The 72,089-nt window shown below is 40.0% G+C and overlaps 2 protein-coding genes and 3 long non-coding RNA genes across 12 annotated transcripts in view; 3 read left to right on the top strand and 2 right to left on the bottom strand.

The window, feature by feature from the left end:
- Positions 1 to 2,523: 2,523 nt before the first annotated feature.
- LOC147756292 (uncharacterized) lies at positions 2,524 to 7,436 on the bottom strand. Of its 2 annotated transcripts, XR_015327623.1 has the most exons (3): positions 7,283 to 7,436; positions 6,972 to 7,097; positions 2,524 to 6,224 (listed from the first exon to the last, which is right to left on the bottom strand). It is a non-coding gene; the product is annotated as an uncharacterized LOC147756292 (long non-coding RNA). The 2 variants fall into 2 exon arrangements; XR_015327621.1 differs by lacking the exon at positions 7,283 to 7,436 and having other exon boundaries at positions 6,972 to 7,182.
- On the top strand, positions 6,989 to 21,659 carry LOC111249475 (uncharacterized). Of its 5 annotated transcripts, none has more exons than XR_015327620.1 (4): positions 6,989 to 7,104; positions 8,001 to 11,428; positions 19,365 to 19,567; positions 20,178 to 21,659. It is a non-coding gene; the product is annotated as an uncharacterized LOC111249475 (long non-coding RNA). The 5 variants fall into 5 exon arrangements; XR_015327617.1 differs by lacking the exon at positions 6,989 to 7,104 and adding an exon at positions 7,591 to 7,847; XR_015327618.1 differs by lacking the exon at positions 6,989 to 7,104 and adding an exon at positions 7,657 to 7,917 and having other exon boundaries at positions 11,205 to 11,428.
- Positions 21,660 to 28,279: 6,620 nt separating this feature from the next.
- Positions 28,280 to 30,847, bottom strand: LOC147756293 (uncharacterized). 2 transcript variants are annotated; one of them, XR_015327616.1, is made up of 2 exons: positions 30,052 to 30,847; positions 28,280 to 29,561 (listed from the first exon to the last, which is right to left on the bottom strand). It is a non-coding gene; the product is annotated as an uncharacterized LOC147756293 (long non-coding RNA). The 2 variants fall into 2 exon arrangements; XR_015327615.1 differs by having other exon boundaries at positions 28,280 to 29,608.
- A 188-nt stretch (positions 30,848 to 31,035) lies between these two features.
- On the top strand, positions 31,036 to 45,549 carry LOC111249601 (uncharacterized). 2 transcript variants are annotated; one of them, XM_086988963.1, is made up of 6 exons: positions 31,036 to 31,621; positions 31,795 to 32,646; positions 39,739 to 39,900; positions 41,301 to 41,636; positions 42,634 to 42,858; positions 43,098 to 45,549. In XM_086988963.1, the coding sequence occupies exons 2-6, from the start codon at positions 32,529 to 32,531 to the stop codon at positions 43,634 to 43,636; spliced, it is 1,380 nt and encodes a 459-aa protein (XP_086845089.1). In that variant the 5' UTR covers positions 31,036 to 31,621; positions 31,795 to 32,528; the 3' UTR covers positions 43,637 to 45,549. The 2 variants fall into 2 exon arrangements, with proteins under 2 accessions (XP_086845089.1, XP_022659387.1); XM_022803652.2 differs by lacking the exons at positions 31,036 to 31,621; positions 31,795 to 32,646 and adding an exon at positions 37,348 to 38,033.
- An 18,518-nt stretch (positions 45,550 to 64,067) lies between these two features.
- LOC111249901 (uncharacterized) overlaps positions 64,068 to 72,089 on the top strand; it is a 10,341-nt gene continuing 2,319 nt past the window's right edge. The window contains exons 1-2 of the mRNA XM_086986835.1: positions 64,068 to 64,222; positions 64,455 to 65,173. Of these exons, the coding sequence (XP_086842961.1) occupies positions 64,211 to 64,222; positions 64,455 to 65,173 (731 nt within the window). The 5' untranslated portion in view covers positions 64,068 to 64,210. The remainder of the gene's footprint in view (positions 64,223 to 64,454; positions 65,174 to 72,089) is intronic.

Below are 72,089 nucleotides of genomic sequence, written 5' to 3' on the forward strand. Positions count from 1 at the left end.
TGATATGCACACATACACAGAGATATTTTACATTCTATCAAATTAGTCCTAAGGAAAGATGCATCTTCTACTGCCCAGTTGCAACGCCATACCCTGAAATCATTCGATACAAATTGTTTTAATCACGAAAAGCGTGGAACACATTTTTTTTTATTAGGGATGTTTATCATATAGTTCGTTGAAATGTATTGTCACGTAAGCCGTAGAAGTATGTGTATCGTTCGACAACACCTGATACTCCATGGCCGGAAATGATTCAGGACACCGAAAGAGGCATTTATCTGATACGTATGCACATAGGTCCACTCTGCGTATGAATCTATTGCGACGGCCACAAAGTTTTAGGCAGTATTAATCCTTTATTCTGTTATGTAGTTTTACTTAGTCCTTTGTTTCATTAAATATGCATATTCATTTCATTTCACCAGTTTTCTCATGCGCCGACACAAATTATTTGTGCTCTTGGTCACGCAGCACTATGACTCACACATATTTGGTTCATCTTGCACATAGCATTTCCACTCCTTCTCGCTATAACGCTCTAAAAACTATTTTTATCATGATTATAAATCTAATCATAGACCCCATGGCTCCACGGCCCTAAATCAGTCGCACAAAAATTATCTCCTTCTAGGAATGTATGCACCTGTAGGCATATGTCTTGTAGCCGTTACTCAACATGAAATTGTCCGGCACATAAGCATTCATATGAATGTACACATACTCATCATAAGTTCATAATCCCGGATGGTCCGACCTGGATCGCCTTGGATCTTATGTATTAAATAAATCTATGCAAAGTTTATCACGGTAGTGAAACGTAAATCGGACCTAAAATTAATTTTGAAATCACATGCAACGCATGTTTTAGAATTTGTGCAAGTTTGCTGTAAATAATTATGGTCAGGGTAACATTTCAGTGCTCAAGTTGCTGATACAATTGTTTCACAAATTGCGGACAGGCAAAACCATGATGAACACAAATGATTCATCTCAATTCCGATGTATAGAATAGATATTAGGACGAATAGTGACAAACCGAAACGAATGATTGCCGTGCGTGTCGAGACATATATGCCCACAGTCGATGAACCAAATTTCGATAGGCGGTTGGATTGTTTCGCTGGTGAACCGTCGACGGTTTTCACGTCGACGGAGTCGTCCTTTTTGATGGTATAAATTGGCAGGCTCGGATAAATGATGTGATAATTTAGCAGCGAAGTGGCATGAATATCTTTACTGGTGAGGAGTTACAACTCACGAAGGTCACCTGTTTGTCAGTGTTAAACGATGCTACAGAACGAGGTACACTAAAATGATGATGATAAATTTTGTCTTGCGTTAATCTTATCTATTCAGCGAACCATTAAGGCACTTTGCGTAAGATGGGTTATACGAGTCTTGCCGAGTTTATAAAACTAATTTAAGAGATTTGCCAAAAGTCTGTGCCAGAAGGCAATGAGCAGCATGATATCTATCACATCTTCTCTCGTTTCTGTAGCATCTATGTGCAGTCGGGCTTGTAAAAACCTGGTTTCGTACGCAGTTTATAGTAGAACCTATGCGCAGCAAACCGAGTTTATTTAGCCGGTTCATCCCCTTTCACTTGTTGTTTTTCATTGAACCCAAACCAAGAAATCCCTGTCGATTTCCTAGAATTTTCGCTTTTAGCTCCTTTCTAAGGTTGGCCTTTATGGGTTCGATTGCCAAGAGCTCAAACCTATGACAAAGCTCTTTGGACAACAGTGGCGAGTCGGCTAGGAGATATGGAAAATGATTTTGAATCACAAAAATGTAGTCTTATTACTTTTTAAAGAAAAAATACGCGATTTAATTGCTTTCTTTCACAAACTAGTAGTTTTAGGTTAGAGTAACTTGTAGTGTCGACGCTCTGCGTCGGAAGTCGAACGGGTCTTCAGCGGTCCAAGGTTTTGTTGCCTTTGTGACGCACACATTTCTGGACAGATCATCAAAAAATGAAGGCTAAATTGTCGAATTTGGGCTGTACCTTGGCCAAAATCCTAAAGGTCATCTGGGCCTTCCCGTCCAACAGCGCTTGTACTTCCGACAGGGAGAGAGGGGCTGGAGATTGGAAAAGATCAGTCAAAAATTGCATTTGAATTTCTGCATTCACTACCTCAGAAACAAGAAGAACTTCGTAGGTTCGTTCCAACAGGCTCTATTGTTTCGGGCGTCGCGATGTTGGTCGGCGGTTAGCAATCCGCGTAGGCAACTTAAACAGTGGCGTTTATTGCGGTTGCTAGCTTGCCCGGCTAAAAAGTTCTTGCTAGCCAGGCAAAGCTGCTTGGAAACTTTCTTGACCTAAATGTAGAAATAATCGTTACCTCGAAAAGTATAAATGTAGGTAATCACGTTTTCGCGCGACATCTTCAATTGTGTACTCATATCCTAAAATAATGTTTTCAAATAGATATTGCTACTGCGAATTTCGCTACAAAATCGATTAAAGTACTCTGACCTAAAATTACTTAAATCAGTTTGTAAAAGAAATCCGATCAAAGGTAGACAGAGAAAAATTTATTTGCATGACAACTTAAATAGGTTTGCCGTTGATCATTCACGTCGATGTAAGCTTATAGCCCCTGACCGTCTATCTCAATCTTATCAGCAACAAGCTGTAACAATATACAATGCAAGTGTTTGAAACAAATCGATTGTAATTACCAATCAATTTATCTAATCTAATTTATTTGCCTTTGCTCGTCGTAGTCAAAGACTTACACAGATCAACAATTCAATATCCCAAAATCAGGACGAGTATATTACATCGATTCGCGCCATATGGGTTTCATAATCCTTGTTGAGTTCGTAAGGAAGCCAAATGTCCTAAATGCGGCACCTGGGAGCAACTAGTAGCCTAATATCTCTGACATTTCCCCGTATCTGGATTACTTTCTTGTATCGTTAGGGTTGTCGGATTTCGGTTCCTGTGGACAGGGCCCATACACGGTAAAACGAGTCACGACATATCTGTTTGCTTTTTCCATTCATTGCTTCTTACTGCGGCTAAATCGAAATCACCACCCATCTTCGCTACTTTCTAAGATGAGTTTTGAAAGGTCTCACTACTGGAACTCAAAACGATAACGTAGGTCTTTTCCTTCTAAACTTTGTCATCTCCATCTTCACCAAATTCACGGTCAACACGGTCGGTGTTAAATACGTAAAGACACATGGCTCCGTGGTTGCCACGGAGCCATGTGTCAAACGAGAACCTGGATAAGGAACACAGGGGGCCGTCATGCCAGAGCGGCAGGATCCTTCGCCTGAATTTAATACCAACTTTACCAACCATGTACCATTATGTTATGGCAGGAGTGATGGCGGAACAGACTAAACAGATGATAAAAACTCTTCATCAAAACAGTTCGTTTGCTGAAGTTTATGCGATTCCGGCTGGTTTATCGCGAATGTTTGTATTACAATTGACGATGTGCGAAAACGAACTACAAAGTCGACAACATCGAATGATGGAAGGAAAATGAATGTCTGACGCGGAAATGCACCGAGGCCGATAATGAGAGCAAGATCTTGAATAGCAGACTTTTTTTTGGCATTTCCGTAACCAGTTGCTAACTGACTGGCGCGTTCCATTAAGTTTGATCTCGTTGTATACATCTCAGGACTTTGCACATTTTCAACATTGCTTGACAGCACTGATCAATGGACACGTGTAGAAGATCGCATGTATATATTATATAGGTCGTATATACAAATGTGTTCCGACGCCGTGGTGAGCTAGTTGAATAATCCGGCATGCCTATATAACTTCATTAGTTCAATAGATCAGCATCTTTGCATGTGTAAGGTAAGTTACATACATTTCTAAAACATCGGTTATTCCGCTGCGATACTTGTAAAGTTTATAAGTTCGTTCATAACAGTGGTGAATTTCGCCGTTAAAAAGTCCCTGCCACCTCAAGCACTCTTATTTATTTTTTGGACTTCCGATTTCTGTTGTTGACGGAAATGGAACCTCATTCTTCAAAGTATGAGGTTTCGAGGTATAGTCGAACGCTTTTCTGTGCATGAAAAGCAGTGATCGATAAACAAAGGAGGTAAATAGAAATGTAAACCATTTTCCCGAGGGCAATGATCTAGTGATATTAAAATAACGTTAATATCGATTTTATGGCTACGACCTCACACGTGACCGTTCCATGGAGAGTTGATTTTACTAACTTAATTGAGACTAATTATCAAAATCGAACATAATTACGTAAAATGCTTTGGTTAGCAAAAACGTGAAAGAACGTGAAGCAAATTTTAGTTCTAATTATTTCGGAAATTAAATGTTTACTATAGTAATTCCGTTACTGCAGTTCGATCACGAGACAAAAAAGTGCTAAATAAGACACATTCTTTACGCAGGAAGCATTGCATTTTGAACTACCTGGATGGGGCGTTAATTTATAGTATCGAAATCCGGCCTTCGGATCGTGGTGAACAAATGTTAGGATACCACTACTTGCAGTACAGTGGCCGCTACTCCAGAACGAAGAAACCTGCCGATAAGCGTGCCAATGATTTGGTTAAGTTCGGAGTATAATACGACGAAAGGACAAAGTTCACGAGAGAGTAGAACAGCATGAATGTCTTCCTTGGATGAAAGATTGCAGTATCATATGTAACGCGGCCCTGTGCACCAAAATTCAGAGATGATCCTTGCTCTCGATGTGGCATGAATCGTCCTGATCCTTAACATGGAGGTATAGGGACGTAAAGCTAGATTTCGACTAGTTCTACGCAGGGTTGCTGGTCTTGTGGCCCAAGTATTTGTAATGATCGACTTCTTGGAGGTGATCCATAACATCGACGCAATAGATCTTTTCCTGACTTCCGACGTGTTGCAAATTCGAGACAGAGCAGGGTCTTCTCCGATCTTTCAGTGTGGCGCAAGGTGTGGTGATCCTCGAAGTTGTGCACCAGGATCGAATCCGTGGCGTGCTTTCTACTTAACATTATAGTACAACATATAGACAAGCACTAATTAGAACGCGGGGCAGCTGTCAGTACTACGTCAGACCTCCGTGCTTACTACCAGCTCCAACGCGGATCGCGGCCGTCACATATGCCGATGTACGGTCTTGACATCAAGACGATCTTGTGGAGAATTGTTCAAAGGGTAACCCAGCTGTCTATAGAACTTGTTCATTACGTATGAAAGATAATACATATACCCCAGATTCCGATACTTCGAAAGTATCCATTCCAGAATCTTATCTTTAACTGCCACTCGTCTTTCTAAGATCAAAATATCATCAAAATAATACCTTCTATCGCAGTCTGAGATAGCAGTCGATTGATACAAAGGGTCAAGTGCAGTTTTGCGGAGTTCAAAGGCATTGCCGTGGATAGATACCGTACACGGCAAAGTGAAAGGTTTTCGTCATCAGTTTCACCGATATTTTCTTATCACAGCCTCCACAGACCAACTACTAAAGGCTGTTGTTGAAACTGTATAGCAACCTCCATTCATTTTTACTAAGTACTACCTGAATACTACGTTCGTTTAAGCCCATTGTTGTGTAATACATATTGATACCTTGCAGTTACCTTGGCTTATATTGGGAACATGCTATTTATATGATCATGTTATTTGCAACTACTTATTCAAGCACCATTGTCATGTAATCTCTATCCGTTGAAGTTGAACTGTTATTCATACTATACATGACACATGCAACCATTACTGTTGTTTCGGCTGCGAGCGGCTGTAAACAAACTCACTATTTGTTGATTTATTTGATAATATTCACCTCCTCCCAGGTCTCTAGCTCTCCTCCTAGCTCTGTATTGCCTGTATTCCGCCAAATTCCGAGTGTTCTCGTAATCGTAGTAAATGAGCTTCTTTGACGGACACTTCGTGAAGCTACCTTATGGCCTTAAATGGCTGACATATACAACAACGATTTGTGGTATGGTTGAACGCTGAGTGAGGCTGTGCCAAAAGAAGACAGTGATTTATTGTTGGACGATAGAAGGGACAACAACAAAATCACAAGTCTTCCAAGAGGCAGCAGTCAAAGAAATATGTAGATAAAAACGGTACATTTTGGTCTTGAAGCGTGTCCGGTATCGGTAAAACAAATGCGACTGAGCTATTATTGACCGCATAAATTCACGTTAGATCATTGGAAAAAAGGAAGTGTGTTGGTAATGATGAGGCCACCCTTCGAAAACAGTGTTCTAACCAGGTCAATCTGAAAACATCGAAAAATCTATTTAGTTTCTAGTATTATAACGGTTTTTAACTGGCACATTTTTAAAGCACTGGTAAGTCAATGTACTTGCTGTGGTACAATGTCGTCCTCTTCGACTCGACTCTTTATAAAAAAAATTATAATTATTAATGTCATACTTTCTTCAATAGGTAGCGGGATACGATACACGCTTGGGAGTGAGGTACTGAACGAACCAAGAGTCTACTAATCACTTTTTTTAATAATACAACCTTTTGCTACCTTTTTGCCTGTTCATAGTAACCAACTGTTTAAGCGACAAATAGTTCATAGTGACTGTCTAAAAATGAAGATGGGTCTTCCGCGTAAGTGTCGCTGCTTATATAATGGATATTATATGTACAATATATCCACTGAATACACAGCATCACATCAGTCCGATAGAAAAAGAACTGCCTTTATAAGAGCTTTATAGTTTCTTTACGCCATTATGAAATTATGAGTTTTTTTTTTTACTGATTTGAATATCCAGTTCAAGCAGCAGGGTACCTGGAAGTTACTTTCCTACACATCAGTAGTCTAGAATTTCCATAGAACAGCTTTATTAAAAAGAGAGCTTCTTAGGGAAACATTGTGAGCCGCTATCGTTTTCTCACGCAGACACACAGCTTCGCATTTGCTAGAATCTATGATGTGGCTACAAGCTGGAAACAGTACACAAGTCTAGCTCTATTACAGGTCTAATAAATAGCAGGCAATGTTGCTTACCTGCCTGTTGTATCAAGTAGCTAGTGTGCCTCGGTTGGATTATATCAACTAGATGCACGCCAGCTACACGAACGGCATTCCCCGCGCACTGCAGTGGGAGGGAACTGACACTCAAGATCGATCCTACTGAAAGGTGAATCCAACACATGCTGTACTAAGCCACACAATAGTTGTACGTACTCAACAAATGAGCGAACCGAGAAACACACACGCTATGCAGTTAATCTAAATTGTATGCCGCAGCAATGGCAGCGTAGGGAGAGCGCTTTAATATAAGCAATTTACTATTACAGCCCAATATCAGCCGTTACCTAAGGATCACGAAGGGTGCGTGATCGAGTAAAACAACGCTTTTACACGGAGAAAGAACTTTTGGGGGGTTTTGCGAAACGAGTCACTAGTTTCTCGTTCCAGACAAGTTTTCGACGCATCGTTGTTTTGAAGCGACAATGCTTCGCTGTTGCTGCTAGGCCAGGTCCATCTGTGACACACTGGACCTGATAGACACCTTGGTGACAATATTATCACTATCGATATCAAGCAGGCGACAGAGAGACACAGGACATGGGCCTTCACATTATTTCTCACGAGACTCTCACATTAGACACTTAGGATAGAAAAGGCGATTGAAAATTGGGAAAAAGAAAGAGAGTAAGAGGGAAATGGCCTCTATAAAGAGAACCCCACAGTAAGCTTGTGAGTCTCGTTTCTCGGTCTACTACAGCATGATGATCCGTTAAGTTCCTCTGCTAAGCTGTAAAACGGGTCTACAATATATGAAGTGGTAGTGTTAAATATGCACACGCTTACAGTTTGCCTTAGACACGCTTGCCAAAGGACTATGAACGGTGAAAATGATGTAAAACTAATAGTATGGTAAGCGCTTACAAAGATGTTCTGGCATATGTTTATTTGTAGTAGAAACGGGATCTGTGGAAACCTGTTGGTAAGTATTGGTACTTACAGTCGTACATAGTTTGCTTATGTAATGTATTTCTCTGCTGATCTTCGGGATATGTTGTGTTCTAGGTTCAAACCCGGGCATCAAGCCACTTAATTTCGTGCTGACAGCCAACCGTCTGTTTGGTGAAATGCCTAACGGCGATAACGGACCTAAAACTCGTAACATAGAGAAGCCATCTTGCCGTTAAGTCCCAGCTTTGATCTTAAATTTAGCGAGGTTTTTGACAGACTAGAAATAACTGTTCGGACGTCGCGGATTAATACATGCTGTTACGTGATATTTGTTCAAGGTGTAGTCATTAAAACGGCATGCGTAAGCAACCTTTTTACCGTGTAAGCAACTGTGTAAGAACGATGAGGTACTAAATTACTAACAAAAAAGTTGTGAAAGCGAGTGAAACGTAAGTCAGGGGATACAGTTATCGCCATGGGCGGACAATTCGAGACAATTGTCGTAGAAGTTTTGTAGATAAAGGGCTCGTACTTACCTGTAATTCCATCGATACGCAAATGACATATGAAAACTAACACACTATCAAATAATTCAAGCAGAATCGCCGACCTCCGGACGATCTCGTCTGCACGGTTCAGATCAAAACATCTCAACTCGCTTTAAATACACATTCGATGTAATGCCGTTACTTATTTCGTCAGAGTATCAATGGTCCACAATCATCGCAAAAAAAACAACTGTCTCCAGGTCTCGTAACGGTTCATTACGACGTAGTCCATGTCTGGTATATGACTGGCAAAGATATATCATCTGGTTTTAAAGAGCCAAAGTAGTGAAGTTGCTTGTTCAAAAACAGATAGGACACCACAGCAAATAGCCGAACTCACAGCTATGTCCTGGAGTCACTAAAACTATTTAGAAATCACCAGTAAAAAGAGTCCTGCCCTCAAAAATCAACGCAACATAATGTTCATTAATTGTGGCAGTTTTAAACATTTCATTATTGGTTCAGGTGATTTAGCTATAGAGCACAATTCGACTGTCGGAAGTCACAATCTCACAGCATGATCTAATAAACGCCATGGCGGGCAAATCAGAACATTATCCAACACACATTCAATTCTATTGGCCACCAGACGAAATAAACCAATACGGATTTGCATAAGAGCAGCTTCATCTCAATCTTAAGGCATTTAGTTCGACCATAGATTTAGAATTCCTAAGGCCACTGCTTCACGGAATATACTCCTTTGGTTACAAAGCACTAAATACCAATAATGATTAGTATTTTGTTTACACATAAAACATTGTTTCGATGGCTGGCTGAAAGTTGTGGTGCAGCGTCTCGAAGTTATCGGATTATTTGGAAATCCAATAAAAGCTAGTAGGGAAAATTGCTATAGACTCCGTTATTTGAAGAAGTCAGGCTTTTCATTAATATCATTGGCTAATCTCTGAATTAACGTAATACCCCGTTGAGGGCATGACTAAGCTAGATTGCCGATAGATGCTTAAATACTAAGAAATTTAAATGGGTCAATAAAATTAGACACGTCGGGGGCAGCTACCTGATGTTCGACGTCAGTACCCCACCCTCGCTGAATATAAAGTTAAATAATTAAGTTCATCTCAACTACAAACTTTCATTTATTACAGAACTTTGATTCGATATTTTGCTTAGTGGTGCTTAACTGCGGTTAAGCACTGCTTCAAACTTTATTTCATTTCCTGCATTCAATTACGATTGCTGCGTTAGAGTTACTACAAGAAGTCAGCTTGTTCACGAAAGCAGATTTGTTCGATAAACGAGAATAACCTTTTTGAGAATTCATGTGGTGCTAATAATAGATGTGTTTCGATACAAGGTGTTCGTGCCAATAAAAGGAGTATGAACTTGCTGCTGTTTCCCAGAGTACCTCACCGTTTTTTCGGACCTACTTATCGCAGACCATATAATAAGGTTCAGAAATAAGCTGTCCGTTCCATATACATGCCACACAATTACGTTAGAAACCGAAAGCTTTGTCCAATAGAAACGAGATAGGAAAAAATCACTTAAGTGTTAAAATAAAAAATATGTTTTTCTTAAACATTAAAGCATTGCTTCTCCTCTTACCGGGTTCAATACTTACAGCTAAAGTTTCGCCGTAACCACTGTAGCGTATTTCTGGTAGGTAAATGCTATGGGTCAACAACTGCGCACGACTGCAATGATTGTTCATAACAGGAGCGGTTTACTAATACAATAGAAACTTATTTTTTTGCCTTTGATCAGAACCGTACTTAATTTTAAGGTCCACAGACTTACATGTTTGTGTTTCGTACTGTAAAACGCAGTATCGGTAAAAAAAAATTGGAGTAGCTATGAAAATAAAATCTATATTCGAATAACAAATGCGACTTCGGGTGCGGCTGTATTCTACAATGCTTTCGTATGCCGTAGTTCCTTTTTTCGGAACTCGAATATTTTAAGTTACTACACAACCGAGTTAGCTTAGTTTTTCTAGCTCGACACTTGAATATCTCTTATATGGAGGTAAGTTACGATTGTGACGAAATGGAACTGCGCGCGCAGAGCGTAATAGATAATAATAATTAATAAAAAAGGACACCAAACAAGAAGTGAAATTGAAGGGTGAGCTTCGCTGCTTTCCAGTTATTCAAGTTTCAAGCCTATCCGTTTGATTGCTACGTGACACAACTGTCGTAAATTAACTTTGTTAAATCAACAATACTGAACTGTAGACAACGGCTAACGAGAAAATTAGTTTGTAGACCGGTGAACGTCGACACGCAATCAACATCAAGAAGTTCGCGGCAAAACTGCGGTTCCACAAGCTATATTGAATTTAGCATGGTCCTGAGTATTTTTTTTTTTATCTATGGCTATATTTTTCCCCTATGGAATCTCTATTTCTAAAGGTAATTTAGTCTCATCTATCTACCACTAACCTTCTTCCTTCCATGAAATTTGACTTATTGTAGACTTATGCGAGTTTCCGTTCTACAGTTGGACGACCCGAACGTCGGCACTTCATTTTCTGTGCAGCCTTTGCGTACCAGCTTCGCGGTTTACTCATGAATGCACTCATTAAAATGTGTTTTTTTGCGAGTTTTGGAGTGAGATCCTCAAATCTCGTTCGTTTTGTTACTGCTGCTGCCGTTGGCTACCAATATTTTTGCATGATTTCTGACAAGAAGCTTCTTTCACACAATTCTTACAGGTACAGCCATGAAACCAATCGCTACGCTAACTATTATTACGAAAAGGTCGTATTCTAACGTTCGAAGCCTCATATTTTGTCGTTGTCTCGTAGCGGCCGGTCTGTTAATGGCTGATGCGAGTATATGAAGTAAGGGTCTCTTCGAGCGCCACCTGTTTCGAGAGTCTCGTCGCCCTGCGAACGTCCGCTCCGCCTTAGGCCTGCGCTCTGCCTGATACTTTGCTGAAGGAGCTCGAGTTCTACTGTAATAGCAACAGGTCGAGAAAAAAAGCGGTTTGTAGATACGAGAGCGACAACGACGGCGAGCGGATACACGGGTGAGTCGCTGTCACGAGTCTGGGGGTCCTCCTCCTCACCAAGTCTTCTTTGGGTAAACCTCAGGAGCGAATAGTTCAGTTATGCTGGAAAGGGGCAAACTGCAGACGGCAAACGGTTAATGGTCCCTGTAGTACCCTGTAGGTCTGATTACGGAAGGCTACTGGCAAATGTCGGTCGCCGGCAACCTAACATAAAAGATCCCTACGTTACTAGAATTCCTAGTTGTCTTCTCCTGACAACGCGCACGAGACCAATCATGGAGTTCATCGTAGCTCCGCACGCTATATACCACACCTCCCATTGCTTTCTGCTATGCACGATCTGATGGCTGTTATCTAGAATTTCTGCTGCTGTTGCTGCCGCCAACACCGCTGCCCTCACGAGCTAACGCTACGAGTGAGAGTCATTAGCCACGCTAAAACTTTCGCTCTCGTCCGTGCGGCAAAACGCCTATGAGTAAGTGAGCACCCCGCATTCCGCAAGGGTCAGTACAGCTCACGGGAGTGAGCTCTGGCATATACTATCCTATGGACGATATCATGCGCGCCGTACGTCGTGAGCTTCGTTGCTGCCACGGGTGTGAAGGCAACGTCGTTGAGTGCACACAACGACTGCGCGAAGTTCTCTCCCCCACCATTCATATCAACGGTGGCGTTCGTTGCCATAGGGATCGGTAAAGCAACAGAGGTGCCACTTCCTTCATACCCCGCCATCTACCCCTATAACGCCCTGTCGTTTCAAAAAGGGGAAGGCAAGATGTTGAGCGTCAGCAATTTGAGCCCCATCGTTGTAGTCTTGATAGATGTCTGATGCAACGCAACCATCTTAACAAGGACTCAGTAACTTTCATCATAAATCACGCGTACCAAAAATTTCTGCCTATCATTTCTAAATTGTGTAAGGGACTAAGACCAGGGCATTGTAATCGATCACCTGCGAATTTCGGTAAAAAAGATCCATTATATGCATATCTCATACTGGGAACTGTGCATTTGGATTCTCACCGGCCAGCCATTTTCATGTCTAACTCTGTTTGTAGCGAATGGAAACGCATGGAATTCATTCGGTCTTGTCCGTGCCGACGCATTTTTAAGGTATAAAAGAGCCAACATCATATCGCCCACATCATCATCGGCTTGCTAAATAACCTTTATAATTTAGTCGACCAAAAATATTTATCGCATTAATGGAAATTAGGCTTCTGCTAGCCTGAATCTTCTAGTTGCAAGTAAACTGAAAATTTTCAGTAAATAGGTCCATGGACTGATAGGGATGTTTGACTCGTTATTACTTTATAAAAAATGTAATGAATAAGTCAAAAGCAGCAGAAACAGGTTGCATGGGAGGCCAAATATCCGACTCAAAAATTTAGGAAATAACAGACTGGATTTCTTTTCGTTGTCCAATGCCTATGTCACTTGTACCTGCCAAGTGCTGATTAAAGAATACAGGGAGAACATTCTAGAATGAACGATTAATAATACTTCAGGCCACACCTACCTAGCCGATTTAAAACCGTACTGTTACGGCAGTACATATTGAAAACAACCACAAATTGCCTTAACAAAAGCGCCTTTCAGCCTATCGCATTTTTTTACGACAGTTCATTTTTGATATAGAATCTCTTAACTTTAGGCATAACCGTTTTAGGAAAAAGCGTTCCTCGTCCAAGCGAAGCTAACACCTATCACTGTTATGACGACAGCATCTCTCACCCGACGCGGACAAACACTTATAAATGTATGAATACAGTGGGCCGTAAAAGGACGTGCAGGCTGTACTTCAATGTCAAACAACTGTACAATTAAACAAGGGGAATATTACCTGAAGTAGATTGCCGTGAATTTTTCTTTCGCATGCAGATGCTTCAAGCATTTTTTGTTCTAATATATATAAAACGTACACTCTAGATGTATCGCTCAACAATTCGTCAGTCTTTGTTTCCTAAAGAATTTCCAGAGTTATCTAAACGAGAAAATAATTATATCACTTAACTTTTCCTAACACAACTAGCCTCACTGCAATTGCCTTTTGTTGAGTAACAACAATCTGCGTAATGAAGTCTGTTTTCCACCTGCCATCAGAGCTTCATCCTTCACCCACCTGTTGTTAGCATCATCATATAACGGTATCGAATATGGGCGCAATAGAAGTTGACTGATTGGCCGCTGCTGTTACCGTTGACACTTTGGCACTTATATATTATATATATATATAATTATTATATATATATATATATAGTTATTATATATATATAATTATATATATATATAATAACTCATATATTATGTTGATTTGCTTTGAAGGGACCTCGTAAATTCCATTACAAATCATTCCAGAAACTAGAGTAGCTTGAAGATCACCTCTAATCAGTTTAGGTATACGTTAATTATTAATAATTTGAATGTTTGTTAGTAACCTCAGCTGTTATGTTTAAGAGCTCCTGTTCGGAAATCAGCCTCGAGAAGCAGCTTGTTTTAGAAATCTGAAGCTTGGCTATTAAATATACTCCCACGGTTTTTCCGACTCCACATCCTATAATAGAGTGTGTCTGCGCAAGTAGCTGGGTGTTCCGACTCATAATAAAAAATTAACTGGAACTTCGTCGACATTTAGACGACCATAACTCTCATCCTCCTCAACAAATGTTCTAGCTGTTTCGCTGATATTATTTTATTCGCTTTATTTCGACAGTGGCAATAAACGTTCTCGAAATTCGACCCATACATTAGTCAACTATTAATCTTGAAGATGACATTCATTCTTCAAACTATCACCAGCCGTGATGATTGCAAAACCTTCATAATTATACTACCAAGGACTGAGGTATTAGGTACATAATCGTAAAAGGCTAAGCAATCTCCTTTGATATAGGATAATAAAGCATTTAATTCACGAACGAGCATTGTTCAATGCCCCAGCTACAATAGTTTGTTGAACTACGACAATCGGTGGCCTTCTTCTGCGTACGCATCAGTGTGTATTACGTACAGTTGTAGCTCAATTCTACTGCTTTTTTTCCTCCTGATAATACGAATTTAAATATGTCCAAATACAGTATACTCATAATATATGACGAAAAAGTACCGAGTCAACACGTTGACATTCTACTTACTACAGTTTGCTAGAATATTGAAAAGAGCGTACAGATTTCAATAAGCGCAACAGTAAAGCAAAAAAACCGACAGGGGCGATTAGTTTTAAGATGCGAAAACGGGACGCTTGCGTCAATCCAATGCGAAATAGCACGTCGATGGTCGAACGCTTCGAATGACAAACAACCTATCGTTGACAATTACATCCGATAATATCTATAGGATCAAAAGGGTGTGGAGAACTCGATAGATCAATTAAGTTCGGCGGAACCGGAGACAAAATAAATGTCAATAAAAGTTGTTCCAATTAATTCAATAATACTCACTGTATTCTAATTTACCGAAAATATTTGCTAGTCTCAGTAGGCCTCAAGTAGAGAGTTGTACACAGCAAACGTTTCTAGGAACAGCTTTACAGTTCCAACGTTATTACCCGATTTGTACCGATCCTACATTCTACGATTAGGCGCATTATATTATATACTGGCTGATATATATATATATATATATATATATATATATATATATATATATATATATATATATATATATGGCACATAGTAAATGCCTAAATTGACTTCGTTTTTTCTAAGGTTCAATTTTTCCATAAAAATTATGGATCAGTCCCCATTATAATTGTTATTGGTTTGCATCGATGGTGTCTACCAAACTAATTTTGCTAACAAATGCCTGTTTCTCAACGTCGATTTTTTAATGAATATGCAACACTTAAAAATAGATGTTAAGACCCATATTTATAAAAAAGAAAGTGACCTAATAAAGGATATATGTATATATACATATATCAGTTGTAAAAACGTTAACAACGACAAGAACCATTGCGACATTAGTAGTACTGCTAGCGCCATCTATTCCATCAGTAAGCGAACGAATGTGTCCCCTGCGAGTGGCCTTACCGTTACCTTTCCATGCATTGCGCCTTCGGTAAGGACAGTCTTGTTTTTCTCAAAAATGTACACGCACACAGTGTGATCACTCCTGAGTGATAAGAGCAGTATCAGGCAATCGTAGGTGATCTAAACGCTTGTCCCTTCGCTAGGAAAGGATAAGCCAGTTCATATTCAGTGAAGTAACGCAGGGGTATTGATTTTGTGATCACATTTGTATATTCATTCAGTGTCCTAGGTAAAGTGTAGGGCACTTACATGGAGAGGTTTTCGGTAGTGGCCACTGCGTTTATTTGGAACCTGTGAAGTGACAGACCTATCAGAGGTAATGAAATATCAAGCTACTAAGTAGCATACGTACAAGCGAGTGGGTTGGCCGTCTAACTGATTTTGGCTGTTGGTACTGTTGATACACGCAGTTATATACTGCGATACCCGGTATAGTAAGTTACTGCTGCTAAAGCAAAGAACTACACGCATCGACTTAAAAATGCTCGACCTATAGATACTATGCACGTAACGAATGAATAAAGTGCAGAATATCTACCCTACGGGTGGTGTTCCGATTCTTTTGATGGCTTGTTCTAGTCATCATCAGGATACCTGGAGGCCAAGGGAACTCCCGGTACACCTACCAAAGAGCCTACCCTATCTCGTAACAGAATCATACATTTGAAAGTATCACACACACACAAACATCGTGAAGACACGTGCGTGAAGCCAGGAGAAGAGTGGTTCGGTCTAGCCCTCTTAGTCCCACTTCAAAATATACGTATCCAAGATGCACAGTATCAGGAGAAAAAAAGAAAAAATAGCAAAATAACTAAATCATCGCGCACAGTGGATCGTCGGGCAGATACAATGTGAGGGACTCCCTTGAAATAAATATCAGAACACAGTATGGTCATCTATCTGATAGTAACTAGGGATAGATGTCACGTTGCAGTTTCTCTGGAAGCGAACGCTGCTAGCCGTCAGCCAAGAAAGCCAAGGAAGAGCTTTTACATGATCGTAACAAAAATAACAATCTATAAGTAGTAGTAACAGCCATCGAAAACACTGTTTAACATCCATCTACCAGTCCACCACTACGGGTTTCTTTAAGAAGCCATCATTCGAATAGCAGTTTATTGAACTGTTACTCAAAATACTTTTATCCAAACATTTGTGACGATCGTAGATTACCGTTAGGTCGTCATGCGGTTGACTGCGCAGAAAACTATCCGGAACCGTCTGCCGACAAGTTTATTCGTGCTCCATTAACACCGTTGGTAACCGCCCAACCATTGTTAATTTTAACATCGTATGGATACAAAATCTACAAATAGATTTAGGTAGATAATCTCATTTTCATAATATATATATAATGAATAATATAACTTAGAATTCTCGATCGATGAATAATAAATTTGAATTATATGTCGCTAGCGCGGTTCTTTTATCGAAGATTGGGAGATCCTAAACGTGCCAAGGTATCTATTCTGTTATTCATTAGCACAGTTAAGTTATGCAAACTAGGTTAACAAGCAATTCTCGCGTCGAATAGCTCATGAATGCCATCGACGACGCGTTTTTTTTTTTTCGCTGTTTTTCCCTACAGCTGAAACAGAAGCTCTGTCACATGTGAACTAAAAACAGATCAGTAATTAAGAAGGTGACAGACTCGGGGGTGCCATGCAACAGAGAATCTATTCATAAAATTGTTTCATGTGATCAATCATTTGTAGTAGAATAATCGTAATTATATACTACGTTAAACGAGGCGATAAGAGTGCTAACGTTGACAGTTCAAATGAATAGAGAGGTACTGACCTATTGGATCAAAAATTTGATTACTAATGCGTTTCATTTGATAATGGTTGCGGGGGTGCTGCGGGTAAGCATGTGACATCATCTTCTGGCTGCTTTGACTATAAACGTTTGTCCACTTTTGTACGAGGCTCTTGCGCGAAAAGATATCACTGGCTGAAACGGCGATTGTAGACGTACGTGAAGTGAGCCTCGGGAAAATCAAAGAGCTTGGCAGGAGCGTATTTTGTTTTGAACAGAGAGCTTTTGAGGTATTTGTGATCAGACGACTTTAAACTAACGAATAATATACAATATACGCATTAAGGAAAACCGCGAATCACCATTTGTGATGGGCTTCCTATATAAATATAAGAGAATTGTGTAAAAGACCTGAGGAATGCACTTGGCCTAAATCTGAAAAAATCCATTTTATTTTATAATATATAATTTAGTTAGTCGTCTTTGTCCAGAAACTTTCGTTACTAATCTAAACTGTATTTTCGGCTGAGTTTGGAAAACTTCACAGTAATTTTCACACAGTTAAGTTTAGGTTCACGTAAAACTTTAGTATTTAGACTACCTGTTTTTCTAGCCAACTTCCGGAGCGTCTGTGTTAAAAAAAAAAAAGATAACGAATGTCATCTGACCGCTGACGGCACGAAAACAAATCAGAAATCATGGCAAACAGGATACGAGTTAGGAGAACTCGAGGCAATCAAAAACCAAAACAGGGTTGTTCGAGATCGACGGAATAATAGCGCGGAATATAAATGGATTACAAAAACAAGCGACAAGACCATAGAAATCATTTAGCTTCCAGTACTGAATGCTTCTAGAGAAACGGGTTTGAGCTAGGATTATTATTATTAACAGATGACAACGCAAATGAAGTACTACTTCAACTGACACTAAATCCTTTCTAAAATGAAATTACTAGTTTGGATGCCCAATGTACATCTCTTTGGATGCGTCGTCATATTAATCTTGAGTATGGGAACATTAAGAACTTTAAGATTGGCAATGTTGTCACTGTACCGTGTTATAGGTCTGTTGGAGAAACTATAGATGAGTCCGGTAATACCCACCCTGGCTAAACTTTGTAGTGGGGGAAAATGCTAGATGCTATACCAAAAAGGTGATTCTGAGAATTTGTTTACACAGTAGAAATAGCCAAAGGCCCTTTAGGGATCTATGCTCGGTACGGCTCTGCAAATGCTCGAACGACTTCAGTATATTAAATACTATACGAATATCTAGACATTACGCACCGTAACTTCATCTTACAACAGAAGAAACCATGGGTCGAAAAGTCGTGCAAAGCACCTGGGTCACCCCATACCCATATGCTGTGGGCGTGAAGCAGGTTCCAGATATCCAACGCTACCAGAAGGTCATAGCGGTACATGGCCTAACGTACGAAAACACCAAAACTATGGGGCATCCAATTGCACCTGAATTTCCGGATAGTGAATTACAAGAAAGTACTTTCGAGCAGCAATAGGCACACGGTAAAGGATTCTTTAGCGGAATAAGCACAATGTCACACTAATGATAGTTCAGGATCATACCGATGATGATGGAAACTCTTCCAGCTAAATCGATTTAATATAGAAGACGGCTGAATTGGAAAAGTAATAAGCAATCCGAATCGATACACATCCACTTTTGGTGGAAAACAGTCATAGACTTGAACCTGCACTATATAGCTTTCAAATAACAAATGTTGAAAGTGCCTACACACCGTCGCGTAGACAATATGAAAAAAAAAAAGAGCCTCGGGAGGTTTAGAAATAACGATTAAAGTGTAGTAATATAGATAGGAATCGCTGACGAAACGTGTGCCTTTAGAAATACGTGCGATACATAAATGTACACTTTTTCGCTTACTATGACAACGATGGAATAAACTTACGCGAAGTTCAGCAACAAGAAAGACGCGACGAACCTGGGAGTTTAGTACCTAAAGCATTCGTTGAGAAAAGTTAGCCCGAAGCTAGAACGGCGTACCACACGAGCGTAATACAGAAAAATGCTGATATTGATTGAGAAAAAATACCGACTATTGATGTATATTAAGCTATAACTTGGTCGTTATTACCGGTTAATGTTTGCCTTGTTTTTATCTTTCTGAAACTCCTAAGCTGCGAATTCTCTCCAGATACAATAATTCGGACAGGTTATCGAACACGGCTATTGATATTGAAAGTATCTACAGTTTAAAATCGATTAAACAAAAACTAGGTGTTTTTGCGCGGAAGCTCTTCATATCTACATGCGGAGTGCACACCTGGATGCCGCTTTCGACATGAAATAGCACAAAGGATATTTGCATAAGCATTAGAAGGTAATTCTACACAACCCCGTGACAAACTTTTCTTTATGTTTCGATTTTTGCGCCCGGTATCGCCGCTAGGAATTCAGTCAGGCAGCTGGCTTCCAGCTCTAGACGCGATCTATCAATATTTGGGTTCGAACCTAGACAACAACGTGTCTCTAAGATTAGCGAAAAAGTAGTTCACCCACTAGGCTATCACGAGGACCCCCCAAACTTATATACAATATAGTAGGATTCTCCAATATTCCAAAACGAAGTTAAATTTTTTCAGATTACTTAGTCGTTATCGGAACTGATTTATGACTACAAGTCTTCTGTTAATAGAGATTCAGATGAAATCTAAATCAGAAACGCCTTATTTCCTATTTTTCAATCCAGTATTTTTTTAATGCTTTAGGAAGGGACTCCATCTCAAGAGACTTTGCAAAGAAGTGTTTACCCTTTGGTACAACGCAAATAGTTCTGAGCTTGATTTGAGCAAATATCTCTGAGAGATTTATTTCCCTTTGTTTGGTTGTTTTTTTACCGTTGCATAATTGACCCACAAAGACTGAGGTGTTAATACTCAATTTTAAAAATATGTCTCATTACATAAAATTCTATTTTCTCACTTTTCCAGGGAAGTTAAATTGAGAACGGTAACACAACTCACGATCATGTGTGGAAACACATTCGTATATATACAAAGGCTACTTTTATATGATACGATATTTTGCATGTAAGTCCACCTACGGATAACTGACGCTGTTTATATTTTGTTTGTCTAAAGTAGTATTCATTGAAGTGTCTCTCGCGAAAAGCTGCCGTCAATGAATACATATTCCGTTATCTATTATTATATATCTACATATTATTGTTGTCTAAGTAGGCAATGTCTGACGATAGCTGACAATGCGATACAGAATGGATTATTTGTTCTCTGCTGTAACGCCTGTGCATTGACGCATACGTCGGAAATCAAATCGACTGCCCTACAACGGCAAAGGACCATAAAAAAACTATGTTTTATCAAAGCTATCTAGTAGAAAAGACCAAAACTATTTGTGTATAGCGTGTGTGCCTCAACAACTGTTATGGGGCTATCAAAATTGATGCTCAAGTGTAGAATGCACAGATAGTATATGAGTGTTTCGCTGCTTGCGCAACGTATGTCGTATTGTCATAATGATGATTTATCAATCCCATTGCAAAGAATGGCAACTTCCAATCAAAACTATGTGCATATCTTCAACGATTATTGTTTGCATTTGTGTCTGGCGTTGTTATGTACACACGGCGTTGACCAGCTGACTACGTTGGCAATTTATCTAAAACTGGACGTATATTTTCGTAAAGCTTCCCCGTAAAACTGTTTGGTACAACCAGTACTACTACTAGTACGCTCTAAAAGCTTAAACAAACAGCTGTAGTGATAATAAAGCTTAATGATACTGTAAAAATTACGCGTCGGGGTGGTCAAACGAAATATGAGTTCGTCAATACTACGAATAATAGCTACTAGTGTTATTCGTGCTAAATAAATTCTAAGTTCGAGGCACGCGTTTTTAAGCGTATGTCTATTTTTATATTTTTCAATGTTATCGTAAATTAGGAGGGACGTAAAATTGCATTGAGTGAGGCTTGAATATTGAATTGAAGTTAGAATCTTCGCCTGCTAGCGAATCGTCAAGATTCGGCACAAAAAGTAAGGAGCTATTTTAAATGCGTTATGAAAAAACTGCAACAGAAGAGTCAAAGATGTCGCTTTCAAACAACAACGCGTTAGAAGATTGCTGGGCCTTCCAATTTCTAACTTAGTTGGACAGTTTTGTCGAACGTCATGTACTGTGCGGGCCTATCAATTTTTGTGGCGTTCTACGATTGACTACATTTAATGTAATATTCAAGTCAACCTTAAATTCAAGTAGACCACTTTCATACTTTCAAATCTTATAACAACTTACCCCTATGGTTACGCGTCCGCTAAAAGAAACGTTTAGTTCAAAATGTATTCGTTTGTTCTATTTTTTTTGGAATTTTTTTACCTTAGATAAAACCTAAATAAATAAAAGCATCCGGCTAATGTCATTTCATTTTCGTCACGAATAAGATAGTTTGGAGTTGCGTCGTAATTCTCATCATCGTAGACTTGAGTAGAGCAAAAATCCGGTCGATTCGAAGAAGGGGGACCACTGCATGGATCTATGGGTCGAAACAAGGTGCCTGAGGCGGAGGTAACGGAGACTTCGTCCAACAAGAGTTTCTAGCAGAAACTCATCAGAACGCAACAGCGACACACTTGACGGCCTCTTTATACAATGTTTTTGGCAGAAGAATTTACAGCCGATAAGCAGTCGTTCGTAGTATCTCCCCGAACAGGGCAAGCGGAACGGCGGAAAGAAATTCGGTTGTTATAGCTTGCTCGATAGCCCCGTTGGGAGAATACCCAAAACGGACGGTGCCGCTTCTACATATGTACACTTGTGCAAATGCGGTATAACTCTACGATTAAGAAGGACTCTAGATCCTGCAAGGATAGCTGCTTTAGGGGGTGACTGGGCGGAAACTTATCAAAAAGAAGTTTTCCCCTTATTTCTAGTGGGAATCTGACGGGGATATAGATATAGAAGAACGTCTTCACGGCAGAATTGTAAACGTGGAGATGGGGCCTTAACGTGACAGGGCCTTCACGGTCACTTTATAGTTCGTCATGACGAAAAACGGCAGTACTCAGATCACAATAGTGACGCGGTCTTGCGTGGTTGCCCTAGAAATGGAACGTGTCGTACGCACAGGGTGCAGTCCCCTCAGCACTTTAGCCCGCCTTTGTCAACACCCAAAAGAAACAGCGAACCTTTCACGAAGGAAATAGGAGTCCTCCTTTCAAATCTGCCCTTCTACAATTGGCGGCGTTGCATTCGTTCGTCTACTTTATTGTTTTTCTTCAATTCAGCAAAATTAGTCATATTTCACGTTAGTTCAAGACGGTACTTATATAGGTTAGATACTATGCCCGACTGAGTAGAGGGACTTTAGGCAACTCGTTGTATCTCCTCACATTAGCCCACTGTCCACCCGAACATCCAATGTAGGCAAGCAGCATGGCATGCCGTTCACACAGACCTTATCCAGCATATACATAAACGCGAACAAAGTAAACTCGACGGCCCCTGAAAATGTGAAGCCCTTCATAACGGTAAGTCTGACCGTAGTATAGGGTAGGAAGAAATGAGTATTTGACCAGTGGTCCCCTCGTTTTCCGCAGCCATAACAATGTTGATGTGTGAGATTTGCTGCTGTGTCTGGTGTCTGTCGCTCGCTTCCTCCTTTTCCTTTATTTGCTAGCCTCTTTCCACATTTCTGTTCCCCTTCCTCTTTCTCTTCAAAGTTCTGACCATCTCTTTTCTGCTGTAGCGCCTTTTTGATCTAGGATTGGATGCGAAGAAACGCCTGACGTGGCAGCGCCTGACTCGTTCGTATCTGAGGTTACCCTCTTGGTTTTGCCTCTGTTTCGTAGCAGAAACCGAAAGAAGAAGGGCCCCAGAAAAGGTGTGACTGGCTGGAGCTTGTCAGTTGTGCTATCTTTTATGAGGAGGAGACGCCAGCCCTGCACGACAGCATTGAGCCGCTACGACAACGTACATAATGCCCATAATGTCGCGCTTTCATTATAGAAGAACAATACTAGGTTGACTGCTGGAAACAGATGCTGGCAGTGCCAACACTGCGCATGTAAACTGTATGCGATATTTGTTGGGTAGTTTGGATATTGTTTGGTCACTGTTGTTGATTGGGATGCGGTTATATGGGCTATTTACTGTTGTTCCAACAGCACTAATTTGGTAAAATGGCTGAAAAAATCTGGTGTTAATGGCGTGGATTTGAGTTGTTCTATGCCTGAACATCAGTTCACTTAAGGTCTACATCCAAAGCACCGAGTGGCGAACTGCAACTGTTTTGTTCAGTTAAAATGTTTACTAGCTTATTTCAGTCCAAACATAGGTGCAGACTAAATATGATTATAACATCAAATAGAATTGTCGACTGAGACAGTGTACATGCAGACCGCTGTATTGCAGAAGTGGGTCCGCGTCATTTTTTTAGGGGGCTGAAACTGCGATCCGGCATACCAACATTTTGTGTATGCCAAATAACTATGTCGAGAAAGCGCTTTTTTGTAGAAGGTATTTCGTATCGATAATCTACGAAGAGGTGAAAAATTCGTCAATTTTTAGGTTGCAAGACATAATTCTGGGATTAAGCCGGTATCTGTATCTTACAGCCATATTTTAACTGTAAGCAATAATTAACTAATTAGCTAAAGGACGGCTAAAGTCAATAAAAATGTATTGTAGTGAAACCCTGATTGTTAAATCGCGTCGATTCATATATGTCATGTCATAAAACGGAAAGCGGAAGGACACTATTCTATAGCTACCCAAATGCGATGATCCTTCATGACACTGATACACGTCAGGGCTAGTTACTCCATTTAATCCATGTCGATTATACATGTTAGCCCTTGCTAACAGCCTCTTCGCATACGTTAGTTATACGCACATCTCAAGAAATCAAAGCAAATGTCCCCGCCCTAGAGGCAGCATCCCTGTTGTATCGTCTTGCTATCAAACGTACGCCAAGAACAAGCGTTATATAAAACGCGGCAAAGGTTCAATGGATAAATGCTTAATTTGGCTGAAGGAACTCAACCCAACGCAGCCTGCAATTCAAACGTTGTTTTTCCAAAAGCAAGTAAGATCAAAACGATTTTTCAAGGATGCTAATTTTATAGATGCATAGCGTGAAAAGGATGTCTGATTATGTCGCAACTTCGATACGCCGAACGTAATATTTAGCTTGATCCAACCTCGAGCACACAGTCCGAGTACGTGGGTACGTATAAAAGGCTTGAATACAGCACGAATACAATAGTTCTGCCTTCGAAAAAGGGAACGTAGTCAATAATCCTAAAAAAGTAACTAGAAGATTTAGCCATTTGAGCCTTATAAACGCACAGCCTAAATACAAGATCTTATCCAGCTTGACTTAACTTACTTGCTGTTTTTACGGATATAAATAGGAGGGATCTATTCAGGTAGAAAATATGTATATAAGAACTGAAAAAAATGCGGACTTTTTTAGGAGTGTGGAGGATTAAAGTTGAAATGATCTATAATAACACACAGATCTATAATAAGAAAAAGGGTGATTAACAACCAGAACAGATGAGTTTATATGAAAAGATATTTAATATTTTACTGTAAATAATAGTACTGCGCAATGGTACATCATAGCCCACTGGAGGGCGCCTACGGCAACGCCGCGTCTGAATATCAATGAGCACATTTATAAGGTCCATTTTGGTGTGACATCTCAATAAGCCTCATGACAATAGCCTTAGTAGTAGGGAAATAATAGAATACATCCGACTATCGCTATAAAGGGACACTAAAGATGTGAACACTAAAAGAGGCACCCTAAAAACTCATGTTCAATACGATTGAAAGGAAAATCTCTAATAACGGATGCCCAAGACTAATAATGACTGAAAGACTACGATGACTACATCCTGGTTTATTATCGGTTTTCACGGCCTTTACCAAGGCCATTCTGCCGTAGCAAATAGTACATAGTTTTTAAAATCGAATTTTTTCGTCCTTAAGATATTATTCAGTAAGCATGCTTAGCTGAGGCATATTAGGCTGAATGCGCAAACTAAAATAAACCAAGAAGTATGCGTTGAGTGAAAATTAATCTTTGCCTTTTTTCGGCATAAACCTTAGACCTGTCGTCAAACTTAACACCGATTCATTGCGAATGAGCTTTTGATCAGCCTCCGTACCAGGTCCAACGTAAATTGTATTTCACCCATTTTTCTAGTATTTCAAAGAACTCTGAAGATCTTTTTGCTTTATTTTGCATCCAATGTATCAGGTTTATACTGTTATTTTAAATATCGAAGAAGCGTACCTGCTCGATATTCTTTAACTACAACGGGACATCGAAAGTAATTGGGCTATGACATTTCAGCCCCATTTTTTAAGCAGCCGCTTCATTAATGTTTTTAATGTAATTAACGGGCAGTTTGCCTACGTCACGTTTATATATGGCTTCTAAATAAGAATAATCAAATATTAGTCGACGTCTTTTCTATAAACATTTTCAACAAAACTACATTTCTAGGAGAGGACCTACTTATTTAGGGTAGTGATATCTTTGATATTTACAGTCCCCTTTCGTTGCTCATATTACAGCGACAAATCGTAGTCGAATGGGAACCCAATTTGATTTGGTTGCCAGACAGGTGGATACGTAGCCGACTGACGACTACACATTCAATGAAAACCCCGACCAACAGGAACACTATAATCGTCGATTTCGTAAGAATGCTGAAAATATAAATAGATACAATTTGTTACGGTGTAAAATCTTTAAGGCGTGGCACCTACTCGGAATTTCACAACTCTGGTCTTCTTCAGCCGCAGTTCGATAGTATGATTTTCCGGTCATATGTTTCCAGCACGAGCCCTATTTTCGTAGACAGCTAATTCAGTAACTTAGTTAAAACTGATTGCCTGCTTAGTCATTACGAGCTTCGGCTACACCGTTCCATTTAATGCAATTGCTCCTTTTGATTCGCTTCGGTAGGAGTCGTTACGTCACTAGCATTGACCCAGATGTAGTGATAGATATAAACATTAAACTGAATTAGTCATTTAGTATCTGTTTTTTTCCAATGCTTTCCCACATTTGAAAATGCCAACAACAAATGGTTATTCATTTCGTTGAAGATTTATCATTTACGGTTTCGTTTTTCTGTACCTGAACCGCGTTAATGCCAAAAGAAGTAAAGGCTACGTATTAGGTCCACAAGTCATGCAAGAATATGCTCTAGAAAGGTGTCTCAAACTTGACCAAAACCCATACTGAATATTACCCAAAAAAAGTCGGAGTATTAAAATCGATAGCTATACGCGCCAGCTTGATTATGGTTCTCATGGGCGGTTCCGTATGGGTAAAGATATGGCTGCACCGGTCCGCACTCATTGTAGCTTTTTACACAGCTGTGCATTCATGGTTTGTTTCTAAGATCGAAGTCAAATTGGATCGCAGCAATCGCCTACCACTGTAGGAAAACCACTGTTTTTATGTTGCTTTAAAAGGTACAAGTTTATAGCACTAATTAAGGCGAACGAATTCCTTGCGCAAGTGCTGTTTCTAAACGGATGAAAACTTACTTTTAGCGCATATGCGAGCTATGAATCGGTTAAAAAATTCTGATATATCTGAATACGACGAACTTACCGAACAAAGCTCTTGGATCATTTCAGTTAGTGGTCCTCAATCCGCATGATTTCGGCTGCGATGTTCGACATGGTGTATAGGCCGGAAGACTTTCATTTGTGGTTCTAGTTATAGATATGCGTCTCATGGGCCTATGTTCAATATGTTGTGTATTCTTGCAACAGAGTTGAAGCAAAAGATACTGCGACTGCAGTTACCGTAGAACATGCTGGGCGCATGTAATAATAAAAATATAATTTGATTTACGATAAATGTTTACGCTTTTGCCCTAATTTACATTTAATGCACCTGTTTAGCTAAAATTAAAGAAAAATAATTAAAAATAAATAGACATCAGAGACTTAATAAACCGTTCAATATCAGCCAGCCTCAGACACACATGATATGTATGATAAGGGAAATATATGGAACCTATGAATGCCATTCCCGTCGAATCACAGGTATAGACATGTTCTTTTTTTTTCAAAGAACGTAATATGTATCAGACTAGATGTTCACATCGGACTTTTGAGAACTAATCAGAAGCACCCATCGAGCCTTCCAGTGAACCAGTTACTCAACCAATTAATGGAACAATTAATGGCAAAAACCGTTCCAAAAAAACGAAAAAAAAAGACTACTATGTAATACTATACAGTTCCATATCAAGTTCTTTGGCAGTGCCGTACTGATGAACTTGTTTTGATAAGACCTCTTAATTTACCTATACTCGTAAACACTTCTGGCTTAAGTTCTTAAATAGAAAATATGATCGTACAATCATAGACTGATACCTCGAGCTAGCTATTGTGATATTTTTGTATAAGCCAGAAACTCGTTCATCCTAGCCATTGCTTGGGATTTCATCCATTTCTCGTCTCAAAGATCTTTTGGACACTTAAATTGCACATAGGAAATTACTTCTAAGGCGGCAGCGTCGAACCCGTACCAATGCCTTAGACCTTAAAGTCACATTAACACTGTGGTAAAACCTATGTAGAATCACGGTAGCACGTGTGTAGTACAGTAGTAAATAATTACTCTTTTGTATACGATTAAAATATGAGAAAGCGGTTCTGCTAATTACCAAGAAGAGCATGACTGCCGAATCTAGTCGGTTCTGGTATGTTAACACTTATATGCATAATCTATGTCAACAAAGCAAAATATTATATCATATATTACTTACATATGCAAATACGATAAATAGATGTTAGGTATTTTCGGTATAACATAAATTGATCTACTCGTCGCACCAGTGTTCTTATTATGGCATGTTTTCCTTGACAACATCACGTCGTTGGCCCGCCATTATTATTAACTGCACGACGGCTCACAATGTATTTACGCTTAATCATATTTTGAATTTACAAAATAATTTTATAATACTTGCAAGGAAGTATGCGAATGCTATCAGACAAAACTGATGGGTCGTATTCAGTTACGAATGATTTCCGATTTTAGTTGTTATGTAGATTTATTGTCCGTACCCAACGGCAGAATACAGCGATGTACACTATGATTTTAAGAAGGGCCATTCATTGAAACGAAAATATAATGAAATTTACATTTCATTACTCAACCTGCGAAATTTCCTTTTCCTCAATGAATTTTCTCATAATATTACGAATGTTTAACAGTATTAGTGGTCAATCTCCGTTCACACAATATAATTGCGCGTCTAAATATGGGATGGATGCATACACTTGTTCATATCCTATAATAGAAGCATAAGCATTTTAACGTAGCGGTATTTTTCTACCGATTGGGGATTCTTTGAACTTCTCCCCCGTACCTACATTAGCTGTTACAGCTTTTTGTAATTAACTATAATACAAGTAGCGCATTGAAACGAATAAACGACATTTGGGCAGCGTACTAGACCTTGCCAATATCGATATCTGAAAGCTCCACACCGAAAATCGGGGTAAGTTGTCTGTCCCGTCAAGTTAATTGACATTCTGTTTCCATCCTCTCCGTTATCTAGAATACATCATTCATTGGCCGTTGGGGACACCAATAACTGGAACAGCAGTATCAAACAGTGGTGTATTATACCCATGCCCACTGTAGATATCAACGAAAAATAATCATATCATAGCCAATATATTTCGCAAAATATATGATCTATTGACTTTCTATAAACTATCCGCTAAAATTGATGCATATTCAACTTCAGCTGATGTACGCCACACTTTTTCTTCAATCTTTTTTTCTGTATACAAAATCTATAATATAAGCACCCTTCTTCAGTTACTCATTATTTTTCAGCCAGCATCTTTCACTCAAGGGCGTTAACTAAACCTGCTTAAATTTGGTGCGTGACAAGCCAATTTTTCCCTAAATCTCCTTTCGTTTCACACTTTCCTTTGCAGCATCTGTCAATAGTGACAACAACTTCGCTCACATCAATGATCGGGGCGAACTGAAGACTCTTGGCTGGCGCCTGATCAATTTCTTTGTCGCCAGTTGCTCGCAGGCGACGATACAGGCCCAGGCAGGTACAGCGGCGCCAATAACAACTGCAGTGACGGCCGTTGTCATCGCGATAAAGGTAGCAGCCACAGCAGCGGCAGTTGTGGCGGGTTAGACAAGTGAACAAGCGCGCACGCATCGACACGATGTACGACGCTCTTTTGACAGCTCGTTCGATTTGGAGATTTCGAGACTTCGGCCCTGGCGAAGAGCAGCTGGAGACGATAAATAATTCGAGGAGTTGACGCCGACTCACGTGAAGAAACTGGCAGATGGAAAGAGTGGAGGTGATCACCACAGCCTGGATCACCGCTACGATGGCGATGATAGCAGGGATCAGTAGCGCGCTATTTGTACGATATAAATCAAAAAAAGCCCTCGGGGGCGCGGCCTCAGGGTCCTCTCGGACATCACCACTTGTATCATTATCATTACTCGCTTTCAATAAGGATGCGTACCGATCCGGTACTGCAGGACTACGACAGTAACGGCTAGCGATTAGACGACACAAAAAATATGCTGCATATATATATATATGTATATATATATATATATATATATATAGCATACGAGTGTAGTTGAAACGAGACGAATTACTGCCTGTTGGTTTTCGCTGGTTCAAGCAGATACTGCCATCAATACAATTCAGGGTTGTAGCAGACTCAAATGGTCTGCATCGGCTGCCGCTAGCCGAATGAAGTCAAGCGGATGACAAACATGAACACGGGCCGAATAGAAAAAAAACTTAAACTTACCCTAAAAAGCTGCATTTCTGTTAGGTGCGCGCTCTGGAAACCATCCGTGGCGGTTGACGGCCCGTCCATAGACCAGAAACCCGGCAGCAGATGGATAAACCGGTAGCATAGGTTGACTGCCTACCGCCAGCGAAATTTGTTGTTGCAGACATGCAACAAACATGATACTGCACTCAATGGAAAAGCTAGAACTACGGTCGCCGTTCCTGAGCCCACTGGATAGGTCGGGAGCGGGAGAAGCCGACGAGAAGTTGGTGGCTGGAGAGAGCTAAGCGTCGCCTAGTCTGAACAATATGTACTCGATTGGCCATAAGGCAGAGAGCACCAGTGAGTGCACTCGAGTGAGCGGGGTTTACATTGCCTATTTGAATAAACTCAATAGCTTTTTATTGAACGGATTATATGTTAAAGTATTCTACGTAGTTGGTGAATGACACTGTCGGGTTCTTCATGGGGAATCCCGCTGAGGTTCATGCAAAAAAACGGTACATTCTTTGTGGCGGGAAATTTGAATTGACACAGCTGAGATGATGGCGGTCTTTCGACGTTCGATGAGTCTTTCGTCTCTTCACTTTGCGAGTTGCTTAGACATGAGATCAGTAAATGGAACGTCAACGAGAAACACCGCATAAAAATGTTCCACGGCACATTTTAATGATCGCACATTATTAATGAGATTAACTTCTAGCAACTTTTATATCACACTAGGTATATTCACCAACGCCTCCGGAATGCCAATTGGGATTCTACATTCTAGCGATGGAGAATAGAGTTAAAAGCTTTTAATTAGCTCACATAAACTCACACTTTCATCTATGTGTAATTTGTCTCGAGAAGCGCACAACCTTCAAATGGGGTTCCGGCCCGAAACGAAAGCTCTTCGTTCCTTTACTGACACATCCCTGTGCGTACCGTTGGCGTGATACGAATGTGGCACCGCCATATAGCACTATTCAGTACCACGCTACTGAGGTAGATAACGACCCACCACGTCGAAACGTTACGACTCCCGCCGTGTGTCGCCTGCCGTCAGCGCCGCTCGTGATCAATCAGCTACCCATCAGTCTCAGCCAATATGCTCGTATCTCTGTCAGTTTAATTCTTCCGATAGGAAGAAGGGCCAAGAAAGAGTTGCATTCGTTGAATATCTGCTGCTGCTCACAACAGGGGCGGTTCCGACGGTTGGTAATTGCGACTATTCTGAGCAGTAGCAGGTAGTCGCCATTCGTTGGATATTGACAGGCGGACGAGCGAGTGGTTTTGGTGGAATGTTCGTTAATCTATCACACGCATTGATTTTACCAATTAGGAAGATGTTACGACGACAATTGTCGCCATCGTCATAAAGTTACCGCCAGGTGAAGTGACGTGAGATATTACCATTGAAGGAAAGTGTGACTCACTGCCTTTGTCGTTATAGAACAATTGTTTTTGCTCATCTGACTGCGGGATAGCACGCACACGGCGTGTGCGTATCGGCGGCAGAAGTTGGGCATTTGTTCTGTGCGGGATGTAACGTTTTGTTGCTGTCAATATTACTGAGTTAGCCGATCCGTCCATTGAATATTCGGTATGTGAAATAGCCGTCTTGTATCCGTCGTGTGTAGCTTTGTTAAGGGCATTCTCAGTTGTCTCTTGACCACCCAAATTGACCTTTGCCAATCGCCTTACTCAAGTTGTGTATTGTGACGACGTTGTGTGCTTGTTTTTCGTAAAATTTTACCCTCTGTTCCAATTCCACAGTACCAGCTATATCGCCAAGAGCCCGGTTGTAGCTTACGGGTTGTTTGATTGTTTAAATGTTACAATCATTCCGTCCCAACCAGATCTTGACATCGAATTACGTTGGCGCAACAGCAGCAACGGCGTGTGACAGCTCTGATCTGCCTGTATTACCATCAGCGGCGAGCGTGCTGCAGCAATCGTTTCCATCCATCACTTATACGTAAACTAACATTATGCGAAAAAGCCCGTAAGTTAGTGGGTGAATATCTGTGCAGACGCCGTTTCTGCACCGTACACGAATTGTTGGTGTACACTAACAGCAAATCAAAAAGCGGCCGACCGAAAGATCGACATACGATCGCCAGTCGCTTGAACGGACATTGCACAGTTAACAGAGAGCCAAGTGCTGGGCTGAGTAGCCGTATTGGATAACGACGACGATTTCGAGCACCCAGAACAAAACATCCGCATATTTTATCGTGTTTTCTTCGTGACTATTATTGATATTATTAGTGAGACAAAAAGTGGAGACACGCAGCTAGCCATGGACTGTGATGTTGTAGTGGCTCACACTTAAATAGCGTATAGTAATAATAATTGGCAAAAGATATTGACAGCAAAGGATACGGCAGCGAAAAGGTGCACGACCGAGTATTCTGTTTATGCACGTGCGGATCAATTAGCTACCAAACTGTTCTTCTGTTAACATCGTTTAATTGTAACAACGTGTGTGCGTGTGTCAAGAGCTCAGCATGAGCGCCGCTCGTAACGCCAAAGCCGATAAGGCCCTCCAGGATAAGCTGCAGGCCCTTCTTAGTTATTTACTCCGGGAGGAAGACAACAAATATTGCGCCGACTGTGATGCTAAAGGTACTACCAAAATTGAATGCTATTTCAAACTGTATATAAATATAAGCCACCGCAATAATTATGCCATCTGGATAATACACCAGTGTTGTTTGTGCAGTAATACAATGGATTTTATGAATATTTTACGCTATTGTTGTTATTTGTTGCGGGGCTCAAAGACCGGTCCATTATTATCATGATACCGGCCGGCGGGCGGAATAAACTAAAGAACTATGCAATGTTTCATGGGATAAGTTCTTCTGGTATGTGCCTGATTGGGATATGGCATCTGTACAATCTTATACACTTACTGATTTTTAGATTAGGAAAAATTATTAGGAAACTTGATTTAATTGCTACTCTCTTTTCTCGATTACTGTAGCGACAAGTGTAGTGGTAGCTTGAGTGTATTCAAATGTTAAAACGGGTACGAAGTTTTGTTTTCAAAATCAAAGAAAAACATTAGGTCTGTGAGAACTGAATCAAGTTGGAAAACTATGGCAGATGATTATCAGTCAACTTATACTGTTAAAATGATGTCCAGGTTCCAAAATCGTTGTGTGTGCTTCACTGTTGTTGAGGAATCTTTGCACGGTAGAAAAAAACTGCTTTGCTGCTACTGATAGAAGAAAATGATTAGTTATAATTATAACGAACATCTTCGAGAACGCCCGACTGTTGGCGTTCCTTATGATGTAAATAGTTAAGTTGTATTCCCACCACATGCTTAAACAAAACGAGTTATTGCAGTGGAGGTTATACATAGCAATTTATCGTGTTACATTGCTTGATGGAAAGTTTTACTATCGATTAATTTCTGATAACATCAGTGCACACAGATTTTGATATGAAGAATTTTACCGAATTGTTTTGGCTGAACTTTTTTTCCTTATCGTCAGTAAACACTTTGAAGTTCTGATTCTTAAGTTTATGATAAAAATTATTTTTGTATTTAATAAACGTAGCTTAATATTTTTTTTCATTTTCTGCGTCTTTTTGGCTGACAAAAAAAGGTCACGTAAATTCAGCGATTCGCAGAGGTTCCGTAGAAGTTCTGTCTCAATTTTTTTCTCGTTTTCAATAAAAAACAATCGGCTTTACTTTATTATACAGCGGAGTATATGGCTATAGATGTGCATGAATCGGCCAAATTTAGCTGTCTTTGGCCCTTAGAGGCAAGTCTCTTCGTTGAGTCATTATCCCGCCCTACGTCTGACAGAAAAAGGCACAGAGTAGCAACGTGTCCATAGCTGCCTACCTGGCTAAACGGTCTAGCTGAAAAATTTCTACGGCAGGTTATGTTGCCGTAGGCTAGCCGTTATTGATGCAGCAGCAGGTCGTATAGTATTCGAGTCTATGTTGATGGTAGCCTTAGCTAGAGGTGATCGAAGAAGCCGGGACGAACGCTTCATGACCCGTATCCTTAATTTAATCATACCCTTAACAAAGCCGAAGCTAAATCGCGATTGAAATCATTAAAAATCTGTTATACCAGATTTTTTATAATTTCATCAGGTTATGTATATACATATATAATCTCTCCTAACTAAATAATATTCAGTTAATATAAGGAGGGATGACAACGAAAAAACTTGTCTGTTGCACCACTAAGTGGACGTACAGTCTCGTCATCTATCCATAAGCACAGTGCGATATCATTTTGTAGTAGTCCTTTTGACAGTAGCCTTACAAATAACCTGATATAATATGGCCACTAAACCCTGAGACAAAGACTGCACATATCGAAAACGATACCTAACTAGAACCAGGTAAGATTAGGATAACAAGAAGCGTGGATGTAACTTGTATAACGTGCTAGTAACGCGCGAGTTGAATGTTCATAGTATTCTCGAGATCTAGTTGTACAGCTTGTTTATGGCGGTAATATATGAACTGATAAATCATTAGCGAGTCTCAGCCCTTGTGAGGAATTTTTGAGTCAGCTATATGTTGAGCAAATCATCTTTAACGGCGCGCGTTTTCAAGTTTTGTTCCATATTAACTAAAAATTTATTCAAAAAACAATTTATTAGGTAAAGTCACTATTAGATAACCATGCGACCATTACTACTAATTTTTTATGGGTTTAGCAGTCTGCTATGATTATTACTGCACCAGCGCTCAACTTGACGCTAACATCTCTATGTGTGTAACGAAAATTTGTTTACTGTTATAACGGCACTTTTATTTTCTTCCCGCTTTGGTTATCACAAGTTCGTTTGCTGATGCAAGTTTAGTAGTATTATAAATCGGGTTGAGCTGATAGAAATTTGTTTGAAAACAAGATGCCACGAGAACCTTCGGCATCTATAATAGGTAGCAACCGTAGAATGAATTAACTGTACTATTGCTACTGTATTAAAATCCGTCACTTCTGTGGATGTCATGCTCGTTTCGATTAATGAACATTTCGAGGGAAATCTATGCCTGAATGCATGACGTTACTATCGCCAATGTGAATAAATACATTACTAATAATAACAATGAAAAGTGCAAAAACATCTACTCTTTTCATTGCTAGAATTACAACACATTCAACACTGGTGATGGTATCCTTAATTGAACATGTTCACACTAAGTTTCGCCTATATTATCGCGGATGTAAAATAGTACATAATGGCCGCGTGGGTAATTTCAACTGGCGTGCGTATAGTGTAACCTTCCTTCCTCATATATCACGGATAACCCAAGTGTAAGACGAAAGGGCAGTCCTAAGAGCGGTTATTAAGCGGTGATCTGAGTTAGATTTCGTTGGCGGTTATGTAAAGCCATGTCGATAATTGAAACAGCGATATGGACACAGCATACGAGACCAGTAAAGCGCTCCAAGCAGACAAGCTTTCTAGTGGCTACCGTTTGAAGGTTGATCCAGACGTCAACAAATGAGGCTGCAACGCAAGCGAAGTCATTAATAAAGAGAAAACTGCACATATTTAATTAGGACGAAGCTTTTGTAGCAACCCCAAAACAATAAACATACTGTCATTTTAACGGTCAGTAGAGTGGCGACATCGCCATCAATCGCAGATAATTAGATTAAGGTTATTAGGACATTCTTCTGCATAATAATTTCTATCACGAGATATCAAGATTAGGGTTCGGAAAAACCAAATTTTTCAAGTAGTTTATCCTTGAATCTACTCAAAATATCTGGAAACGTTTTAAACCGGAGCACAGTGAATTCCCACGAATATTTAATATATTGCAAGTCCTTGATAAGGGTAGTTATTCTTAATATTGGTGTTTTTTTTTTCAATTATCATCATTAATTCTGCAGCAAGGGACAAAATTCTTTATTTAAAATTCAAAACTTTCACATCTTTGCTATGTCGGTAGGGGTATTGCGTTTGCTAGTAAGCTAACATCAGGTTTTGGAAAAAAATAAGGTATTCCTGTCGTTAAACAGGAAAATATCTCAATGACATAAAATAACTAGGGGCTGTTATTCGGTAACACAGAAGGAACTCAACAGCTCAAAAGATGCAACAACTGCTCGTAAGCTGTAAGTATCCGATTAACGCCAAACATGACAGGTACATAAGCTTATGTAAATCACAACAATTAAGGCGCCACTTGTTCAGACAGCGACACTGAATATGTTATAGCGATTGATGGCGATGTTACAGGCATAATGTAACGAACCGCTCAGAGATGTGACAGGAGAATGCGCCCACTTCCACTCTTAACCAAGAGAAATATCGACGGCTAATAAGGAAGCAAGGCATGTTTTATCATTTTTAGCGCTGGATGAAGCTAAATGACGGAACTTTTAAATGCATGCCCCGTGACCTACAAAATATGCCCATTATACGAACGTTTCATTATGTAGGGTAGCAATGATGAAACATTGTAATAAGAAGCTTGTAGCAGTTAGGTATCAAACGAAGTTCGTTCGATATATTTGATTACGTACGGCTTCGTGGACGATCACTCATTGTAGACGAGACATATATAAACGACAAGCAATAATTTCTGCTCAGCTAATTAAGTGCTAATAAAGTGGATCTTTTCAATCCCATCAACTTAAAAGGATCATAAATATTGCAATTAAATACGATTAGCCATCAGTCCTCAGTAGAACATTTTTTACATAATTACATAACATAAATAGCATCACTTCACCGTAGTGTGCTCCTATTTCGATAAACGCTAAGTTCTATTATAAAAATTGATTTGGATTGATGCAATAAGTGGACCTTTCATCAAGTGCATATATTGATTATTTGTATGCCTGGCAAAATATTTGTACGTGAAAAGTATCTTCGATTTGTATATAATGCAAGAATTCGTATAGGAATGCTAAGTACACGTATCTTATTGTGCAAATCGAGTTGATAAATTCACGCAGATATGTACGTATGTCTCGATACCGGCTAGAGCAATTTCTGTGAATATGGGCTGGGAAATTGTCGTCAGAAAAACGACTGCGAGAGCTAGATGACATTTCAATTGGAACAAGGGACATATGGGGCGTCCCGTACATGAACGCTGGCACCTGAAAATCTGAACTGATCAATTAAAAAATTTGCCTCTGCACGTTATGAGCTGTCCTTGAAAACTGCGGAAAGCACATGGACCCGTCAACGTTGCACGGTCGATTGTGGATATATTTGCTTAAATGAAATATTATTTCGGATGTTATACGGGCTTTTCGGCATTAGATAGCCATACGTTTCCGTGTTTTATCACCTTATCTTGCTGCAAATCATAATATGATAATGTTATCTGTGCTGCTGTCACTGTTTTTCGACCAGCTGTTTTCTATTATGTGTTTTACCGCATATCTATTTGAGATAGAAGCAACTTCCTTGGCGAACTGCAGAGTTATACTCTGTCTTTCGGTAGCAGCTTGAAACTGAGCAGTGATTCTCTTAGAGCGTATAGCAGGAACAGGACTATTGTTGAACAGCTATCTGTGCCCAACTGCAAGTGAATGTGGCGGTTATATCGTTTCAGCGATTTTTTTTACGCTAACTATACTACGCTCACAATAGCGTCCCACTATCGAGTTGTGGCTGTTCTGCCAATTCCAGAGTAGTTCTATCTTTTACCGCTGAATAACAAACAACGGCGCCCTGTTTAATGTTAAAATCCAGGGGGAGTATTTCGTGGATTTTCACATTTTAGCGTTTCGCTTCGTGGGGCATATTGTTGTGTCCTTTATTCTTACATACTCTTTTTTTCACGGCAAAGGCTGCATTGCTAATATCGGTAGATATTGATGGTAGTAGTAATATTGATGGATTGACAAATTCGACACGGCAAGACGTAGTCTTAGTATCAGGCTACGTTTTGAAGAAATAGCTGGCATCATGGAACGATTCCAGACTAGTAAAGATGACTTACAACCTTTACGATGTGTTCACCTTGAATAACACACGTCTGTCATGATTGATCAAAAAAATGAGGTGAGTAGAAAACGCATGGGAGAACGCATATAGATAGAATGGATATCATGTAAAATGTATTATGAAGTTATTGAGATTATCAGGGAAAGAACGGTTTTTTAGTTTTTTAGTAATGTATGCATGTCGCTTCTAAGCTGACTAATACTGTTTTTATCCCAAGCTTTCTGTTAGAGAAGCCATCGAATTACGTATTGTTAGCCGTTATATATTTTCTGCTGATACAATTCTGTTTTTGTAGTTGGCTTATGAAACATATCTGAGTGTTTTAGATTTATACGCATGCTATGGTTAGAGACGGAGCGAATTATTTTTTATGCTTGTTGAATAGGGTGATAACTGACTGTACAGTTGTTTTTGAATTTCTAAAAGTCCTAAATTGTACATTGAACTTAAACTTCTCTACAGATCTTCATATCATATTAGAGTCTCCCTGCGGAAGGTATGTTGCGTGCTTCAACAGTAGTATCATTGCAGTTAACCAAAAGACTCTTTGTTCGAGTCTCTAGATGCAATGATTACAATTCTACATAGATTCTGTAGAAAAGCAGCAGCATATTGATCACAAAATTACAGCCCTTTCTTTCTAATTAGTTCCAAAAGCTGCTATTGATTTAGCTCTACGAAGCTAGGTGTAGTTTTGCATCAGTTCAAACGCTGCGTATTGAAATAGGTCATACGGGCGCTACCGCAGAACTGGGCACAATAAGCAGCTGACAGTCGTATGGTTATTTGGGAGTAGTAAAGCTTTTGTATATAGACAGCGTGTCTATTTCGAACGAACGAGTATACAGACGAATAAGTAAATCGAATATCAACTGGCATAAGCCAGGGTTCAACGTAAGTAGGAGATTGCTAAACCCTTCAAATATTAAAGACGGACGGGTCTGTCCTGATGTTATGCGTATGTTTTTAGTATAGTTTATGGGCATGTTTTGCCAATAAAAAACGTCATTTAGTGCTACATTGAACCATCAATAAAAATGACGATAGGCCATCAATAAATTTTAAGTAGGGACACCTTTAGGAGAGAAAAGCCGTTGTTTTTCTCAACGACAGTACTTATGTTTTATTACTTGCGGATAGAACCAAATTAATAGAGTAAATACTAGATTATTTGCCCTAGTTGATATTTGTGTTAGAATAAATGATGTTCACGTTTTACGTCGATGACTCGAAATGATCAAGCTTTGATATTTATGTAGCCTTTGTCGTCATGCAAACACAGTTTAGCTATTTTTAGAAAACTCGTTTTCTAACTAATGCAACGCGATGGAGAATTGCTTAAGTGAGAGAATCCTGTTTTTGCATAGGCAGAGGAAGCCTTTATATTCAAATCGTTCGTGCAAACTGCAGGCTTTATCAACAATTTCAGTTCTCGCATTAATAGTTTATGCATTTCTAGCTCTTATTAAGGTCTTATTAATTAGGCTCTTATTAATGTCTAAAGCTTTTTGTGTAACTCGTTTAAATATTTAGCGATATTGTAACAACTAAACAATTACGGAACGTTCGATTTTACGATGGCTAAATAATTAGGGCGTAATATTACTAGCTTCGAATCTAACAAATACACTAATAAAAAGTTTTTAAATATATATTAATACCTATCTGCACTGAGAGGTTCAGCCTGATTGTATTCGATAATCTTGATCAAACTATTTTCATTATTGGTGATCTTTTTCTTTTTGTTCTCGTGTTACCTTAGGGCCGCGATGGGCTTCGTGGAACCTTGGGATCTTTGTCTGCATTCGCTGTGCGGGTATCCATCGAAATCTTGGCGTCCACATTTCCAGGGTGAAATCGGTGAACCTCGACTCTTGGACCGATGAACAGGTTGGATCCATGCAGAGCATGGGAAACTCAAAGGGTAAGTAGTAAGACCCATTATTTCTTATATAAAATGTTTCCGGTTTCATGTTCGCTTCCTAAGCCATAACTCAGCGCTTTCTCAAATAATTGGTCTGTTCTTACCTGCCACTTTCGCGCTAACATTGGTCAAGGTATAAGTTGACAAAAATTTGGAACTCAGACAAAATTCAGGAATGTAGTGTAAATGAAGAGAAGTTGGACCTATGCGGACAACAGTCGACAAACACGCCTGAAGTAATCGAGTATAAGAGAATTTTAACATACTTTTTATTGTCCAATATTTACAAACTCGTCTCCATGTCTATTTACGCGAATTTAGCGGAACAGCAATATATATATATATATTAAGAGAAACTGTTCGAAATTCAGCACGACTAAATTAATCCGTTTTAATAAAAAGAATAATTATTCCTGTCGTATTTCATTGATTAGTAACTGATGTTGCGATGGCAAATAGATGCTAGAGTTGCAATTACTGCTGACATAGACATGGTAAGCCGGAATCTGCTTTGGCTGAATTCAACACAGCCTACTCTGCTAGGCAAGCAGTCCAAGTCGGCGGAAACGCATCGAGGAAACGATCGATAACCGCATAGGCTGACGCTTATCGCTTTTCTTTTAGGGACAGTATCTATTTTGAGACGGCGTGGTGATTGATAGTTTAACTCCATTACATATCAGTTACTGTGCTTACAAACCTATGCAAACATCGGAAATGGACCAAGCCAAGTTAAAACAATGCGGTTTTTCGCAGGTCATATAGTCGCTTTCGAAGCACTAGGGAACCGTTCTGATCTCACATTCTTTTTAAGAACTAACGGGAGTTTGTCATCGGCTTATCGTAGTCATAAAGAACAAACGTGGAACTATTTCTACGGCAGCAACTTTTATTGAACATTCAAATGAAGTTTGGGTCGGCATAGCGGCTTTGACGGCTAAACCTTCAGCTGCTGTAGAAAGATGCTAGCAAAGGTGGCTGGTTTAAGCTCAGTAAAATGCATATGTACTAGGAATTAAAACTCCAATTTCTGTATTATTTATTTTGGCCAGTTCAAATTGCGATGAGATACAGCACACTATAAGGGTGTATTTTGTTTTGAATAAGTAGCGTTGTGTATTTCAAGTACGGATGCGATAGTTTGAGCCATTGACTGTATCAACATCATTCATAAAGTACCTTTTAAATAGAGTTGAAATATACCCGGGTTTGCACGTTGTTAACAATAATAACACGTTGCATACTTACGTTTAGACATTGTAAAATGTTTCAGTAACCTATCTGTTTTTTTTGAGAAAGGTGCGCAAGATCTTTATAAAACGCTTAAGACGTTCAAAACTTCTAACTCTGACATTAGTGAGCGCAAATCAACTAAGTGCAATGGACCGTACTTATTTTAGGTCGAGCTGTTTATGAGGCAAATCTCCCTGATGGATTTCGCCGTCCACAAAATGATTCAGCTTTGGAAACATTTATCCGAGGCAAGTACGAGCACAAGAAATACATCGCCCCGGAGTGGATCCCGCCAACCGGACCGCAGAAGGCTGATTTAAGTGTGCTAGGCCTGTCAGCCACAGGTCATAGCAGAATATCGACAGAAAGAAAAGTCGACTTGTCGGCTGCTGCAAGTTCAGTGCCCAGGCCGAATTGCGTGGGTAACCTTAAGGAAGGCCTTACATCGCCAACTGCACCTGCTGTCCAAAAGCCCCAGCAGCAACAGAGTTCTGCAGCTCCTAGTAAGTAGAGCAAATAATTATTACTTTTCTAGTTTATTACCGACATCTATACTGCTACAATAAAAGTTCAATAGCTATGGAGAGATTAAAATTATCAAACAGTTTAATACGATTGAGAAATTAGGTACATTATGTAAGTTAGGTTGCCTTATTCCGCTTATAAGGCTACTAAGGAATAAGTTTGGAATACAGTCACGGCCGACGGTCCTCTCAGACTTATGAGCATCGTACATAGTTGCCATTGCGAATGCCTGCCATGGAAAACCTAGAATTATAACCTGTCACTTCGGCGGTTTCGCTTAGATGTATGGATTCTGTTGGCAAACGCAAGCATTCAGATAAAAATAGGTTTATAGGCTGAAAATATCAGGTTGGCAATCGTTACATAATTTTTTCAGCACATAACCAATTTGTGTCGTAAAAAATTTCCAAGTGCAATTTACTCTAAGGTGAAAACAAACATTAGTCGCATACTTTTGACGGGCATCGAGATCCTGGTTCTTGCTATTCAATGTATATATAAAGCGTCCGAGACAGATTCAGAGTTTTCGAAGTTTGTTTTCAAAACATAGGTGGATATCATCTATTATGTTTCGTATATTTTCGCCCTTAATAATCCCTACTGAGATTATAAACGACTTTCATAATCCGAAATCGAGGATTTACCTGGTATTAATTCCCATGCTACCTTTGGACCATTCAAGAAAAATTTGCATTAATACAGGCTAAATTAAAGGGCTCAAAGATGAATAAAGTCAGCTATGTATGATGATACTGAATTTCGATATATAGAATTATTGTATATATATATATATATATACATATATATATATATATATATATGTACATATATACATATATATATGTATATATATACAGAAGCATCTCTTCACTAGATTATAAAATTGCATTTTTTTCTTTCTGCGCAATATTCTGGTACATATAGTTCAGTGGCGCATGCTATAATACTTAATTTATTTCCCATAAAATGCAACAGCATCTCCAAGCGACGACCTGTTCGCGGAATTCATTTCGGCACCGCTTCCTGCAGCCACTTCAATAGCCAATCCTCCTCGGAGTCCAGACTCTGAGGAAAAAGATTTTTTCAGTCAAGTATCTTCTGGATCGACCGGATCCGCTAATGGCGTCTGTGGTCATGGGAGCGGGAACGCCAAAATTGACACCGCTAGCATAATGTCTTTATACGCGAAGACTCCATCAGGTGAATTGCTATTACAAACACGTACTCTCAGTGGAAAAGTGCATGTATACAATTAAATTAAGCATTCGGTATTATTTCTATGCTTTTTTTAACGCATACTAGTCTTATGATCATTATATCCATAAATCATAACGGATTAATTTACTAAACAAGTCTATTAATAAAAATTACCCCCTGTTAACTTGTTCTTTACGTTAATGTGTGACTCATATAAATATTTCCTTCGGTGTCTTTTCCAGTGCAATCACCACTGCTACAACAACAGACCGGCCTAAACATGAGTTTTATGGGTCCCCTAAATGGGCTTACACCGCAGATGGTTGCTAATAATCCCTTCCTCATGGGTGGGGCTATTGTAGCACTTCAGCCACCGTTAAGAATGTCAGCCGGCTACGCGCATCCCAGACAATTGAACGGTTTAGGCCAACTCGGGGGATTTGGTGGGGTTCCTGCGACACAGGCCGCGTTTATCGCCAATCAGGGACACTTCGGAAAATCCATGAGTACGGTTCCGCTTGCCGGGGCTGTGCCGACCCAAATAGCCGGAGGTGTAATAGCCCCGAACCTAACTAGCGGTATACCCGCGTCTAATTTAAATTCAATAAACTCGCACATGTCTACCCTACAGCTCGGGTCAACGACAGGCGTTAATCTCGGTACGAAAATTCAACCGACGACGGCGGCGACGACGACGACAACAACGACGACGACGACGACGACGACGACGCAGCTTAAAGCAACCACCAACGGAAATACGCTTACACCGAATTTCAATTAGAATTTTGTAGCGTACTAATTCTCTCTGTACATCGGTTTCCACAACTCTACTAGCTAGGAGACTGATTAGTGAAGTTAATTTACAGAGACGTTTGATAATGATAGAGCAGACGATCCAATTAGCGGCTATAGATTCTGCAACGCTTTTGAAAAGAAATTTTCGGTGTCAACAGATTTTTTGTTTAATCATTGCTACATCCTCGACTAACAAAACAAATCGAAGTAACTAGTATACACTTAGACACACATGCCAATAAATTCTGCCCATGAAAATGGCAGTGACGGCGCTAAATGAAGTCTCAAAGGATCCTTCAACGTTTTTATTTCTTTACATATAGCGATAAATGTTTGGGAAGATAATGACGATGAAATAAAGAAGGTAAGAGTACGTTGTCGGTGCCATGTCGTTTAATGGAATTGTCCGCTGGAGAGTGTCAAAATATAGGAGGACAACTCGGAAACATGTATGAAAAGACAAATACTAAACGATCACGATAGTTAATTCGAAAATTAATTAATAGGTCAATGGTCAGTTAAACTATGAGAACAATGATACTGCTCACGTGATGTTCATTTATAGATAATACAATGATGAACCAGTTTTGTTTGGAACAGCTGTTCGTAGCGTTGGTCTGTGCTCAGTGACAAGAAGTAGCAGCTCTTCCGCATATGCCTTTAATGGGAATGATAACGGTGGCTGTTTTGCCAGGCTTGTCTTCAACATTGATATGTCGCCATTGGACATTTTTAGAGCGTTTCCCTGTCACCGAATAACATAAGGGATCCTCATTAAAAAGAAACCACACGAAAAAACAGATCAGCTGAAGGCAAAAAAGGCTGAAGGTACTTGTTAGAAAGTTTTCTATGAGAGACCCAATGATCCACTTAGAGGTTCACTATGAGGGGCATGCCTGACGTTTAATTATCGTTTTGATATATAATTGGGTTAGATTTCCGTATGACGCCTCTCTGAATAAAGGTCGTCCTGGAACGTGCCCTTTTTTCTTGTTATTGCTTGGATCGGGGTTTGGGCGGCCGGGAGATCAATTAATTGAGATTAATTTTCTTAAGTTTTTAGTAAGAGAAAGGATAAACGATATATACATACAAAGATATACTGTACGCTCTTAAGTGAGACTCAAGCCGGGAGCACCGTATGCCTGTTGTCGCGAGTGGTTCCGCAGTTAGGCCAGATAATTCATGTAAATAAGAACAAAAGATAGCTAATAAGAATATTGTATGCGCTACAAACAAATAAGGGATCGTCTGAGTGTATATTTGCAACGCTTCAGAGTATAAGCTGGAAAAGACGAAGGAAAATAATTATGGTTTACAGGCGAAGATATATATACATACGACATTTTCAATGTTCCGGTGAGATGTTTTCACTGTTTGAAGAAGTCGATTTTAAAATAATAGCGATGTAAAACAATTCTTGCTTGAGCTGTTTTGGCATTATTATATGAAATAACATGTTGGTTGATTCAACGAAATTGCAAACGAGTTACAATGTAAAGATGGCTAATTGTTATCGTACGGAACGACTAGGTACACTGCCGTGGCGCAGGTGATGTAAGACCTGGGCAATGCGCAAAAAGAACGAAGACAAACAAGAGTTTACAACAATTAGTTACAGAAGTTTTGGATTGGTTGGTGGTGACACGTTATAACCGACTAAAATAAAAACGGCAAATTAATAAAAACAAATAGTAGATTTACTGTTGGTGAAAAAGTACTTGTACTGTGTGTTGTTGTTGCGCCGACTGGAATTCAGGTAAACTTTGTTTTTCATACAAAAAACTATATCTAGAACGCTGTAGTAATAGAATGTATTCATTGGTTCAGGATGAATACGTTAAAACACCAATTTCATTAAAGCAGTTTCATTAATAAATCGTTCGTAAATGATTTAGAGTTTCTTGTTATTATTATTAAACTGTTAATATGGTGTACTGATGTGTGCTTTGATCTCCACAAACACAGCGTGTTGTCATGCGTAGTCCCATGACTATAACATATACACATACTCAATTTCGCTTCAAACATATATCACCTTTTTACTTAGGTGGATTTAGGTCGGGAGGACAAGTGGGCCGAAGCCAAGTTTACTAAGCTATACCACATATAGGACATGCATAATCTTTGCAACACGGTTCGTTTTGTAGAGCCGAGTCAGTCGTAGTAAGAATAGAGCAAGTCAAGAAAACATTAAGATAAGCATATGCCTATGATTATCAAGTCGTTACAAGCTGATTTGGTGGATTTTCAAATTGAATTTCAACTTTAAAACTAGTTGGGTTTAAATAATGATTTTAAGTAAGAGATACTCTTCTTTTCTCCACACTTGTCGCAGTGCTGTGGTAGTTTCTGGAGCACCATATACCTACGATTCACGTTATCAGGTATAATTTTTCTATGGTTTCTCGTAAATAACTAGCTGATAATGGGACATGTCTGGGATATGGGAAGCCTCGTCATCACGTGGATTTAGGTCGGGAGAACAAGTGGGCTGAAGCCAATGTTGAATATTTCTTTGCTCAATGCAGCAAGTAATTGAGGCAACTCGATGAGCTCTGTTTTTCATGTACCAGACTGTTTACTTTCGATCGCCGCGCCAACGGTCCGTAAATCTCTTAAGGAACTCGAGATAGTAGGCCGCATTCATCGCTTCATTTCTGGTAAGTATCTCATTGTAGCAGATTTCTCCCGATGCCCATTGCAGGTACCACCTTACGTCCAAGCCTATTTGACACCGAAATCGATTCTTCTGCAGGGCGATAGCATTATCTCGTGTGGTCTTTGTTTGGCAAGCAGTGAAGCTTGAACCATGTCCAGCCTATGACAGTTGTATGCTCCATGCGGGTTAGGGTTTCTCAAACTGCGTGTTAAATATACCACTCACAGTTGCAACTAGTCTGGAGCCAATTTACTCAGGGCTCATTTCTTATTCACTGTCAATATTTACAATACCTGGGTTATAGTACTGTAACATGTTACGTAGTTTTTACATAGGTTTGAGTTGACAGAGTCGGCTCTGCTTCTGTAAGAAGCCTTCTCGGTTGCGGCAATGCCTTGTTATCCTTTGGGTTCCGACACCTAGTTACCTACCTCCTTGCTAATCTTTAATATTCCGGTCTCCGTTCTTGAAACGTTCGCATCATTGACGCGCTGTGCTTGCAATTAAGACCGCCTTTCCTAATGTCTTCATCAATCTTTGATGAATTTGTGGAGCGTTGTGGCTTAAGCGTTGATTTTTTGAACCAAACCATGTCATTCCTTCTGCACGCATTGTTCATAAGGTAAGGTCAATTTGTTTTTAATTAAAAGCCTAACTATTTTTAAGGCTGTTACAAGCGGATCCGGCGGGCTTTCACTTCGAATAACTCTTGCATTAGCAGACAAAATTTAGCCAGTAAGTAATTCAGCCTTCTAAAATTTTCTGAGCAAAAATCGATTGAGTTTACTCCAGGAGAAATGTGTTCAAAATGAAAGTCGTCTTTTAGACTTGATAATCCATGTACTCCACGTATAACTTACGGAACTTTAATGAAAAAAAAACCGCTTGGAACACACAGGTCACTGAAGTCTGGTTCAGTCCGCGAAGAGGCAGTACAAGAGAATGACGTCGCCTTGTGGGGAAACCGAGTTCGGTGGCAGTGTCGAGTATATATGGACGTAAAATAATGGTAGTAGTAAAACGCAACCGGTGCGCAAGCAAGTTCCACTATTGATTTACTTTGAGAAGCCATAGATAGAGTAATTACATATGGGAACACGAATACTAAATATATGGATGTCAAGAAGCTGTTAGAGCGTTGACACAAGTTTATAAGAAAAAAAGAGGTACACCTCTACGTCATATTAAAGATCATCATTCTAACCCACCTAGTCAAAAAGTTATTCAGTTTCAAAGTTCGCCGCATCGCTTATAATGACCTAATAGCTTCAACTGAACATGCTTATTTTTTGGTAATGCTTCTAGAGCTGTTTATTGCTTGGGAAGCTCGCCGCCAGTAACTATTGTTGGACATCACGTGAGGCAAGCAACAACAACATCTAACAGTAGCATGCATCACCCCTTAGGAGCGAAGCAGAACGTGAAGGTTGGGTGCGTATAAAAGCCGAAAGGGCGGGAGCGGAAGTCTCGGAAATAAATACTAATTATACCTATATATACGTATATGGGCGCGTTCGTGCCGGAGGGATTAAACTGAGCGTTTATTTTTGCATCATGATGTCGTGTTTTTTATTGGCTAAAAATAGAAAATATATATATATATATATATATATATATATATATATATATATATATTGGTTAATTTATTATGTTTTCAAGTATGTTCAAATAACGTTTTGGTCCATATTGTTCAGCTGGCTTGACATTGAAATATTGTTGAAAGGCTCTGAGCTTCCCGATGATTGTTTATCCTTTAACACTCAAAAAGCGATTTGGATTTAATTGCGCTGACAGGGAACGGTACATCTGTTCTGTAAGGAACACCCAAATGGCACTAAAATACTTTTTGGAAACTTGAAAATCAATAAAAATTATACTTAAGGATCGCTATTGCTAACCTGCGTAAATAGATCTTATAATCTAGAGCAGGTGAAATGCACATATTTCAAAGCTGAATATATAATAAGTGGAGGTATATTGAATCACTATCAAGTACGAGCAACCTCTCCACGCAATCGCAGGGCCTTTATTTTGGTTTGTTAAAATACGCCACTCAATTAACAGTTGATGAACAGTCTTCGATTAACACGACGCTTTAACTCCTTCAAGAGCTATTTGAAAAAATTACTTTTTCCAAAGCAGTAGTGGAAAGGAAATGAAATTTAAAATGTATTTAGAGAAAAAAAATAAAGTAAGTCATTTCGGAGGGCTCCTGTTGGCAGAATACAATTTACAGTGGGAACATACCATTCCACCAACTACACTCCATTGGATCAAGCGAGACCATCAACAAGTGGACGGGATATATAAAAAAACAATGGTCAGCGTTATAGATCAGCCACACCCGCTTTGTTTAAATTAGACCACCGGGTAAAAATTTCGAGTGACCACAGCCACTTAATATTGTTATATATCAGCGGTAAAACTAGTAATAGCCTAAAAAAATTGATTTTTTGAAAAAAAGGGTTTATTACTGCATCGTAGTGAATATATCTCAAATGAAGCGTTAGACTCCGGTTCGTTAAGCGAGTTCACCCAGCCTATTGTATATTGTGAGGAGCGCCCTGTGTAGTCTTCGATGTGGGTTATATCACTGCCTGACATTCTATTAACCAGCCGCTCTGTAGACATAATTTAACTACAGCGTTATGCCTAGATCTGTCGACTCTCTTCCGATAGACACATATGTATATATATATGCGTGTGTGAAAATGATCGTGTGCTTGCTCGTGAACAGTTTGTTTATAATTTTCGATCTTATCAGCCATATGGACTTTTGGCTAAATTACATGCTTAACGCATATGGCTCTACGCGTGCCATATTAAACAGAATTAAAGCGGCAGTTGGACAGCTTCATTAGTGGTTGAAAAGGCGAATATATGAGGGTCATATTCAGCAACCCATACGTTGTCAAGTAAATTGTGTAAATATCATTGCGACGTCTAGTTCCTAGCTTCCTTTTTATTTATATTTGTTATTTTTTAGCTGTTTCTGGTTAATTCCTGGCATCATTATATCGAGACAAATTATATAGGGTGGGTTAGGTTATGGAATACGTGCCGATGTCCCGACCGCATAGCCTATCGCCTGTCTCTGAGACTAATGCTGCTCGAAGGCTTTAAAGACAAGCAACACATTTTAATTAAGAGCAAAGCAACTAGTACCATATTCAACAAAACAACATGTAGCTAGGTCGACAAAACCTATTCTCGGCGTCACGTTGAGGTGTGTTACTTCCCTTTTATTGTTCTAAAGCCTACCTGCAAAGCTTAGTCGAGTAGAAACGTTTCATTGTATGCCGTCCTGGTAGTACGTGACGTTCATGATGATCAACAAATGATCATGGAATTCACCAAGCGATCTTCGCCTTTGCTTTCCTCTTTTATCATATTAGATAGCAACCAATGGCATTAGTTCTTCCTAGCCAATCGAGGACCCCATCTTCTAAGGTTTACCAATCTTGACATTTTGTCATTATCTCATTAACTCTTTCGCTGCAGTGGCCATTATCGGCGTAATTGTCACAGTTGCTACCCTTGAGGTTCACGATAAAGTTAATGTTGCTGTTCTCTTATGTTTCAGTAACCGCGTGGCTTTACGGACTTCTTCCACTGACTGTCCAACGATAAAGCCTTCATTCTAATTGTTGTTATTACCGTCGTTGATGGAAGCTACTTTCACTTGGATTATTGGGCTCGTCCACTTATCACACCCGGGCGCACACACATGGCGCTTAATAGCTGTTCTCGTTCTTCTTCGTCTTGCTACGTTGATAGGCTACTCTGAACATATTGATTAGCGCCTCCAAGTGGGGCAGGCCCCTGAAGCGACAATTTGAGGCGAAGCGGAGAAGATCGGCGTCGAGAAAATCATACGGTAACCGAGTCGAGCCTCCGTTGATAGTGTTTTATAGCTGTTGGTCGAATTCTAAAACGCAGTCACCGTGTTGATGCTCAGGCCTCAGGAACAGCGGTAGAAAAACAGGATGGGTGAAACATCAAGGACAAAACATCAGCTGGATGTTAGGAAGAAGTGACATGCTGTAGTGGGTATGGCGCTGACAAGAAAACCCGCAGTAATTGGGTCTTGTCTATGTGTGCGCGCTGTAGCAGTTATACGGCGCAGTGCAAGCATTACAATGTCTCGGTAACTTTCATCTTCACTGAAACCGGCTGCACTGTTATCATTGGCGGTCGGCTAACTGCAGTCTGTTCGAAAGCGCACCAGCTGAAAGGCCACGACATAGTCTGCGTCAGCCAACTTCGATGTGGGTCCATGGGTGTGCATGTGCGTTCGCTCTGTATATCTATAACGGCTGGGCGAGCATTATAAGTGTTGAATGTTCGCCCATTGAACTTCTTTTTCCTTGACAGCAGCGTAGGCTGGGGGTTACTTTATGCTTTATACTTTATGCTCGACTACGATGGAACAGCCGATGGAAACGATGGAGGGAGCATCCACAACGACCACTAGGTCAAGGTCTCTCTGGCACGGCTGTCTTCATAGCGGTTGGAGTCGCTACATGCGACTCAGGGGATGAGGGACCATGAGGAAAGCTGGCAGCTGACGCCACGTGCTCCCCCAAACTTTAGGCAGTGGAACGATAGACCGCACCATCCCTAGAGTTTTACACTTCAAATCTAGCTGTTAAAGCAGTATACGATGGCATTAAAGTCCGCTGACGGTGGCCAATGGTCAAACGACAGCGTTGTAAAAAGAGCTGCTTGAATATGCTAGGTCAAGCTGGAACTTACAAATATATATATGGGTATAAACTCGTGTTCTATTCTAGGTTTTCTATATACGTACGGCGTATATATATAGGAAACACAGAATGCTCCCAGAAACTTGTTCTAAGCTTCCTTAGTACAATTTTTTTCAATTAGTTATATCGTATTCAATGTACGAAACTTTTTCATATTTTACCTTCAGACATTTTGGAATATTCTGTTCTATTTTTCATTTTAAAAGAGTATACAATTGTTACGATACATAAAAATGTATGCATTATGCAGATTTGTCAACGTGCTTTATGTAACTCGTTTTATAATTCGGCTATTTGTTAAAGGGAGCTACTCTTATGTTATATAGTGTACACAAATTTTTATTGTTTACCTCTTTACGTGTCATTGCAAGAAACGCTGACCAAGCTACGTCTTTTGAGAATCAGAAAGAGTGCATTTAGGTATACAATTCATATAATTATGTTTTTCTAAACTTCACGGAAAACCTTAAACCGAATGTAATAAGTTATAGGTGAGGGAGCACTACCGCGCTGATTCGAGTAGCTGGACAAAGTAGGGCAGTGGATAATGTTAAAAGTTCATGGCGTCGAAGTAAAATCCATGGCGATAAGTGGATTGAGGATTTATTAGCCAACCCACGTTTGAACGATCCTCTAGGGGAACCGACATTTCAGATGTTTCAATAACAAAAGTTTTATGCTTTGAGAAAAGTCCCTTCACTCTGATAAAAAAAAAACAGAGGAAATCCTTTGAATCGACATTTCTGATTGAAAATCTTCTAAGGCGTTGGGGTGTAGTTGAGTCAACTAGTCTTCTTTGTGGTCGAACTATTAATGAAGCTAAAGTGCATTTTTAAACTGAGCTTAGCAAATCTGGTCTTCGTAGTGTCTTCAACTGCAGATCGAATCAGATTCATAGATCCTGCAGTTCTTTGTCATATTGATGATAGCATTGGGCGGATTAGGAAAATATATATAAATTAAAATTTAGACAAGATGAATGCATCTTATTTGCACAAAGAGTTATATTTTTGCGTATCCCTGCATTTTTTTTAACTTTCAAACCTTTACGTTGCAAATTTCGCTGAAAACTGGCAAAAATAACTAAAACTCAAAATTTAAAAAAAAAATGGAGTATGCCATTTCCGTGGAAAACACTTTTCTGGAAAAGCTTGCATCGTCGCAACTCAAAAGAACCACAATACGAAAAAGTGGTTTAAAAATTAACAAATCTGGAAATGACATAGCCTCGAGAATTTATGAGAACATATTAGTATTAATCAGTTTTTTTTTTATAGTTTTATGATGTTTCGATTATAAGTGCATCTAAAAGTAATCGTAAAAAAATCCGCTCTCTCTATTTCGTTATTTCCCGATAACCTCCAAATCGGTTGCGAGAGAAGATCTCATTTAACTTACCTGTCGGACACTAGGATCATAAAACCTCTAAATGTTGAACAAATCTATACGTATATTTACATAAGGTATGTTGTATGGGGATTAAAAACTGACCCCACAAACTAACTCTCCTAAGGCGTCACTGCACATACATGCGGAAAAAAACATTTAGTCTTTTCTTCTACAACACGAAAACTACGAAAATGATATCAAAGCCCCTTTTCTTGACATTTTGATACGAAACGACAAGATACGCTGAGAAAACTAGATGGGCTTTGTCCTTATGGGTATGAGGCTCGGCAGTAGATGTCTGCAATGGAAAAACGACTTTACAGAAAAATGACTTGTACTGTCATAGGTTTTTAATGAAAATGATACGCTACGGAAGAAGACGTCATCCTGTCAAATGAGCTTTGTTTGTAGTTTCTAGCGAGACCAGGAGCCTTGGCGCAACGACTAGTTACAGTAGCGAACGTTTAGACTATAGTAGATTAAGGATAATTTTACGTCCGGTACCGCTGCGAAGTACTACCACCCCGTGATAGCGTGGTTGGTAACGCGTTGGGCTACTAACCTTGGTGACGTGTTGGTCTGGGTACGGATCCACGGATAGACGCAATTTTTGCTTCGTGCCTAACGGCGTTACTGGACGTACAACTCGAAACAAAATTATGATTGTTAAACCAAAGGACACGTAAGGTGGGTTAGGTTTAAAACCGAAAGTTAAAAAAAAACCTTCCTGTGAAGCTTGGCAGTATTTATCATAGGTTTAAAACGTAAGAATAGCGTCATTTTTGGTAGCTATTTTTACTTGTCACGCTTATACTGCTATCGAGTTAGAAACGAAAAGTACAAACGTTTTGCTATAAGCTTGCTGATGCTTCCCTAACCATAATCTACCCACAAATATAAGAACTGAAGATTGTCACGAAATCGATGTTTATTTATATTTTTTTGCCATTTTCCATAATATAAAACGTCATTTTCACCTCCTATGCGCCTACATTAGTCGCTTGCCTTAAGGGGAGCATGGTTAATAGCAAGTAGGAACAAGTACACTGACGTTCTAAAGCGTATCGAACCAGAGCAAATTGGCCCTGATCCTAGTATTATTATAAGGCGTCGGTATCAACCCTTAGCGTTAGCGTCAGACCTATGGATGTCTAGCAGACTTTCTCGTTCTGTTCAGTATATTTTCTCTGTGTAAGCAGGATTATTTTGTAGATGACATTCTTCAAAAAATTTTGATCGGATTCCATTTCCTGCGCGGAGACGTAAACCCAGCGTAATTACTTCAAGGGCTTCTATTTATAATATTAGTGCAGGACATTCGGCACTAGATGGGAGGATCGACCAGAGTTCTAATTATGCATTTCAAGGTTGGCGCCACCATTAGGGCTGCTTTGCAATCGTTGCTGAGTCAGATGATAGGCAGCAAAGGGTATGTTTCGTATCAAGTAGCTTCGGCTACTCTGTGCGTGGGTGATATCCAAATTGGGACAAAATGCGCGTGTTTGGGCATCGTATTGGGACTTCATTTTAACATTCGTAAGATTATCTAGCCCGAAACACCTGTGCGAAATATGGTGTGTCTCTACAAGATCTGATTATGCAAACGTGTGCGAAAGACGGCACATTTAATAATCACTTTTATTTCATAGTCTGCAAACGTTAGGGCTGATGCTGTCTTGAGTTTGAGAAAGATTTTGAGTGAACGCTTACGTTAAAATACTGAGTTGGTTTCAGAAGTAGAAAGTACCTTCACCTGGTATAGTTTGTTAGGATGAAATCTTGCAAACAACTTTCTTTGAAAAGGTTTTCACAGTGTTCTTCTGTAACTGCTAAAACATTTATAAGCTATGATTCTCCTGTGGTAGGAGAAACTGTTACACGCATAGATTGGTATTCATAGGCTAAAAGAAACGCTTTAAGAAAAAAGATCTCCACACTGTTGAGTTAGGCCGTTTTTTCGAAACTTGTCGTCAACAAAACAATGCATGCAGACTGTTAGAGTCCAGGAAAATATATATAGAAATATACAAGTAATAAGACTGCCGCGAAACAAAAAAAAACTTCTATACTTTTGTTTTTACAACCGTTCTCTGATGTATCTGTGCGTACATCAGAGAAGTCCGAATACGCTTAGGGTTTAGCCTCACATAAACAAGATCCTTTCGAGTTCCTTATTACAGTTTTTTGCGCTAACAACAACAACACTTTTATAATGGAAAATAGTTTATTGAAGACTCGTGAAAAGCCAATAGGTATATAATAGACTCAGATATTTTTAATACAGAATAGAACCCGTTTAGTTTAGAAAAGGTCGCTCAGCGCGAATCGTTATTATGTATCAATCTAATTAATTGAATTTGGAGTTTCGCTTAAACCCCAGGTACATATTTATTCAGCTGCAGATTGGTGACAAAGTTATTTCTACCACGTAAAAGGCCTTGTTAGTTCGTAAAATTGTCTAAGGCCCTTAGTGAAAAAAACGGTCAGAGTAAATAGGGTTTCGTCAAAACATGTTTGTCTGCGAATTAATAAACATAGCCTAAAGTTGAGATAATGCAATATATGAAACGCCAACGTAGATAGGCAAATGATTAAAACACGCATTTGCAACCTAGATATATCATTAAGACAAATCTAAGCATTAGAAACAGAAATGCAATACCTCTCAGATTGCTCTCCTTTTATTGCTCCATTGGGGAAAAAATCAACAACCCAGTTTCAGCAGGGCAAGCGAGCTTCACTAACAAACACATGCTTTTCATTAAGTGCGTACACTAGACGATGATGGAGTACATTTCTGCATATATATTGTTGCCTTCTATTTTGTCAAGCGCATCAATTCACCAATGACTTTTCTGGCAGCCGTACCCTTCAATTTTTTTTCAAAACTTTTTTAAACAAGTCTTTGAACTTGCGCTTGTTGGAGAATTTTTTAGATGATTGTACATCTCGAGCCATCAGTGTCAACGTGAACAATTTGTGAGGCACTGAGAAAATAGGAAACATGAAGACATATCAAAAAATATAGAAGTTCTATTTGCGCTTTTGTAATCGATTATGTAAAAATCTGTCTGCTCGGACAGAAGCTAGAAGAAGGCCTGGCATACTGGTTAATCTCCAAGTCCTAATTTGGGGCCTTTGGACGTATTTCGCCTTTGGGCCGTATCGATTGCGTTGGTTGCTGATGACTACTGCCGCCACTGCAAACAGAGCTTATAGATTTGCTTGAGCTAAGTTTCATAAGTCGCTCCTAAAATGCTCTATCCAGAGGAAGATTTGTGGCTTTGAGCTTCGATTCGTTCAGCTCCCAGAAAGGTCTGCATTACCTTTCCCGAAAGATATCAATATAGAGTTTATCCTAGAGTTTTAATTAAGTGGAAAACTTGGAAGATCTGTGAATTGTCTATCAGGAAATGATACCTATTCAAGTATGTGCAACAGTTGTTGTAGTTAGAGTAATTATATATGTACACGATTGTTATTAACACTGGTATGTCTGTTTAATATAGCGTAATAATAGGACAGAACAAATATGTCCTATGTAATAAGATCGTGTGCCGAGTGCCTAAATGCTACCTCTCAATCAAATCAATGGGAATCCATTTACACGATGTACACGAAGCCCTTTAGGAAAAACAAGGTGCCATGATGACAAGGTATGTCATCATCAAGGTACCATATCGATACCATGATTAAACTTGCAGAGTCAATATTGCAGGGTATGTTTGAAACTGTTATGTTGTTTCGCGTTAGCTTTTGTTGTTGATCGGTGATTTCCTCGTCCGCTCGGCACCTTTGCAGCTAAAAATGTGTAAATCATACTCATCATGTACGGCACGTGTTCAAGTGAAGATCCCTTGTAAATTTGCCGGCTACGTTCGTAGATGCACGAACGATGCGATTCCTTAGGATAGCGCAATGAATGGCATGACAATGGCCCCACAGTGTGGTTAGTATTGAGTAGTTGGCTTTTGTGCTTGTCCATCGTCCAGCCGGAGCTGCATGATGATGAAATTACCTGCTTGAGGCCTACTGTTTAATACGGGTGCTACTCTTATTATGACTAAACAAATCCATCAGTTTTCGTTCGGAGGTTCTACTACACCAACAATTGTGCTGGTAACATGTTTGTACGAGAAGCAAAAATGTCAGGTTGGTATGAATTGGCCAGTATTAACTTGCTTTGTCCACTTAAGATTTTTTTTGCACGAGCGTTGTCTATGACAGGCACCTTAGACTGCTGCTTCGGTCATTCAATACACGTCACGTGGCCATGAAACATGAACATCTACGCATAGTAGACCAAGACCCAGCAGAAATATTATAGTCATACTGTTGTCAAAAAAAGCGAGGAAAATTGCCGATGCTATGCGGTATGGTGGTGATATGGAGGGATAGGACAGTCCTGCGGCGTCCCACACTGTAATTGACGCGGCCGAATTGTTGATGGAATCGCTGGTTATTATTATGTCGTCGTCGTCGTCAGCCATTATGGGGTACCAAGTATCATAGCTGAATACGAAACAAGAACTGGCCAACAAGCTAGATAGCACGGAGACGCGCTGAACTGCGAACTACAAAATACGAGGCGACAGGCGGGCTGACGAAACCCAAAGTTTCTGTCGAATTTTTCTTTTTTTTTTTTTGCTACGGCGCTCACCGAGACGAAGGCCGTTTAGAAGAGATCTGCAGCTGTTGTCTCTCCGCTGCTGTCGTTGGATACTGTGTCCGCTAATGGACGCTCCATTTCGGCGAACCGGCTCAGAAGATTTTCAGGAAGAAACACACTGAAGAAAATCACTGCCACCACCACCAATGTAGATGTAATAGGACGACTGTTCAGCGATATGTTAGCACTGACAGACGGCCGTTAATAAGCTGATACGTACAACGACATAGAAAGCGAATATATTCAATGACTGCTACTGCTAGTGAAGGCACGACACTACGAGGGCAGTCGTCGAATATGTGTGAAACTGTTAAAATGCGATCGGTACAATGAGGCACGACCCTTCATTTAGGTGCGTTCGTGAACGTTTCGCGTCGGGAGCTACGAAAGTCAGTCGACACTATGGCTAGCGGTAGTTAGAGTCGTCCGGGAACCGAATGGGAAAAGCTTAAGGACAAAACATTTCCACTATAAGACAGAAAAATTAACGCTTCATAATCATCCGACGTATAATATGAATAATGACTACGACTGTATGTAGCGCATAATAAAGATACAAGTTAAAATACGCAAATACCGGCAGAGATGGGAAACTGTATTCTGGAAACGAGAATTTCATCGAACATGTGTAGACGTCTCATCTGCGTTTGGAGCAACACGTCTATTGTCAATGGTGAAAATTGCTTGCAGCTAGCTGTTAGATCTACTAATTACTGCATTGTTCAATGAATGAATGCTGAACATAAATTGCTTATTTTACAACGCTTCTAGTAGCTAAACCTTAAACTCACTTAACTTGAAAAAACGGGTGGCGCCCTAAACGTATCCATTGATTCGTTCTCTTATGCCTACGGGCGCGTTGTAGCTACACGCCAATCAATAGCCGTGTTAACTAACCGTACCTAGGCCGCGGGCAAGAGAAGTGATTTCAATGACAAAACTTTAATCTAGGAGAACAATATTACCAAATATAAAATAGCTAGTAAAAGTTTCTCCTATTTGTTGTCCCGACTGGATTTGTTCTACCTCTTACGTACGTCGATTGGAAGGAATAAAGAAAATTCATTCAGGCTTTATCCCTTAGCTCTTATACAGCAGAAGATCCGACTGCAGTTTCAATAGCGACGGGCCTTATGCTGTTAAGATACCCATTTTATAGGTACTACAATAGACGGAACTCGATGGATCGAGGCGAAAAGGGGGCACGAGTGAATTAACTTATTCCAATTTCATATAACAACTACAAGTACGCTAATAGTTTAAAAATTGACTTTTCGTTCACTTAATAAGATAATAAGGCTCATCTAGCTGGCCGGAAGGTAATTTCAGCCAACTGCAATCTCCGTTACTTGCATAGTTAATCTAGCCATCTGATTTGGAAGTCCTGAACTAGAAACTAAAGGAGTAATTGTTGCAAGTTTGGCGCCTGGTACTTTCGTGAAGCATTGCTTTAGAGGATTAGAAAGCATTTTAGTATAATCACTATATTTTGTACATCAGGCCTCGTTCTTTCATCACGTCTCGCATTAATCGGGCGTAATCAGCCAAACATTCCGGGGCTAGCGGACAGAACAGCACGTAGATAGATGGCAGGCGTGCATCCAGATACTACATAGATAGAAATATGCGATACATATATATCCAACATATTTTCGGGTTCGCAACTGGGTCGCCACCGGACGTGGGCAGAACGAATATTGGGGTGGACAACTCATGGACGAATAACATCGTTGTCTTTTGCCGTAATCGACCAGAACGGCATACGCGTTTTCTTTTTTGGCAGTTCGCTCGCTACGGACATCGATGTCGAAAAACAAGCAGAAACGTCCTTAGGACGTCCTTCGGTTGCTGACCATTGGACGTTGGGGCGCACGTTGGGATATTGTTACAACAAGCCAAAGTGGAGAAATACATCACTCATGATCTATTAAATTTGATGAGCGCCAAGGATGACAGTGGTGCTCAGTTGTAGCGTGTATGAACATCCAAAGCAAACGTACAATAGCCATATTAGTTTGAGAGGTTAAATGCTTAAGTGAAACGACGTACGTTGACGAATCGAATTGATGTTATTGACCCTGATAGCTGTTATAAGTCACACGGAACAGCGGTGGATTAGAAAGCGTAAGTTCCTGAGCGTTATGCAGTCATCATTTTTAGCAAGTTCGTTGAAGCTTGCCTGAGATTACAGCCATCGCAAGTAATTATCAACCCCGCCGTAGGCTTTCAATGATGTCTCTAAATGAAAATATTTGACAATAAGTTTGCACACCTTGACGAAGTCGTTGCGGAAAATAACTTCCGTAGTAGCTTAGTGGGCAACGTATCCGCTAATTTTAAAGACAGGTTGCGTTCTAGGTTCAAACCTGAGCACAGACTTTATTTCGTACTACTAGCCAGCCGTTCGATGCAAGGCCTAACGGCAATACCGGACATAAAACTCGAAACACGAAGAGCTTACCGGTAATTCTCGGTGTAAGCTAATACCTTCAAGTCTGTGGCTGTCCGATGAAGGTCATGTTTGTAAGGATTCGTCCATCAGCTCTTAGCTACAAATAAACGTATCAGGCTCTAGGTCGGATAGTGCATTTAGGCACTGCTTTAAACAGCTCTAAGTCATTGGGAGAATGGCATCGCAGAGCTATGCAAACCCTTCGCAATGTCGAACCGAACGCGGACCGTTCAAAACGCATAAAAATTCCTTGATGAGTAGAGTCTGACCGCATCGCTTCTATGAAGCGGTCTTAGATTGCCTTTCGGTATGCAACAGGGGTAATCATTGGTAAGTAGGAGTAAAAGATCATGGCTATCGACGGCAAGCTCTTCAATAAGATGGAGGATCTGCACCGTACTAACCGCCGCATGGTCATGCAATTTAGACGAGATTTTTTTATTTTAATTTAGCGAGACGCATCACATGTTACGTAACTCATTGGGTTTTCATGAGCCCAAGGAGCGCTACGTGTGTACTTCCAGGACGTGAAAGGTTCTGTGTTGAAGATTATGTTCTGAGGTGCTCCCTGAGGTGAGGAAGCTCTCACCAGAAAAGTGGCATAGCAAAACTGCAACAGGAGATATTTTAATAGGCCTGCTATATTTTTCGCAGTGTTTCTAGATTTGTGATCCCGAGCGTTATATCATGCCACTGTACATTGTTTTATGCAATTATAATTGTTGTTGTATGCGCTTTCGTGTCTTCCAAAATAGATACACCGCTCAGCTTACATCTAATCCCTGCAATTAGAGATATGATTAGAATGTGGCTAACCAATCACCTCGTCTAGAGAAAAAAACTTAATTTTAGACTAGAGGAAGTTTGACCGTGCCAGACATTTTCATTTATTAATTTTTTTGAACGACCACAATATGATAATGACTACGCGGGCATATTTCAACGGCATATTCTATTTAATAAAACGAAAATAAGGACACTCAAATTCAAGACAGGGAAACGAACGTAGGTAAAATTCCATGCAGTTAATATATCGTCATTATAATTGTAGGAAAACATGTTTAAAAGTATTTACATTACATACATGACTATCTTTATTATGTAGTTTGTTTATATTCTTATTAGATACAATAGCTCCCATGAGAACAACAAAAATTATGTGCTCGCTGTTAACAACTCTAGATAAATATATATATTTACTCAGCTTTGAGGTGCTACGAAAATACTATCAGAATGTATTATATGTTAAATTATATGTTGCGACTGCAGAGTTCTCTTAAAACTTCACTTTCACCTCAGTCAGATAAGTGAAACATAGATAGATATGAAAGAGTAAAAAAAAATACACTAAAGGAAAATCGTATTAAAGGTCCTATGTCATGTGGAAAGATCACATTGAATAAGGATTGGTCAGTTTTGATACAACGAAGCCCAAATATAAGAGGTTTGACATAAACCTCAACATAGCAGATGGTCAGTTTTCCTATTCTATCATGTGATGTCCTTAGCGCTTTTATCATTCGGAGCTTGTAGTCACCACTGAATCACTACGGCCATCCACGGTGGGCATGAGTGGGCAGAGCGAGCATTGTACCGTTGCCAGGATTGTACTACATCAAGGCGGCAAAGCCCACAAGTTGAAGCTTACCGTAGTCATAAATAGAGCCGCCATTCTCGCCCGACATGTGTCATAGATGTCATGTCATAGAGATAAAACTCATACTAGGCACAGCAGTGTATAAGTTCTAATAATGCCAAGGCCCTGAAGACAGAAATTCAGGGCAGCATTTTTGCGGTCGTAGAAATCAGAATATAGAATAGGGTCGCGTGAAGCATCTTTAAGAGAAACAAGAAAATTGTCGGTTGGCCTAATGGACTGGGCTTCACCTAACTATAACTTTACATTAAGTGGCATCTTATGGTTTACATAATCACATTGTATTGGTGATTTGTTCTAAATGGTTACGAAGGACATTCTTATGACGGTTAAGAAACAAGCCCGAGTTGCGGATAAACTGAAGGTCCTTTTCTTATTGCCAGAATGGGAAAAGGACCCTCAGTTCAGACCGCGACAATTTGCGGTACGGTTGCGCATTACTGTAAGCCTCTGGAAGCTAAAGGAATTGCTTTTTTTTAAGGTTACGCTATACGTCATCATCTATTGTTCTGTAGACGACACAATTGCTCGAGGTGATCTATGAACAACTTGCAAGGATCTTAAACTTGGCTGCAGTCTGTTGCTTCATTGCCGTAGTGGCCGACGTTCCAAAATACTGATGAGCTGCCTACGAAAACCAGCATCTCCTATTGCTGGATTTTTTTTCCCTACATATGCTTACACCGGTGTTACACATGCTAGCACTTTTACTACCGACTTTTCGATGCGATTTTGTGTTTATGTGGCTTAAAAATGGTTTATAGTCAAGTCTTCAGTCGTAAAATCAGTCGGTATCAGTTTCGTTATGATTTATTCACAATATAACACGACATCCCCACGAGGCTGCCGCATTTAGTTTTTTATTTATACGTTTGTGTTGCAGTATATAGGGAGAAATCAAACGTTTTTAAAGTTTAGACGTAATCAGCTTTGCCCCCGGCTGGATGCTTGATATCAAGTGAGTTGCGTTTCAATAAAAAAAAACTTAAGCGGGGTGGCATTCTGTAGAACCGTCTTAAGGTTGCTAAAGGCAACTCGTTCCTACAATGAACATCTCGGGCTGTCCCCGTTCCAGGGATTTACAAACCATATTGCTGCACGAAGGACTCCGATTATATTCCACCCTGTTAATATCAAGTGCCCTCAGAAAGGTCAGTTCCTTCTTTGACGGTCTGGCATGAAGAAGGAATCGGTCGATTGATTGATTGATTAACCGAGGCTTTTTTGATCTATTATGCACTGTCACTTGTTTGCCTTTTCGTATGATATATGTTAATAATGGTAAGAAAATAAATCACAGTTATATTTCGATCACATCTTACCCCATGGCCTGTATGCTATCTTCGAGTCGTAGTTCTTTTATCTCACAGTTCGCTGTCACGTGTCGAAGCTAGTCCCTCTTTTCGGATTGCTACCGTAGTGAATATAGCCTTTTTGGTAAAGCACTATGTGACTTGATTTACTCCTCTTCTTATTTTATGCATATCGTATGGGTTGATCGTAATAGAGTTTACTGCCCCTGTAGCCAAACTGACGGCCCCCCTGTAAGGCCATAAGGGAAATTTTATCGAAAGGAATAAACGTCTCTATGAAATTCCGTTCTTATATTGATACTTTGAAAGCCTGTACAGATGAAACCGTACTCACAGTGCTTTACGTCCAACTTGAAGCCAGCCTGAGAACAGGCCCCCCACTTAGCTCTTATCTCACACAACGGCGGTTTGTGTTATCGTTAAAATTTCATATACCATATACCACAGGAAAAAAGAGATTCCAGCCTGTAAGGATATTGTCGTTCGAACAGTCTAAATTTAGTAAGCCTTTTTAGGCAAATATTAAACAGTATTCACATTAATGTTTGTATGATCACGATGTGACCCTGATAATACACGTGTCGTTTGACAACGTAGCCCTTTTTAAAGCAAAAAACCAAAGAAACTTCGAAATTTATGACAGAAAATAAGCTAAGCGAAAACATAGAATAATTATTATATCACCACTATAATTATGGGAGGAATTATACTTATGTCTTGCTTCCCATATAAAGTAATGTGTGCTGTCAGCCAACCAGTCTGTCTGTCTAGTAGAGAAATATACCTGTGTATACTATAATAAGAAAGGGACATCGTTTCTAATTAAATATATTGTTCCTACAATATGAAGTAAGAGAATTCTGTGTTGTTTTTTCGATAAGAATATTAATATATATGCGCAACGAAATATTAACGAGGGATTCGACTTTATGCAGAATAGATTAGCGGAGTCCTTTTTACATCAACGAGAAGCCACCGGAGGTTGCAGCTTTGTCTGCGGTATAAGCACCAACGTTCGAATAACAAATTTCGTGTTTACTTTTTTTCTATTGTATTTGCCTGTTGGTCGCTGCGTTGTTGTTTCAGTAACGTCTTGGCGTCGTGGGCGATGGTTTGAAGCACCGAAGAGCCGCGTACACTTCTTGACTGCGATTGTTATGACTAAATGACTTTGTTGCTAAGCTTTCGGTGTGATCTCTGCTTTCTATCCCCGTGGTTTACTATCCGATCGCCAGCCGACCACAGTGACCATCGAATAATCCATAGTGACATCAAGCTTTCGTCATCGTTGGTCCACGACACGTGTTCCCCCAAGACTGTTGTGCCTTAGCTGTTTGTTTGTGCTTACGTCTCAGTGTATGCTTTTGTGGTCGTCTGTGTGTTCCATATTTGACAATACTAAGAACATCTGTTAGTTTTCACGACCTTGATTCTGGCTTCTTAGCGGATGGAGCAGAAGTAAGGGAAAAAGTCAAATCTTTCTCTATGTACAGCTTAACGAACAAATCGAGCCCCCCTTCTGGTTCTTTTGCCTAGACCTGAACGCTACTCATTTTGTCGCACGATAGAACGTGTCGCGCTGTATAAAAAGCAAGTGTAATGGCTCTTTGAGCATCGTCTTCGTTGGTCGAAGTAAATAAGGAACAATAATCATGCGCGCCTTCGTAAGTGCTGCTACGAATCGGTATTTTTATTAGCTATAGAATATGTCGCGAACCTCTTTTGACCCCATGGATATGTGCGTCTTATGAAAGCACGGAAACAAACTGATTTATTGTACTCGTTACTTTCTTTATTATACCTCACAAATATCATGAGATTACGGAGAATACGGCCCTAAATCACAGCCGTTCTCAGTGTTCTCTGTTCAATTTGTTGTGTTCATCTTTTTCACAGTTCGTCGCGGTTGTCGCCTTTGCTATTACCGTGCAGGCTGGCGTCCGTCACGCGGCTGCCCCCGCCCTTCTCGTTGCCCCTGTGGCAAAGGTTGCTCACGCGCCCGTCATTTCTCACTCCTACACGACCCAAACCGTGCACCACGCCGCCCCCGTGGCAAAGGTGGCTGCCACCTCAGTAGCAAAAGTAGCTGCCGCCCCTGTCCTAGCTGCTCCAGCTCCTATCCTGGCTGCCCCAACTTCCGTCCTTGCTGCCCCAGCTCCCGTCCTGGCTGCCCCAGCCCCTGTCCTGGCTGCTTCAGCTCCTGTCCTGGCTGCTCCTGCCGTTGCTGCTCCGACATTCTCATACGCTCCAGCCTTATCGTACGCCGCCCCCGTAACAAAGATCGCTGCTGCCCCAGCCTTATCGTATGCCACCCCAGTGGCAAAGGTCCCTGTCGGCCCAGCCTTATCGTATGCCACCCCCTTGGCAAAGGTCCCTGCTGCCCCAGCCTTATCCTATGCCACCTCCGTGGCAAAGGTCGCTGCTGCCCCAGCCTTATCGTATGCCACCCCCGTGGCAAAGGTTGCTGCTGCTGCCCCGGCGGCTCCCCTTGCCTATGCTGCTGCTGTTACGCCAACCTATTTCGCTCCTAACCACTATAAAGCTGTTGCCGCTCCAGCTTTGACTTACGGAGGATTCCACTATGGAGCCCCCGTTGATGCGGTCAAGACCTTGTTGTAAACTTTTAGCTATTCCAAACGAAGATGTAGAACACTTTATCTATGTAATCTGCCACCAACTTGTATATTATGCTATAAAGAATGAGACCAGCATTGATCTAAGCGGTACAGCACTGATGGTGGTAACTCTTAACGATGACGCTGTCGGAGTAATTGGCGTTGCCAAGTACTAGCAAATGAAAAATGTAAGATTACTTACTAGGGAAGGGTGCGTAATGCGTTTCTTGGGAGATTACGGTTAGCTTGATAGCGTCTGTATTTTACATATGGGAGTAGAGAGAGAATTCAGTAGCTTCCCATGGCTTTCTCTATTGATATCTGGCACACTTTGGTTTACAGCTGACAATATGATTCTATCCATTTACCTTTCGTCATACTCTAACGCATCCTTGAACGATACTCGGAAAAAAAAAAGAAGCTGAGCCCCTGTATGTATTGTTTCAGTTGTTGATAGCTAGCACAATGTTCTAATTCTCGAATACGACACAATTATAAATAAACTTCGCGCTAAACTAATTTGGTTATCAATCGTTAGACGGTCGTTTCCAATTAGCATATGTTCAAACCATATGTAAATGTAAAACTCGTCGTGACTTGCAAGGCCCTTGTGGACTTTGTGAATATCGTGGTTAGCAGCTGTTTCAGTCGGAAGATGGCCTTAGCCGGTTTAAATCGGGACTATTTGGTAAAAGCCTTTGGTAATTTAGAAAAAAAAAAAAAAAAAAAAAGAATAGATCTAGGGGACATCTCAAGGGTAAATGCGGCCGTTTATCCCGGTGCTGGATAAAGTCAAAGTGACGCAACGCCGATGCCGACCGCCCAGAGAATTGTTATAGGCAAACAAGCAATTGATGGCATCACTTCGTGAGAACGAATTCTGATATAGCAACAAAGACGTAAGCTCATTTTGTATATATTAGGATAGATAACACGAATAAAATAGAACATCGTTGTAGTTTGTCGATGCCTGCTATCTGCGTGCTCCTATCAGAGAAATATTATCCGCAGTAATGAATATCGTTGTTATTTAAACGAACTTTAAGCGAACAATTGTATTTACAGTAATTCTGGGTTGAACAAACAGGCATCGTCTGCTAAAAGTAACACCGGAAAAAAATACTTGAGGAAAGCGTGATGAATAATCAACGACAGAAAAAAAAAAAAAAAAAAAAAAGAAGAAAAAATAACATTCTATAGGCGAATTGCTAGACGATGATTTGACTATATTTTACACAGAAATCGACTCTAAATCGCACCTTTTTGCACAGCCCTATATCGTTTCATAGTATTTATAGAGATAACGATTACATTCAAACATGTACTTCTGTTTAGAGACAACGAACAGCAGAGGGCCATATGACTGGGCACAATGACACGCACAAACTGTCGCAAGAATTATGGCGATGTAGCCTAGGCGTTTCAAAAGGAAGGACCAGAATCAAAAAAGGCCTCATTCTCTTCGATAGAATAGGTAGCGTCGCGTTGAAGCTCTTGACTGTAACTCGACCATACACGCCTGTAATAACGTACAGTAGAAATTACAAACGAACAAATAATAGAACTCAACAGAATGACTGGCGCTGATGAACACTGACGAATTTCTACCACCAAAGTTATGACTTCGTGTTTTTTTTTTTGTTTTTGATCTAACTTTAGACACGGATACTTGTGATTTTTGTTTGTTGTATGATACGTTGTTTATACAATGCCTGTTTTCTGTCTTTGCCGATAGGTAGAGTCTGCCATATTGAAGTTATTCGACATTCAAGTTACACAATACAAGAAAAGTATGTATAGACGATATGAATCCTGTTTGAAAAACGAAAAACTAATTATGTTGTAACAATCATGATCTGTGGCATGTCGTATATGTTCCATTGCCAGACGTACTAAAAAGGTTCATCGACCTCCAATAAACCCGATGGCTGGCTGTTCGTATGGTGGTCCGTGCAGAACAATTGAAGTTAGAAGAAATCAAATATAAGCCTTGTACGAACGTGTAAGTGGCCTTCTGCGGCAGACGAAGTACATTCGAGTTATGTGCATATAGGCGACGAAGTGTACACTTCGCCTGACTATTATTCGACAGGGCCGACGTAAGAAGTATCAGTGCTCAAAGGGCCCCGAGGACAGCTTCGAAAAACAGACTTATGACACAAAAAAACAATGATAAGTAAGGTGCAGTAAAGTGCGATGCCTTATGATAGAAGGCCCACTACCTTCATGCCTGACCGACACTCATATTTAATTCTCATTAAAATTGCTGCTGTCGATATTAGTCTACCTTGACAATAGAGCCATAGAAGTTATTCGTACCACTAAGTGTCGTCATATCCTTTTCATACAGGCCCAGCCCCTTGTCCGGTCACATAAATAAGTATATGTTATAAATGCTAGATGTTTACAAACCTTCAAAATTACGTGCTCGAAAAAGCTATCGATACAAAACTAAACTTATTGTGATGTAACTTCTATTTCTATTGCGAAAGCATGTTTGTATAATTAATATCAGTCATGTTGTATTTTGCTAATGTTTGCTAAGACGTTGTCCACATCACAGACGTTTTACGCACGCTCGTCATTTTTCTTGTCCACTTTTGCTCGTCGTAGATCTTCCGAAATAGTCAACAGTTTCCGAGTAAATATGTCAGGCGTACTCACAGCACGGCTGAACCCCCGAAATACTCCGCTGCGAGCACAACTCTGCCCATATGCCACTCTTTCAACGCGGCACGCCATCTACTGCTTCTGTAATTCCATTTCACGGTTGCCAAGCGGGAATAATCGTTTAATCTTTACAGCCCCAATTATTCACCGGCTGCAACATCTGCATTTCCCATGGTAACACGCCGTTCTCCTAAACTCCAACATGCTATCATGGCCGAAACCAGCTTCATAAATAGGACGCTCAACGCGAGCAATAACCGTAGAGGGAAAGAGCAGGCAACAACCGAACGTTGCATTTGTTGCTAGCCAGTGACCGGTGCAAGTATATGTTGAGCGCTTATGCCCTTAAATGAGGTAAACGGGGGGGCGACCTGGCGAATATGAGTAGCTGCCGACCGACAGAGAGTGCGCCGGCAGAGCTAGTTCAATTGCTTCGTCTGACTGCAGCTCCTGAAGTTTGTTTGGTACCAGCTTCATGAAAACTTCAGAGTAAGTGTAACAAAAAACAGACAATCTGGCTGAAGGGGATTTCGAAAAACAAAAAAGGAATTGTATAGCCACAGGATAGTTGCTTGAATGTTTGTAATCGGGGACCATTATAGTGGGGTCCATTATGGCGTCGATCAGGACAAGGTGCAAGAGGATCCTGTTCTGGACTACATTGGCACTACACAAACTTAGAAAATAAAATCAGCTGTAAGGACTTCGAGCGCGGCATAGTTGAGCCTTTAGAATACAATTATCGTTCTGACGTTGCACAATCAGTAAAAAAAGAAAAGAAACATTTTCTCTCCCTATGACCACTGTAAATCTCATAAGAAGCTATATCGATATGCTTCAAGGAGCAAATGGAAACCGAAAAAAATCATACAGGGACTATAGTTGTTCAGATTGTTCAGCCAGCGTTCGCAAGACGTAATCGATCTACTGGACAAATTTTTCTGCGGACTTTTCCATACTTAACTCACAGTTTTCCTATAGTTGATCTAAAAAATCGAAAAATGTACCTTGTTGATACTAGGACACCCGTAAAAGTTACTGTGTGAAGCGGCTTTGGCCGTAGACTCGAAAGGCCAACATACAGTTTAGTTAAGTAAATGGAGAACGTTCGATAAACTATTTACGAGTTAGAAGCCGGCTGTGATGTTCGGCTCGAATTCAGCTGGGGACAATTCGTTCTGCGCCAAACGTCAGCCGTTTGACATTGTTACGGGACCATTAACCGTAAAAACCATAGCGCTTGCATCCAGTTCGACTAAGCACAATGAAGGGGTGAACACGACCCTCAAACGGAATATTCCATTCTGTGAAACAAATATATCCACCTTAGAACTTTATACCTGAGTTTTCGTAAGTAAAAACGATATTGAAATGGGTCAAATGGCTATCACTTAATTTGATCGCCCTATCGAGCAAACATAAGAGTTGCCTAGGTGTAAGTATTATATCGCCAATCAATTAGGTAGTTTCTATATCCTAGTGGTCCTTCGGAGAATTTAGAAAGTGATGCTGAAAGCTAACTATGATAGAATTGATTATGATTTAATCTTCGCTTCAACATAAAAGTCACGCTCAAGTTAACTTCTGTGTGCGCATAATTAGACCGGATAGCGTACAACGTCTCTAACAAAATAGGTCTTTAGGGCCTAGATTTCAAAAAGAAAGGGTTCCAATTGGAAATTATACAGAACTGTTTCTCTTTATATATAGTAAAGGTTCCTCATTTAATCATAGCTAACGTGTTCCTTTCTATTGAGTAGTCACACTAAAACTAATAAATGTCTAACATGACTTCTATCACAGTAAGTGTTAACAGGTACATCGCTTGACAAAGATGAAGCTTGTTGAATATAGACAACACTCTGCAACTGAAAAAAAAACCTATCTAATAACGATAGAAAGTTATTTTTGATCTAATCCTAAGTGTAGCCTTTCCAGAATATTGGCCATTGCGAGTCTATTGAGATACCAGCCTTATGGCGAGACTTCGGGTAATTCCATCGACGTATTATTGGGAAGCTCCTATGCACAAGGCGCAGTAACAAATCTAAAGACGAATCAAGTACAGGTAGGCATTTTACTTAAGTAGCGTGATAAAATAGATACATGCATGTGTTTAATTTGGATTTATTTACAGCTTATATCTATATTTTTCTCTTATTCGTATAAAGATTCGCTCAGCAATAGCTTGATTATCTAAAGGCACAGATCTTCTTTTTGGTCGTATACGAGTTTCTGTTATAGAGATACGTCAAGATATAGGAAGTGCTTAACTAAAATTTACCATCAATTCCTTTTACTAGGTCTATTTCCTTCGACCGTAAACGCCTGATTCCTTGTTTTGCTGTGTAAGTAAAATAGCCATTATATGTTTCGCGCGCATGTTCCGTGCAACAAATAGCAGATGCCACTGAAGAAAAGCTTCATATGAACGTAGGCATGAAATCACCCTTGACGAACACACGTACGAAATATATCAGTAATATAAAACATATCAACAATACGTTTGTGTACAGGACGAGCCGTTCAACCAGCACATCAAAAGAACACATCTCAGCCTCGCACATAAACGTGTACACATGTAACTGACTGCAGATGGATTGTACGAAGCACGCTCCGTGCAAGAGCTAGCTGTCCCTATGTCTGAGACACATACCTGTATAACTCCCGTTCCCATTTTGTTCGTTCGTGCATGTTCTGTGTAGATGCCCAGAAAGGCCGCCCTTTCATGTCCAGTAAAACGTATTTGAAATGTTGCTGAACGAGTTGTCGAATCGAGTTTATCGACTGTTAGTAGTATGCCATGTTGGGTTCTTGCGTTCGTCCACACTTGTTCTATCATTCGGCCGTTCCGATCCGATCTCAAGGTCCTTTAATTAATAAAGCTCAAGGATTTTTTTTTCTCGTTTTTATTGTTCGTCACTGTCGTTGATGCCAACAGGGAGTAGCCGTGTAAACAAACAGGCCGTGTTAGATAGATAGATAGATTGAACGAACGGCCGGTAATTGCTGCGGGGCTTGTGCGACCCGCTCCTAGAAACGATAATATTGACGCTTAAGGCCATAGGCGATGTGTGACCGTAGTTGTTTGTTTCCTGTTTTTCGCCAGTGTTTGGTGTTAATACTGCAGCGATTTGTTTTTGTCGACTTTTTGGCAGTCTATTATGTTCCAGCATTGTCCGGACTAACTTAACTTTCCTCGTTCGGATAATCTCTCGGTATTTGTCGGCTGTCCACATTAAGATGGCAATTAAATAGAGTTGTTTAGCGTTTGCAATGGCGCGTTCTCCACTGCCGTAGGAAATGTGAATCGTGGTGTCTCTGGGTAGATGGCCGGCTTAATATATTATTTATTAGAACGTCTTCGCCAACCGAATATGATGTTATACCTGATGCGCGTCAACCTGACGCAATTCAGTCGCATCGAAAGCAAAACAGCTAGATGGCGGATCCACACTTTCCAAGGGACACAGGCATTACACTGTCGATAGTAGATGTTTTTGTATGTGCCAAAATCAACAATGCATTTCAATAGTGAATTTTTCTCAGAACAAATAATATCGACAGACAAACGGATGACGACGCTCGCAACGCTGTATATTTACGCTCTTAAGCTTGAATTCACTGAAAAAAAAACTTCTTAATTGTTCAAAAATAGAGCATTGATTTCGGTACATGCTGCAATCCAGGAAATTGCAGTGCCGAGCTTTATTAAATTTGCAAGGAAACGTTAAATCGGATCGACTTATGGCGCTAGCTCGAAGAGGGAACTATTTACGCTAATGTGTATCTGTGATATAAAACGTTTGTTTATATGTAGCATGGTTGTTTTTTTAATACACTTAATACATGGGTGGCAACCGTCGCTCGAGACAACGTGCCGTGCCGTGTCTCGTTTGATCTCCCGTTTTCTCCTAATATACCGCAGGTGTGAACCTGACTCGTGTTACGCATCATTTTAGTTACATAACTTTTGTAATTTTTCTCATGAATCAGATCACGCATGACATGAAAACGGGCCATGAGATGAATTAGAAATTGCGCCATACAATCAAACGACTTTAAAATAACGTCCATTGTCTGCTAACAATGATGCTTGCATAGATAATCTACCATAGGAAACACATCACGCTATCTAATCACGCCCACTCTGCCCGAATGTATACTATCGACTTCTGCTAGGAGGCAAAATTTCGATGTTATTGAAATTTCGTTGCCCAGATATGACTCCTTACCGAGTTAAGTT

Source organism: Varroa destructor, unplaced genomic scaffold, assembly GCF_002443255.2.
Source record: "Varroa destructor unplaced genomic scaffold, Vdes_3.0 BEIS01000004.1, whole genome shotgun sequence".
NCBI lineage: Eukaryota > Metazoa > Arthropoda > Arachnida > Mesostigmata > Varroidae > Varroa > Varroa destructor.

Excerpts from the sequence above, each read along its gene's own strand:
- LOC111249601 (XM_086988963.1), top strand. The coding sequence starts at position 32,529 with ATGAGCGCCGCTCGTAACGCCAAAGCCGATAAGGCCCTCCAGGATAAG. Across the intron at positions 32,647-39,738 it reads CGCCGACTGTGATGCTAAAG|GGCCGCGATGGGCTTCGTGG; the intron begins GTACTACCAAAA and ends GTGTTACCTTAG. Across the intron at positions 39,901-41,300 it reads GAGCATGGGAAACTCAAAGG|GTCGAGCTGTTTATGAGGCA; the intron begins GTAAGTAGTAAG and ends TACTTATTTTAG.